A 68,883-nucleotide genomic window follows, 5' to 3' on the forward strand; every position below is an offset into this window, starting at 1 on the left:
AGAGAGCCTAAACTATAAAGTTGAATTTGAATTTAAATACATGAAATTTAGTAAATTGAATCTAATTAAAAACAGCCTGTGACTGCGACGCTGATGTGATCACCACGAAGCCCTATTGTTTCGGAAATAAAAATATTAGCAAATAAAAATTCTGCTTGCGTTTCATCAATTGTCGTGAGCAATCATGTACTACATACTTTTTTTTTAATATTATTTAATTTTTTTTAGTTTGTGATAATCGCCGAATTTCTTCTCTCCAGACTAAGGTCAGGCCCATTAGGACAGTCCATAATCTGAAAGCTTCTAAGTCTCCTCCAAGAGTCAGGTCCAGCCCGTTTAGCTCAAAGACCGAACTCCAGTCGGATTCTTCGATCAGGCCGGCCTAGCCCCTTCAGCCCAATAAACAGATTCCCTCTGGGCCTAGTCTTAACCTTATCTTTCGGCCCAGCTCGGAACCAGAAAGGAATTCAGCCCATTCGCCTTGTGGGACCATCCGCATGCGTGCCTGGGGAGAATCAGGAGTCGTTATGCATGGAGCAGCAACCTGATTTCTTCGTACGTCCATATCAACGTGACAGGGACAGGTGGCCCAATGACACACATTCTGTTACACGTCACTAGCGGACAAAAGGAACATATAAAAGGAGAAATACTCTCCTCTAGGTCTAAACTTTTTTCAGTTTTACAGAACTTATTGTAAAACCCTATTTTCTGGATCTCAGATCATCAAGTGGCGCCATTTGTGGGAAACGAAGAAGATCTTTTCATCACCGGAGTTCCACTCTAAACAAACCCACTGAGATCCACGATGGCTAATCACAACAAAGACAACGTCACTCCAAATGACCTGAGCTCTGCCCAAGAGGGGCATCAGTTCTCCTTTTTCAATCCTACAACTCCAAACAATCAACCACCCATCCCTTTCAACCCCTCGCCAAGCCTGGCAGGGAATGCTTCCGCCGCTACCTTGTCCAACCAGGACCTCCAAACCATCGCCCTCCAACTACAAAACACCGCCCACTGGCTGGGGCAGATAACGCAGCAATGGAACCTTAGCACCCCAGCAAACGTATTGCCAATGGTAGAGGAGCCCCAGACCAATGACCCTCAACCTACCCTCAACCATCCCCAAACAGTTAGTTGAGAAACCGGAGAAAGGGGGAGAAGAGCTGGGGAAGAAGAAGAACCGGAAGCAAGGGTTCACGGAAGGAGGGCGAGGGAGTTGATCGTGAATGATGAAGTCGATAGTTATTCCGCCGGAACAACTGGAAGGATGGAGAGCGAGGCATGGGAGGAGGAGTACCGCCAGGAGAAGAAATCCAAGCAGGAAACAGAGAGTGTAGACCAAAAGTTGCAAAAGATGAGAGAACAGCTTTTGGCCGAGTTAGGGGCGAAGGATCCCGGTCAAACTCTTCTACCTACCTCTTCACCCTTCTCAAAGTGGGTGCAGCAGGAGACCGTCCCAAAGAAATTTATAATACCGCCTATGGCCGCATATGATGGAGCTGGGAACCCCCGGGAGCACGTCTTGAACTACAAGACTTTCATGGAGCTGCAGACTTTGTCAGATGCCCTGATGTGCAAAGTATTCCCAACGACACTCTCGGGGCCAGCACGGGCGTGGTTTAATAACCTTGAGGCCGGGAGTATCAGTAGCTTTGGAGATCTGGCCACTCGCCTCATCAGCCGATTTATCGCCGGGGTGCCCGTAGAAAGAAAGACGAGCTACCTGGAGACGATCAGGCAGAGGAGAGACGAATCGCTCAGGGAGTACGTCACTCGCTTCAATATGGAGGCCCTGCAGATTTTCGAGCTCGATGAGGGAAGGGCGGTGGAAGCCATGCAGAAAGGGACGACCTCGCCTGAGTTCTTCGGCTCGTTGAGCAGAAAGCCTCCCACTTCACTAGCAGAGCTGATGAAGAGGGCGGAGAAATATATAAGGCAAGATGACGCCTTAGTAACGAGCAGGTTCGCTAAGGAGTCAACAGACCGGAAAGCCTCAGAAGAAAGGAGGTTAGAAAGGCATGAGAGGAAGCAGAACAAAAGGCTTGAGACCTACAGGCAGCCCTGGGATCGGAGGGACCGGAGGGACCCGAGGGATCCGATATCAGAGCAGAGACCGTTTCCCCCACGGATCCTAGAGAACTTAACCCCACTCAACGCCTCCAGAGCCGAAGTGCTCATGGCAGTTCAGAACAAGGAGTTCCTCCAGTGGCCCCAGCCTATGAAAGCAGAAGCAAGCCGACGAGATCCTGACAAATACTGTCAGTATCATCGTACACACGGCCATGACACCAACAATTGCTACCAGTTGATTTCTGAGATTGAGAGGCTAATAAAAAGGGGACACCTCAAGAACTTTGTGAAGAAACCGGAGGGACAAAGGCCTCAGCCGAACCCAGCAGCGCAAACACTCAGGAGAATGGGAGCGGGGCCAGTGAATGATGAGTCCAATGGGACCATCAACATGATCGATGAAGGAACATAAGGTTAAATAAGCCGGTGCAGCAGAAGAGGTACTTCCTTTAGAATATTTGTAAAGAAAATTCTTGTACTCTGAAAACATGAATGAATGGCATAACACCATTTTTTGCAAAGCAATGTTATCTCTATTACTGCGAGTATTAATTCTCTCTGAAAAAGAAAGAAGAGATCCTAGAAGACCTCAGTGAGATAGGTGGCCGGGCTCCCAAAAGGCCCCCGGCACTACAAAACCGGCTGAGATGACGAAGCGACAGTAAGGCCAATGAGCCTGAATCTTGCGCAAGACCTCAGTGAGGTAGGTGGCTGAGCTCCCAAAAGGCCCCCGGCACCACAAAACCGGCTGAGATGACGAAGCGACAGTAAGGCCAATGAGCCCGAATCTTGCGCAAGACCTCAGTGAGGTAGGTGGCCGGGCTCCCAAAAGGCCCCCGGCACCACAAAACTGGCTGAGATGACGAAGCGACAGTAAGGCCAATTAGCCCGACTCTTGCACAAGACCTCAGTGAGGTAGGTGGCCGGGCTCCCAAAAGGCCCCGGCACCACAAAACCGGCTGAGATGACGAAGCAACAGTAAGGCCAATGAGCCCGAATCTTGCGCAAGACCTCAAAGAGGTACAAGACTAGGATCCCGTAAGATCTCCTGGAGCAAAAACGGCCGGCGAGATCTTCAAGATCTCTCCGGAGCAAAAACGGCCCGGATCCCGTAAGATCTCCTGGAGTAAAAACGGCCGGCGGGATCTCCAAGATCTCCCCGGAGCCAAAACGGTCAGGATCCCGTAAGATCTCCTGGAGCAAAAACGGCCGGCGAAGATCTCAAAGATCTCCAGGAGCTACAAGTCCAGGATCCCCAAGATCTCCTGGCATCAGAAGACCTCCTTGAGACGTTGAGACCTCCTGGAGGTAAAAGACCGGGATCCCCAAGATCTCCCGGATGAAGACCGGGATCCCCAAGATCTCCTGGAACTACAAGTCCAGGATCTCCAAGATCTCCTAACATCAGAAGACCTCCTTGAGACGTAGAGACCTCCTGGAGGTAAAAGACCGGGGTCCCTAAGATCTCCTAGTGTGAAAAGTCGAACTAAGAAGACCAAGGCAGCGAGAGGCCAAGAAAAGCCGACCTGAAAACACGAGCTCCAAAAACTAAAGAGAACCGAGCTCAAAAAGCTCAAGAGGCAAACCAAAGCTACAGGCTTCACAAAAGAGCTTGGGGCACCAAAGTAGGGAAAGTAAAAATCTGAACTCTCGAGCCCATAGCACCATAAAATTATATATATAAAAACCTAAGCAAAGAGCAAAAATCCGAGCTCCTTAATCTGCTGTAAGGACGGACTCTCAACAAATAAACGACCGAGCTCAATAAAGTCGAGTAAAGAAAACAACAAAAGACCGAGCTCCCTATCCCAATGGAGCATACAGCCCGGATCGCACTGACTGACAAAGGGTCACTTCGACAAGGGACTAGATATCCGAGCTCATAATCGAAAAGAGAGGTAAAATTGTCTAAAATGAAGCTGCGCAGTTACAAAGTCTAAGGATTTACCCCCTCACCACTCATGTAATAAATGCTGAGGAGGTAAAGGGGCAACTCGAGGAAAAACCTAAGGGCACGAGCAGATAAAACCTCAGTTTCAGTCCCTACTCATCACCTTAAAACATAACTCACGGGTACAGTCAGTTTAGCTCGGAAAGAGCATACGGGTAAGTATGCCTTAGTGATATAGATAAATTTATAAATCAAAAGTCCAGTCAATTGATAATATTTCAGTTTCGACGAGCTTGAAGGCAAAAAGAAAAGACAGTATAGTGGATTCCTTAGAAAAATTACGAAGCACACAGTATAAGTGTTTCATTATTGATAAGTAGAAGTAAGAACAGCTCGAATATAAATGAAAGACAAAAAAGAATTCAAGTAAACAAAAATAAAATTTCAATAAAAGAGAGGGAAAATTTACAATCTAATCGTCTAAGATTATGGGAGGAAAGATTGTCCTCAAAGGGCTTACATTCCTAGGTAATTCACTATCTACACTACTGCCCTCTACATTAGTATTTACATTACTGCTTAGGGGAGGTTTGGCGCCCTCTTGCTCAGACCTCCCATCACCTGCATAAAGTACCATCTCTTGCCCCTGAGGCTCAGCATCTTCCCCTCCTAGCTCTACGTCCTCCTCTTGAGGCCCGGAGTTGTCCTCCTCAGGTTCGAAGACCTCCATATCTTCCTTTTCTCCTAACCCAGTGTCCTTATCAGAGGGCTCAGCTGAAGTGTGAGAAGTTTCCTTAGGCAGGGGCAGGTCATCCTCACCATAAAGCACCTCCTCGCCACCAGAGTCTTCCTCTTTGGCTCGGAGTTCAGACAGCGGAACGGAAGGAGCCTGTCTGGCCTCCCTCAAACCTCGATTGAAGCCAGACGCGAACATACGGAAGCCCTTTCGCCAAATAGCCATCTTCAGTTCATCAGAGGCCTTGTACTCCGCAAGTCGTGCCTGGAAAGCCTCAGCTATCTCTGCTTTCAACTCAGGAGAGTTCCTGTAAGCTTGAAGACGAACTTCACAGGCCTGTTCAATCTCCTTCTTCAGCTCGGCTGACTCCTTGAATTCCCGCAGGCGCTCCTCACACTCCAGCTGAACCCTATCTTCAGCCAGCTTAGCATCCTCAAGCAGGGCTGAGCATCTCTTCTTCAAAGCCTCGATCTCTTGGCTGAGATGTTGATTTTGGAGTTTAGTTGTCTCAGCCTCCAAGGTCAGGTCTTTAAAACTTTATGCCCGCTTGACCAACTCCTGCTCGAGGACCACTACCCGAGCCAGGACTTCCTCCCTCTGAGCCATCACTACCTCGTGTTGGAACCGGGCTGCCTCAGAATCTGCCTTCAAGGCCTCATACTAGTGGCGGACCTCATCTCTCTCCCTTTGAACCTCTTCCAGAGAAGACGGCTATTTCAGGGCTTCTTTACAACGAATATCTGCCTCAGCTGCCTTCTCATCCGCTCTCTTGAGAGTATCCAGGGCATATGCCAGCTCTGCCTGTAAGGACTTGGAATGCTCTTGAGTTGCGGCGAGATTGCTTCGGGCATCACTGGTGGCAGACAGGTTTTCCTCCAAACGTGCCTCCTCGACCCGGCGTTCCACTGACTCCTAAAGAGCGTGGTCGCGAGCATCTACCTCCATGAAGAGGCCCGTCACCTAGCAAAGAGGGAAAACTGTCAGAACAAAGAAATGAAGAAAACTAAAGTATGGACAGAAATCGGAAAGGACAACTTACCATAAGGAGCATCTCCCTGATAATATCTCCTAACTCCCCCCGAGTCCGAGATCGAAACGCTGCCTGCTCATGAGTGGAGCTGGCCAGAAGGCCAGTAAGAACAAGCAAGCGAGGGTCTGAGGCTTCCATAACCCCGCCAAACATCCGCTCTCGGATTAACTCAGCCACCACGCTTGCTGGGGACTGGTGAGTGATGTCCTCTGCATTCAGGATGTCGTCATCCGGGGCAGACAACAGAGGCACTACAAAAGCCTTCTCTTTTCCAATAGCAGGCAGGGCCGGAGTCGGCCTTTATGAAGCACGAGATCTCTTAGGAGCAGGGGCAGGTGCATTAGAAGGAAGAGGACGCTTACTCCCGACCTCCTCCGCTACGGCCTCGTCATCAACTGGACCGGGTCCTACTCCCTCAATGATAGGGGCAACTTCAGTAACGGCCCCCTGAATATCTTCCCCTGCCAGGCTGGTCACTTTCTCACCCTCGGGGGTGTTGACGACGGCAGGGTGTGTCCCAGGCACCTCCTCAGAAATACCCCCAGAAGGCGCAGCCAGATCCTTCCACGCTAGCTCGATGTCCTCAATCGACCCGGTGGCAATCTGGGGAGTCCCCTCCTTCTTAGAAACCGCAACTTGCGTTGGGAGCCTGGGAAGATTGATTGGCCGAGCTCGGCCTGCTACGGCTAGATGGCCTGGAAGATTTGGTACTTCGAGAGCTCGGCTTAGGAGCTCGAGAAGAAGCTGGGGCAGGAGGTCGGCTAACCGTCTTGGAAGAAATAAGCCGGGCCACTTCTTCAGTAGCCTCTGAGACGCATCGCCCAGCTCGGAGGGCGTCCAGCGCAGCGTTCATGCTCTCCCTAGACAGAACTAAGTTCTTCGGAGGCTTAATTTGGTCCATCTCGATGTCAGAAGCTACAAACAATACAAAATCAGAACAGGTTAGCATAATCCCTAGTAGAAATCACAAAGAAAAGGCAAAGCGGCTGGACAAAGCATAATACCCGCATCTTGGATATCCTTAAGATTACAGGCAAACATACACTTCTCGACGTCGTACTTCTTGTTCACAGAAGTCAGATGAAAAAACCCAACCTGTTCGGTAAGGCTCAACTGGGGCAGGTCGTTGCAACCCAGAGAGACCCCTTCCCAGGGGAGGTTAAGCTCCCAAGCCAACCCCGTCTGCTTCTTCAGTTCTACCACAAGAAAACCCTCTACCCAGCCCTTGATGGAGTCCTTGTAGCCCGTGAAAATGGACAATCCTCTGCGGGGGGCAAAATAATAAAATTTCTGGCTCGCTTTGACTAGCCGGAAGAAGCTGACGAACAGGTGAACCGTGGGTGTAAACCCCCAGCTCAGACACGCAGATTCAAAGCAAGACATGAAAAGGATGGAGTTAGGGGTTAGCATTCGAGGGGTGATCTCGAAATACTGGAAGACCTCTTTAAAGAAAGAAGAAAAGGGGAAGGACAGACCGTATTCCCTCTATTTGATGAAGAAGACTAAACTGACGTCCCTTTGAGGGTCGATTAAGCCAGGGGGAGAAGGATCAGGAAGAACAATTCTCTCATTCCGGTAAGGAGCCCGGATATGGTAAAGAGGGGTATCCAGGTATTCCCTGGAGATAAAATTCCTAATGTTAGACGGGGTGATGCTAGACTCCTGGTTGACGACATCGGGGAGACTAGAACTATCCATGGTAAAAGAAGAGGCGTACCTGAAAAGTGATTAGGGCTAATGAGCTGAGGAAAGCAATGAGAGCAGTAGAACAGAGAAGAGCCAATGTTCGGGAGAGACTGACGGGAAGTGAAATTTGGAACAATAAAGAGCCGAAAAGATGTTTTGAACAGTTTTGTCCTTGGGCGGCGCGGTCATGATGACTCTCGGTATTTACCTCCTCATCAGTCGGGCAATAACTGACGAGGAGGTAAAGGGGCAATTGATAACCGCTGGATTTCTTCACTCCAGACTAAGGTCAGACCCATTAGGACAGCCCATAATCTGAAGGCTTCTAAGTCTCCTCCAAGAGCCAGGTCCAGCCCGTTTAGCTCAAAGACCGGACTCTAGTCGGATTCTTCGATCAGGCCGGCCCAGCCCCTTCGGCCCAATGAACAGATTCCCTCTGGGCCTAGTCTTAACCTTATCTTTCGGCCCAGCTCGAAACCAGAAAGGAATTCAGCCCATTCGCCTTGTGGGACCATCCGCATGCGTGCTCGGGGAGAATCAGGAGTCGTTATGCATGGGGCAACAACCTGATTTCTTCGTACGTCCATATCAACGTGACAGGGACAGGTGGCCCAATGACACACATTCTGTTACACGTTACTAGCGGACAAAAAGAACATATAAAAGGAAAAATACTCTCCTCTAAGTCTAACCTTTTTCCAGTTTTACAGAACCCATTATAAAATCCTATTTTCTAAATCTCAGATCATCAATTTGAAATATCGCAAATCACTCTTTATAATTGAGAATTTATTAACTAAACAACAACTAATTGACGAGTTTATCAAACACTTATGTTGGGTATGAAATCTCCAACATCTCTCGAAGTTTGGGACTCAAACCTCTAATCCCAAAATCTTCTCATTTATTTTCCACTAGCATTTTAAAAATTAAGAATGTATTAATTTTTTTAAAATCTATACTCTTATCTGTTATCTTTAATGCATTTATCTCTTTTTTATTATAAATATTTTAATCAATTACTTTTTTTTATAAAAATATGGAATAATTAATAATTTTATTTATAATAAAAAAGTTTAGATAAATTTTTTTAATATTATTAAATATTATTAGTGAATTATAATTTATTTATTGATATTTGGTAAAAATTACATTTTTAATCTTTATATTTTTAAATTTAATTCTTTAAATTTTATTTAATTAATAAAATAATATTTTAATTTAAGTTTTATATTTTTAAATAAAATTAATTGCTATATTTTTATAAATTGATTCTTAAATATTATAATTACTTATTATTATATATATAAATTAATTTCTTTATTTATTAAATTTTATATCTTATAAATAAAAAATAATACAATAAAAATATATTATTTTCTTTTAGTCGTAATCAAATAAAAAAAAGTAAATTAATTGGAAAGGAAAAATTAAATGGAAAAAAATTGTTTAAACTTGAATTTAAATGTATATCCTTCAAAATTTTTGATTTAATTGTTTACTTTATTAATTTATTAAATAAGATATTAAATTTAATAAACACGAGAGATTAATTTATAAAAAATATAAATATTTATTTTTAAGTAATTAAGAGATTTATTTCTAAGTGATGACGTTGAGTCATCTGGATCCTGAGTCAACACCAGTGAATATTGTCCGCTTTGACTCAAGGCCACACGGTTTTGCTTTAAAACGTGTCCACTGGGGTTTCAAAGACAGAGACTTATAAGACCTTCTCCCTTTCAACCTCTTTTCGATGTGGGATACCTATGATCTACCTGCGTAGGGTTCTTTCTCCTCCATATAGGCCTGAGCGTGCGCGCCAATTGATGATCTGAGATCCAGAAAATAGGGTTTTACAAGGGTTCTATAAGCTTGAGAAAAAACTTGAACTTAGATGAGAATATTTCCCCTTTTATCTATTTTCTTTTGTCCGCTAGTGACGTGTAACAGAATATATGTTATTGGGCCACCTGTCCCTGTCACGTTGATATGGACGTACGAGGAAATCGGATCGCTGCCCCATGCGTAACGATCCCTGATTCTTCCGGACGTGCGTGCGGGTGGTCCCACGTGAAGGATGGATAGGTCTCCTTCCTGATTCCGGACTGGACCGGAAGATATGATATGGGCTGAACCCAGAGAGAATTTGTTCGTCGGGCCTCAAGAACTAGGCCGACCTGATTGAGGAGATTGATGGGAGTCCGGTCTCCAGACTAAGTGGACCGGACTTGATGCATGTATGAGGCTTGAGGGCCTCTAAATAATGGGCTGGTATCGTGGGTCTGGCCCCAGACCGGGGTGGAGAAATCCGGCTATCATCACTAAGTATATAAAAATGAATTATAATTAAAGAGAATATTTTATTATAAAAAAATTATTATTAAAATTAAAAATATATAAATTAAATTATAGATTTTATAAGACTAAAATATAATTTATTTAAATTAAAAATTACTTTCAATTGATTTTTAAATACCACATCAATATTTATCAATTGCGTTAAAAAGAAAAAAATAAAAATATATTATTTATTTTATTATAAATTAAATTATAATATTCTATTTAAAAAACATCAAATCAGAGGATATTTTTTTTTTATAATGATTCCTAAAAGTAATGTCATTAAAATTATTTCTTTAATTCTTGTGAAAAAGATACTTCTTTCTATGGGTAGGTATGAGTAAAATATTGCTCAAGGTCAATGAAGAAATTGTCAGCGGCATCGAGCTCAGTATTTCCCTGAACACCACAGAAAATATTTATTAATTATTATTACATTTACATTAAAAAAAATTATTTAAAGAGAATGATTGCTAAAATATTTTATTATCAATCAATTCTAAATCATTTTTTATTATTATAAAAAATGCTCCAACTCTTCGCAATTTGCAACCTCCTCCAGCTTGTCCTCATCTCCTCCCTCTGTAAGAGAAGCTTTGTTGAATTCATTGGACTTTCTGCACAAACACCATTCCTTAGCATATTTGGAACCTTGTTTCTATTCAATGTTCTTGTAAAAATCCCACCTCTTCATCTAATTTTTTGTTCAAGCCAAATTCCAGTTGAGAAATAATGGCAGAAGGTTCAGTAACCTTTCTACTAATGAAGCTCTCAGAAATTCTGACAGATGAAAGCAACCTCTTGTTTGGCGTTAAGGGAGATGCTAAATACATCAAAGACGAGTTAGAGTTCTCGTTGGCCTTTTTAAGAGTTGCAGAGTCAAGCGATGAGGAGGAGATTGACCCTTTGTTCAAAGTGTGGGTGAAGAACTTGAGAGATGTGGCCTATGAGATGGAAGACGTTCTTGCTGATTTCATGCTGCATCTTGCACATGATCATGGACATGGCGTCTGTAATTGTCTTAATAAAACTTCAGACTTCATTATATCTTTGAAAGCTCGTCATCAAATTGCTGCAACAATGCGAGACATCAGAACCAGGATAAAGGAAATCAAGACCAGAGTAGAAGACATCTCGAAAGCACGTACGTCATTCAATCACATCATTTCAAAATGGCGAGGAGTCAACTATAGCGGTGGAGTAGACCTGGCTGCGCAACAGGATCCCCTTCTACTGGAGGAAGCCAATCTAGTAGGCATTGAAATGCCTAAAGGGAAGCTTATTGGGTGGCTTCTGGGAAGCAAATCACAGCTTGAAGTGGTCTCGGTGGTTGGAACGGGAGGCGTGGGTAAAACCACATTAGTGAAACGAGTCTACGAGAATTCCCAAGTTAAGAAACACTTCAAATTTTGTGCTTGGATTATTCTTACTCAATACTTCAAGACAAGAGACCTCTTACAAGACATTGTCCGACAGCTATACCATGTGCTCAGGGAGCCAAGTCCTGAAGGATTTGACACCATGAGCGACCATGAGCTAAGGGTGGGAATAAAGAAATTTCTTCAACAAAGAAGGTACCTTATAGTCTTGGATGATGTCTGGAGTAATGAAGCCTGGAATGTTTTTAAACATGCATTTCCAAAAAACACTGAAGGGAGCCGAATATTGCTTACAACCCGCATAAGTGAAGTTGCCAAAAATGCCTCCATCGAATCTCCTAATAGAATCTATGCATTAGATTCATTATCTTCAAAAGACGCTTGGACTTTGTTTTGCAAGAAGACATTTCAGAGCAACTCTTGTCCTCCCCATCTGGAAAATGTATCACAACAAATCCTTGGCAGGTGCGAGGGACTGCCATTGGCAATCATTGCAATCAGTGGTGTTCTAGCAACAAGGGACAACACTAGGATAGATGAATGGGACATGGTTTATAGAAGCCTTGGCGCTGAAATACAGGCCAACCAAAGTCTCGGGAATATGAAGAAAGTATTGTCACTTAGTTACTATAATTTGCCATACTACCTCAAATGTTGTTTACTCTACTTCAGCATCTTTCCTGAAGGCTATCCGATTGAGCATAGGAGACTTGTTCGATTGTGGGTTGCAGAAGGATTCGTGGTAGAAACAGAAGGAAGGATGTTAGAGGAAGTTGCAGAAAGTTACTTGAATGAGCTACTAGAAAGAAGCTTGGTCCAAGTTGTAGAGGCTGCTAGCGATGGTCGGGTCAAAAAATGTCGTATCCAAGGCATTCTGCATGAGATCATCATTTCCAAGGCAAAAGATCAAGGTTTTGCAGCAATAACCAAAGAAGAAAGCATGATATTGCCTGAAAGAGTTCGCCGCCTTTCTATACAGAATGTCAGGGCAAGAATACAAAGAATAAGTCAGTTTACTTCTGCCTCAGGACTTCGTTCTTTGCTCGTGTTCTCGGAGCTAGATATTTTACCTGAGTCTCCATTATTTGATCTTTCTCTCAGGGATTTAAGAATGCTCAACGTGTTAGAACTGGGTGGCACGCATTTGCAAGAATTTCCAAATGAAGTTACTAACCTCTTGCTATTGAAGTATCTAAGTTTGAGAAATACAGATGTGAACTACATCCCAAACTCAATTGGCAATCTGCAGTACCTAGAAACCTTAGATCTAAAGAATTCTCGGGTCACAGAATTGCCAACTGCAATTCTGAAGCTCCAAAAACTTCGCCAAATACTTGTGTATCGCTACGAGACAAAGTTTGATGATCAGATGGAAACCAAGCAAACAATTGGCTTTAAGCTACAAACTCATATAAGAGGTCTACGGTCTCTCCAAAAGCTATGCTTCTTAGAAGCAAATCCAAACTCAATGAAAGAAATAGGAGAACTGACTCAACTGAGAAGGTTAGGTATTGTGAATTTAAGGAAAGAAGATGGCGTTCATCTTTGTCCTTCCATTGCAAAGCTGACCAACCTTCGTGCATTATCTGTTGCATCAACCATTGCAAGCGAGTCCCTTGATTTGGGTTATATATCTTCACCCCCTAAATTTCTTCAACGATTATATTTGAAAGGACGTTTAGAGAGACTACCTGACTGGATTTCTTCACTTGAGAGTTTGGAAAAGGTAGTCTTGAAATGGAGCAAGCAAAGTGGAGATCCGCTTGTATCTCTTCAACATTTACCCAATTTAGTACATGTTGAGTTTGTACAGGTTTATGACGGACAGCTATTGAACTTTCAGGCTGAAGGATTCCCAAAACTTAAGTTTTTGGTTCTTAACAAATTAGATAGACTCAAAGAGATAGTTATCGAGAAAGGAGCAATGCCTTGTCTGCAAAAGCTAATTGTCCAAAACTGTGGACTGTTGCAGAGGGTTCCATCAGGCATTGAACATCTTACTCGCCTGATGGTACTAGAATTTACAAATGTGCCTGTGAATTTAATCTTGACACTGCATCCTGACCGAAATGATGGAGATTATCTAAAAATTGCACGGGTACCGGAGGTCTATTTCCACACCTACTGGAATAATGGTAGATGGGATGTCTTTTCTTTAGAGATATTCAGAAAAGATGAACCTTACTCTCACCAATCCTCACAGTTGTGGATTGGTGATCATCCAGTTGAAGTTTCCTCCCCTCAGGAGACCATCTCTACTCAACCTGTCACAGCTCCGGTTGCTTCAACTCCAGCTTCAATGATTTCAGCTTCAAATGGGGTGGAAGACAACCCAGGTAACTTGTTAACTATTCTAAAATTTTCCACAATTGACCCATATGATGTTATAGACCTAATATATCAATTCAGCAGGTTCATCTGCAATACCCCCTTCCTTGATTCCTACCACAACTGAACCGTCAACATCTAATTCCCAACCTTCTGCATCAATTTTTAGAGAATCAGAAGCAACAACTAGCTTGAGTAAGGTATTATTATCACTTTTAACCTTGGCTTGTTGAAATTTCAAACTGACTTACCTTCTTCTTTCTTAGGTCGTGAATGAAGATGAGGCAATAGATGCTATTATAGCTCGCATCTTGAATGTTGAACCTAGAGTAGGCGCTTGGAAGCTGGCATCATCAACTAGCCCTTCTTCCCCTTTGCAAGCAATGAACATTATTACATCGGGTTTAAAGCAAGGGATCACTCTAATGGATAACCCTTCTGATTTGGCACGAGTACAAGAAGCAATTTCTTCATTGATCCAAGCATCGGCCAGCATTTCCCTTTCTGCAGATGAAACTTCTGCCTTGCAACTAACTTTGCTACACCTAAATCGACAAAGTGAGCGCAAATCCTTAATAGATACCAACAGCCAAGAATTAGAGCAAATTGAACAGCAAATTTCACAAGGTGAGGAAAAAACAAAAGCTTCTGCTTCTCGGATCAAAGAATGTCGCAACGTTCGTGACTCATTGAATGCTCAGATTTCTGATTTAGAGAATGAATTAGCCAGAGCTCGTGGCGAATTGGAAGTTGTTCAATCAAAATTAGGAGGACTTCACCAAGATTTGAAACAACAAGATGCAACAGTTTCAAAGAATCGGAAAATCAAGAAGAAGCTGAATGTGGAAATTCAACAACTTCAACGCATGATTCTTTCTGATAATTCAACCCAAAGTCTTCTACCCATTCTGGATTCTTTAAAGTTCAAATTAGCTTGAGTAAAAGATTCGATCAATTCTGTGAAATTATTGAAATTGCTGAGATATGTTGCAGAAAATATTTTAATGAACATATTCTGTTGAAAAGGAGTAATTTTTCAAATTTTTAGCATTAAAATCAAAGGATTTCATCAATTCTTCATGCTTGCCATTTCCCAATTTTAATATCCTGTCAATGTACAAAATCAAGCGTAGTCCAAAAACAACTAATTTCTTGTTGCAGGTTGCAGGAGGAATATGAAAACAGGTTTGAGAAGTACTGCACTGACAGCCTGAAACCAACCGAAAATTTAAAAATACCTTCAAAATCTTCAAGCATCAGATCCACTTGTAGGAGTAATTCCTTGTTGCTTGAACTCTGCATCAACTTTCTTCAAGAACTGATCCCAACCACTTCCTGGACTAGTATCCAGATAATCTTTTGGAACAGCTGTTTTCAGTCCTGGCCGAATTCCACATTGGCTCTCCACGATCCTGAAGTCCACACTGTTCTCTTCTCTCACATTCTGCTCTAATTCCTCCCAAGTAAAAAGCAATGGAAGTGTAAATGCTCCCCAAGGATTAAAATCCAGAATTTTAACACGCTCATCCCTGGTGATGTAAACATCAAATGTGTAGTTCTCTGACTCAAAATTCAGCCTCACATTATCAGTAAAAAAACCCTCAATCAGCATTTGAAAATCATGTTTCTTCTCAAGAAGAAAAGGATAAAATGTAGTGACTTCACGCTGTGAGATCCCAACTAGATGGTGTCCCTGAACAAAGCAACGGAATTCCATCTCAGGCAACAAAGATGGGTACCACTTTCTGAGTGCAAGGAAGAAACTTGGAGGTCTTGACAAGGTTTTTTCACTGCATGAATCATAGGCATGGCACAAATCATGGACCAATGAGTCAGATGACCGCAGCAACAGCACAATCTCACTGAATGAAGTGCAGCGGAGGGTTCCAGATGTGCTAATCCAAGCAGAGTCTTTTGGGGAACTCCAGTTCAGCTTAGGAAAAACTGCACCTCCAAGCATTTCAATTGATTCCTTAATCTTCAATTCAAGTTCTGGAAAAGATGGGGGTGACTTAGGTTGCTCTGCTTCATCTCCAGACCCTTCTGAAACTTGATAATCCTCTTCATCTATAGGATTATGGATCCTATTGGGTAAAGCATCTTCATTAGAAACAGAAATGGGGAGGATAAAGGGCCCTGAATCATCAAGAAGGTACTCAACAAACGATTCTGGAAGTTCATGAATAATAGTTCTGATAGAGACAGACTTGAATTTTGGGTACCATTCCTGAATCTGGCACCTGTTCACTTCTTCTTCCTTCATCGTTAAGATAATAAACAACTTTGTAGCTAAGCAGCAACTGGCTTTAGTGGCCTCTCTGCTTCAAGCATAGAAAACAAGTATCAAACATCTATGCCTAGAAAGTATAAAAATTAAAAAAAGAATTATCTATTTCCCATTTAACCATGTTGTCGAAAAAATATTTTATCTGGGGTTTAATCAATTACAGAAATGATGGTTTGCTGGAACCTAAGCATTATCAGCATCTCTAGTGAACACACGAGAAGGATTTATCAGATAAAATGAAATGAAATTAATAAAAAACAACAAATAAAATGAAAGCTTCAAATTGGGGCAGATTCAGAACTTACCGAACTGAAAAAAAAAAATTGAAATTGAAGAACACAACTACTAATTTGGGAGTAGTTGAAACTTATTCTTAATCTTCGGGAATGAAGTAGTTTAAGAGACAGCGGCAGCAATAGAAGTGTAGAAACACCAAAGGAGGAGTTGAAGGGATTTAGCGGTGTACCGAAGATGAGAGAGGATGGGTGAAAGAGTTAGCGAGACGCGAGTGACATGAAAGGCTAAATCAACCTTTCTTCGAATAGAGTGGTGTGTTGATTGAAGAAAGGACGGTGGCAGTTGGTGCCTTCGGCGGTGACTAGTGTCTGGTGAAGTGAGAGGCGCAGAGTCCGACAGGGAGGGATTGGGAGAGTGCAGATTACTAGTTTAGAAAGGAAGAAAGGCGGCACGTAATGGTGGAGGTTTAGGTCTTTGCAGAAGAAACAAAAAAACGCTGTCGTTTTTGTGTCAAACACCTGCTCCACCGCGATATATATATTTAGTCATTTTGTCAATTACATAGCTGCTTCTTTTATCTTCATCTCTTTTCGTGTATGTATTTTTTATAATAATAAACCTTTTGTTTGCCATCTCATTTGGATTTCATATTTCCTCCATTTGAATTAACAATTTCGTGATAATTTAATTTAATTATTTTTTAAATAATTTTTTGTTTGAAATAAAAAAATAAAATTTTTATTTAAAAAAATTAAAATATTAAATAATTTTATAAAAATTTATTTAAATTATTTTTTTAACAAAATAAATTATAATAAACGAAAAGATTATATTTATCAGTTACAATAACTTCCACGTCTATGCACTGCAATATTTCAAACCCACTGCATAACCAATTGTCATTCACTTGCTTTATTGTCATGCATGAGATGTGTTCGATGAAAAGCTCCTTTATTTTCATGGTGCAAGAGGCTGATTCCACACAAATTCTTGAATGCTACAGGTGCTACTGCAATTGTTGCTAGAAATTTTCTTGAATGCTACAAAGTGCTACTGCAATTGTGGTTAGTAATTTTCAAGGTAGCGTTATCGACTGTTGATGTTTGTGAAGCTCCTTATCGAACCCTTTACTTTTAGAATACTTCGCTTGTTGAAAAGCTATTTTTGAATCTGTCTCGGCACTTTTCAGAGTTTTCTTTCTCTCTTTATCAAACTACGAAATTTTTTAACTCATTCTTTTTGTAATAGATTTCTTAAGAATGTCTGCTTTTCGATGTAATTTGTTTGCTCAGCAAGACTTTATATTTCTTTCTAAGCCTTAATGGCCTTCTATAATCTATCTTTGAGAAAAAAAAAAATAGTGGCTTGAATGTATTATGGCTTTAAGATTCACGAGATGACAAAACAGACCTCATGTAGGCAAGCACTTACTTGATTGCCAATTTATCTCTATGAATATAAGATAGTTTTAGATCATTCATATTCGTGGATAGAGCTATTTTCTTTGCCGGCAATTCATCTCCATGAATTGAGCATAGGTTTAGATCAAAACTGGGCTTGAATGTATATCTAATGACATTCAGATTTTTCCCATGGTGACATCTATGATCTATGTGAATATAAAGTTACAGACATTTCCTTTTAATCAATGAAAAAACCTAATACTAATACAAAAAATAGGAAAGGCATGATCAATCTAACAATTGTTTCTCAATATGAAGAACTTATTATTCAACACAGGATTAAGGCGATTCTAATTTTGAAGCCTGATTCTAAGTTTCTTGTTTTGCTGGAACTCACCATAGAAGTAAGAAATGAATCCCCAAAGAGACAAACCCAGAGAAATCGCTTTCTCAGCATGGAATTTTTCATGGTAGAACAACACAGCTAATATCTCTGTCACAGGCAGCAAGGCAGCAATTATAATACCTGAGAGCAACGATGAATGACAGAAAACAACACCAATTGCTCCCAGGAAGAAGAATTGCCAAAACACTGCAGTACAAATCAACACTAGATAATATGTTGCTTTCCCAAGCTCGAACTCTCTTGCCTCTCTTGGAATTGCCTGCATAGAATATGAATTAGAGGAATGAGAACTTGTTCTTGAATATATATGTAAGCTTATGTTTGTGTATATGCCTAAAAGACAGAGAGGAGAAAAACCGCAAAATCCTTGTGCAGAAGCATCCCAATGGCGCAGAATGCAGTAGCAAAGAAAGACAAAACCATCTGCATCTCCATAACTAGAGTGTAAGTGATGGTCTGCTTTGCTTTCTTATATGTCAACTCCATCAATGGCAGCACAAATCCATAAAGCACTGAAGCTCCAAGTGTCATAAAGAATCCAATAAAGTATTGCTTGTTGGTTTCATGAGCAGGACGATCAGAACTAGCATGGAGGACAAGGATGACAGCTCCAATTGTCAATAAGAAAATTGCATTAATAGTAAAAGGTGTGAACTTTTGCTTGACCAAAATAAAAGCAAATGCAGCAGTAAAGCCGAGTTGGGTAGCAATGATAAGAGAATAAGTGGATACAGGAAGAAGAGAAACACCATATGCAGCAAGAAAATCATCCAAGCCAGTAAGAACACCAATAACAGCGCAGGCTAGAAAGAGATGAGGGGTTATATAGAAGAGCTTGGTCATAGAACTATTCTTCCTTCGACGAAAGAAGTATGAAACAATGAGAGGAAAGATAATGAACGGCCAACCAGCTGTTTCCAAAAAGCAAGAAATCCAGACACTCTTACCCCCTTTCAAGAAGTAGAGACGCTGGACCAGTGGACCTACGCAACAGCCTGTTGCTAATAGTGCACTGTTCACTATGAGCAGGAATTTCTTCAGGGATTTGCTCATCTTCTCCTCTTCACCTGATTCTTGGTTATTACTAGTGCCGGTCTCCATCTCCGCAACCCCAGTATCTGCTCGCTTTCAAGAATCACAGTTCATAAAAAAGGTTCTATTTTCTTCTAAGCTACTTTAAAAAAATCAGAAGATCTCATTTTTATTACTCTCTTCCCTTTTTCATAATTGTTATTCAAGCAAATAAATTAAGAATATTATATTTCTTTGTTTCTTTATCCTCCTTTTCATTAGCATCCTTCAAAATAAACAAAGCATAACTGTCGGTTTTGCTTTGAAGAAAGTGATGAAAAAAAACAAGGAAAATAATAAAACCTAAAATTTTTTAATTACTATCAGAAAAGAAAATAAAAGTAAAAAGTTTTATATTGTAAATGCATTCATCATCAAGTAAATAACTAACATAAAAAAAATTATCTTCTCTTTTTTAAGTTTTAGCTCTCCATTTTTGATAAAAAAAAAAATTCTCAATTTAATTTATTTTCTTTTCTATCACACAATTGAGCAAACAGCTATGAATCATAAAACTTACCTCCTTGAGAATGGTGAATCGAAAAATGAAGAGAGAAGGATCTCCTAGCAAGCTGCCACCACCTCAAAATCAATGAAAGCCAGAGGACTAAGAACAAACCCAAAAGCCCTTTTTCTTTTTTGAGAGAAGAAAGAAAATCCTACCAAATTTTAAAAGAGAATGGCATCTTTCAGGAGGATAAATACATTGGAGAAGAGATAACATGCCACTCCACCAAAAACCCTACTCCAAAGAAGAAAGAATAAAGCAATTTATCCAAACAAGGAACAACGTAACAAACAAGAACTCAAAAGCTAATACCCTGCCAGCTTTTAATACCGGCCTTGCATGGAGCTGCTATCTGCAGAAGACCCTTCAGTTTGAGCGACACGTAATGCTATAAGCTCAGTGATTCTTCTGTAGTACTGTAACGTGGACAACCACCCAAACGGCCGCCGGGCCGTATAATTTTTCTTGTGGGGCTGTTATTTTATGAGATCTTTGGAAATGGGCTTTGGCAAGAATAATAATTTAATTAATTTTTAATTAATAAGAATTGGATTGAATTCGTCGAATTCAATGAATTCATTTCGATGCTAAATGAAATCTACGAGTAATTTTCAGATTTTGGTGATTGATTTACCGAAAAACGAAAAAAAAAAGCTAGAATTCACCATGGATGATTGATTTTGAAAATCCAATTAATTTTTTTTTATTCATTTACAATTGATTTGTTCAGTTGTGAATTTCTCACAGATTATTTGTGTTAAAAGGGTGAGATGAATATGATCTTCCATGGAAAACAGAAGGCTGATTATGCAAATTCTTGAATGGCTGACAAAATTTATCATCTCAAATCTTAAAAGTAACTATAATGCAGATTATTAGGAATCATTGGAGATTTGATCCTTGGAAAATCAACTTCTAACAGATCATTAGATAGAATATTAAATAAGGAAAGCAAGCCTAGGGGAGCATTTAGCATAAAATTAAAAGCAAAAGATTGTAAAGAAGCAACTCTCTTATTGCACATATCTCTCATTTATGAAACTTAAGTAACAAATATAAACAAGAACTCATTATTCAATACATGATTAAGATGCTTCTAATTTTGAAGCCTGATTCTAAGTCTCTTGTTTTGCTGGAGCTCACCATAGAAGTAAGAAATGAATCCCCAGAGAGATAAACCCAGAGAAATTCCTTTCTCAACTCTGAATTTTTCATGGTAGAACAACACAGCTAATGTCTCTGTCACAGGCAGCAGAGTAGCTATTATAATACCTGAGAGCAATGAAGAATGACAGAAAACCACACCAATTGCTCCCATGAAGGAGCATTGCCAAAACACTGCAGTAAAGACCAACACTAGATAATATTTTGCTCTTCCAAGCTCGAATTCTCTTGCCTCTCTTGGAATTGCCTGCATCAAGCCATGCCAGTTACATTATCCTTTTTAAGGGGAGCATTAGTTAGATACAGTTAGTAAAAGCTAAGCAATCCCATGTCTAAAGTTGATGGCAAAATTCTTGTGTTTATAAATTCATAGAAATCAAATTTGGTTGGTGGGAAAGTTTGAAGTGAAAATCCGAATTAATTTGAATTTAAGAAAGAAATCAAGGATCATAACTGTTCAACTCCAAAAGACATGTCTATTGCTTAATTAATAACTATTATTATGAAAAGTTATGTTCAAAGATTAAGGCTATAAGTACATGTTTAGTTAAATCATTTGATCTTATCCTTTCGAAATTCGTCTCTTATTTTCTCATTATCTACTGCAGACATTCATAAACAATTTCCATTCTATTCCTAAGGGCATTCTATAGTTGTTGTATAGAATTCATTTTCAATCCAGCAGCAACACACAGTGAGGGCATAATTCCTTACAAATCAGTGATCTCACATACAAAGTATCATATTCTTACTGTTTATTTTGTTCTAACAGCAATGAATTAGAGGATAAGTACTTTCCTAATCAAAAGATACTCCCATTGACGACATGTTCTTGGATATATATGTAAGCTTATACAAACATGCGTGTGCATGTGCGAGTGCGAGAGAGAGAGAGAGAGAGAGAGAGAGAGAGAGAGAGAGAGAGAGAGAGAAGAGAGAGAGAGGAGAAACCACGAAATCCTTGTGCAGAAGCATCCCAATGGTGCAGAATGCAGTAGCAAAGAATGACAAAACCATCTGCATCTCCATAACTAAAGTGTAAGTGATGGTCTGCTTTGTTTTCTTATACGTCAACTCGATCAAAGGCAGCACAAACCCATAAAGTGCTGAAGCTCCAAGTGTCATAAAAACTCCAATAAAGTACTGTTTGTTGGTTTCATGAGCAGGGCGATCAGAACTAGCATGGAGGACTAAAATAACAGCTCCAATTGACAATAAGAAAATTGCATTAACGGTAAAATGAGTGAACTTTTGCTTGACCAAAATATAAGCAAATCCAGCAGTAAAGCCCAGTTGGGTAGCAATTATAAGAGCAGAAGTCGAGACAGGTAGAAGAGAGACTCCATATGCAGAAAGAAAATCATCCAAGCCAGTAAGAACACCTATAACAGCACAAGCTAGGAATAGATGGGGGCTTATATAGAAGAGCTCCGTCCTCGAACCCTTCTTTTTTCGACGATATGAATATGAAATAATGAGAGGAAATATAATAAATGGCCAACCAGCTGTCTGCAGAAAGCTTGATGTCCACACACTCTTACCACCTTTCAAGAAGTAGAGACGCAGGACAAGTGGACCTCCACAGTTGCCTATGGCTAACATTGCACCATTCAGTATGAGAAGGAATTTCTTCAGGGACTTGCTCATCTTCTCTTCTTCACCTGATTCTTGGTTATTACTAATGTCGGTCTCCATCTTTGCAAGCTCAGTATCTGCTTACTTTCAAGAATCAACATAGAATGGATAATGTCAGTGATATTGCAAAAGTTCTTGGCAACCTATTTAAACATACAAATTAAGCAAAGAACATGATGGGATCAACGACAACAAGTTGTGCATTGAAGTCTTAGCACTCTTCAAAGCTTCAATCTGGAAAGCTTTGAATCATGAAAGGATGCTAACTTCAATGTGCAACTTGTTATTAAAGAATTTTGTCATTTACGTGTCTCGCATCAGAACATGAAGACATAAAAATGCTTTCATGGTATGAAAACAAGGCCTGCTAAATTTAAATTGATTCATTTCACATTCACTTCTCTAAAAGGAGTTGCAGATCATTGCACCAGATAAACTAAGAGTAATATCCAGGTTTTTCGGGTTTACATGTCCAATCAGTAAGCTCCATTTGGAGCTAGAACAGAAATAGATTATTTCAGTTTAATACACAGGGAAGGAGCCAGAATTAACCATGGATGCTTGATTTTAAACATGGTTTTCCTTCTAACAAATCATTACATGAGAACATAAATCAAGACCATCACCCTTCAGAATTCAGATAAATGAAACATCAATTCTCTAAAATTTTTAATTCCTATCAGAAAAGAAAATAATAATAAAAGATTTTATAAACAAGTTATAAATGCATACTTAACATAATATAAACAACATAATAAAAAAAAAATTATAAATTTATTTTTTTTAATCCATTTCATCATCAAGTAAGTAACTAATGTTAAAATTAATTATTTTAATTTCTATCACACAATTAAGCAAACAGCTATTAATAAAAAAAAATTACCTCCTTGAGTATGGTGAATTGAAAAATGAACAGAGAAAGATCTCCTAGCAAGCTGCCACCACCTCAAAATCAATGAACAACAGAAGACTAAGAACAAACCCAAAAGCCCATTTTTGAGAGAAGAAAGAAAATCCTACAAATTTATATGGTAGCTAAAGAGAATAATGGCAGTATATAGAAAAAGCCATAAAACTCTCGCATCTTTCAGGAAGATAAATACATTGGAGAAGAGATGTGGACAAGCCACTCCACCAAAACCCCTCGTTCCAAAGAACAAAGCATCAAGAAATTTATCCAAACAAGGAAGAACCCAAGAGTCAATACCTCAAGGTAGAAAGAAACTGCAGCTTTTAATACCAGCCTTGCATGGAGCTGCCGGCTGCAGAAAGATCCTTCACTTAGAGGGACACGTATTGCTATAAGCTCAGAGATTCTCTTGTAGTACTGTAACGTGGACAACCACCCAAACGGGCCGCCGGGCCGTGCAATTTTTCTTTTTGGGCTGTTGTTTTTATGAGATCTTTTGAAATGGGCTTTCCCCATTAGACAATAATAATAATTTGTTGATTTCAAATTTCTTAAATTGTTGTATGCAATTGCAAACTATCAGTTTTTTATTTATACTTTTTATTCCCTTATTCTCATAATTTTTATAAATTAAAAAAAATTGATAAAAATTTTAAAATAAATAGAGTAATTAAGTTAAATATTTATAATCATAAAAAAATTGAAAAATCAAATTGATTTATTTCTTTATACTAAAGGGCACAAAAATCGATAAAATTAATAGGTTACAAAACGAGATATTATAAAGGGAATATTTTATTTATTCTTTAGACTATGTATTTTAAATTGCTCACATGAAATCATTACTAAATATAAGCCAGAATTTTTTTTTTTTACATCGTATGGCAGTTGCAGGATTGAAGTACAAATTAAAACTATGAAGAGCAGAAATTGGTTAATAATATGATAGCATATATGAATTCAACCCAATTATGGAAGAAAATCCATATACTTATACAAAAAATAGGAAAGGCATGATCAATCTAACAATTGTTTCTCAATATGAAGAACTTATTATTCAACACATGATTAAGGCGATTCTAATTTTGAAGCCTGATTCTAAGTTTCTTGTTTTGCTGGAACTCACCATAGAAGTAAGAAATGAATCCCCAAAGAGACAAACCCAGAGAAATCGCTTTCTCAGCATGGAATTTTTCATGGTAGAACAACACAGCTAATATCTCTGTCACAGGCAGCAAGGCAGCAATTATAATACCTGAGAGCAACGATGAATGATAGAAAACAACAGCAATTGCTCCCAGGAAGAAGAATTACCAAAACACTGCAGTACAAATCAACACTAGATAATATGTTGCTTTCCCAAGCTCGAACTCTCTTGCCTCTCTTGGAATTGCCTGCATAGAATATGAATTAGAGGAATGAGAACTTGTTCTTGAATATATATGTAAGCTTATGTTTGTGTATATGCCTAAGAGAGAGAGAGAAAGAGAGGAGAAAAACCGCAAAATCCTTGTGCAGAAGCATCCCAATGGCGCAGAATGCAGAAGCAAAGAAAGACAAAACCATCTGCATCTCCATAACTAGAGTGTAAGTGATGGTCTGCTTTGCTTTCTTATATGTCAACTCCATCAATGGCAGCACAAATCCATAAAGCACTGAAGCTCCAAGTGTCATAAAGAATCCAATAAAGTATTGTTTGTTGGTTTCATGAGCAGGACGATCAGAACTAGCATGGAGGACAAGGATGAAAGCTCCAATTGTCAATAAGAAAATTGCATTAATAGTAAAAGGTGTGAACTTTTGCTTGACCAAAATAAAAGCAAATGCAGCAGTAAAGCCGAGTTGGGTAGCAATGATAAGAGAATAAGTGGATACAGGTAGAAGAGAAACACCGTATGCAGCAAGAAAATCATCCAAGCCAGTAAGAACACCAATAACAGCGCAGGCTAGAAAGAGATGAGGGGTTATATAGAAGAGCTTGGTCATGGAACTATTCTTCCTTCGACGAAAGAAGTATGAAGCAATGAGAGGAAAGATGATGAACGGCCAACCAGCTGTTTCCAAAAAGCAAGAAATCCAGACACTCTTACCCCCTTTCAAGAAGTAGAGACGCTGGACCAGTGGACCTACGCAACAGCCTGTTGCTAATAGTGCACTGTTCACTATGAGCAGAAATTTCTTCAGGGATTTGCTCATCTTCTCCACTTCACCTGATTCTTGGTTATTACTAGTGTCGGTCTCCATCTCTGCAACCCCAGAATCTGCTCGCTTTCAAAGAATCACAGTTCATAAAAAAAAAAAAGTTCTATTTTCTTCTAAGCTACTTTAAAGAAAATCAGAAAATCTCATTTTTATTACTCTCTTCCCTTTTTAATAATTGTTATTCAAGCAAATAAATTAAGAATATTATATTTCTTTGTTTCTTTTTCCTCCTTTTCATTAGCATCCTTCAAAATAAACAAAGCATAACTGTCGGTTTTGCTTTGAAGAAAGTGATGAAAAAAAACAAGGAAAATAATAAAACCTAAAATTTTTTAATTACTATCAGAAAAGAAAATAAAAGTAAAAAGTTTTATATTGTAAAAGCATTCATCATCAAGTAAATAACTAACATAAAAAAAAATTATCTTCTCTTTTTTAAGTTTTAGCTCTCCATTTTTTATAAAAAAAAAATTCTCAATTTAATTTGTTTTCTTTTCTATCACACAATTGAGCAAACAGCTATGAATCATAAAACTTACCTCCTTGAGAATGGTGAATCGAAAAATGAAGAGAGAAGGATCTCCTAGCAAGCTGCCACCACCTCAAAATCAATGAAAGCCAGAGGACTAAGAACAAACCCAAAAGCCCTTTTTTCTTTTTTGAGAGAAGAAAGAAAATCCTACCAAATTTTAAAAGAGAATGGCATCTTTCAGGAGGATAAATACATTGGAGAAGAGACTTGGACATGCCACTCCACCAAAAACCCTACTCCAAAGAAGAAAGAATAAAGCAATTTATCCAAACAAGGAACAACGTAACAAACAAGAACTCAAAAGCTAATACCCTGCCAGCTTTTAATACCGGCCTTGCATGGAGCTGCTATCTGCAGAAGACCCTTCAGTTAGAGGGACACGTAATGCTATAAGCTCAGTGATTCTTCTGTAGTACTGTAACGTGGACAGCCTCCCAAACGGCCGCCGGGCCGTATAATTTTTCTTGTTGGGCTGTTGTTTTATGAGATCTTTGGAAATGGGCTTTGGCAAGAATAATAATTTAATTAACTTTTAATTAATAAGAATTGGATTGAATTCGTCGAATTCAATGAATTCATTTCGATGCTAAATGAAATCTGAGTAATTTTCAGATTTTGGTGATTGATTTACCGAAAAACGAAAAAAAAAAAAGCTAGAATTCACCATGGATGATTGATTTTGAAAATCCAATTAATTGTTTTTTATTCATTTACAATTGATTTGTTCACTTGTGAATTTTCTCACAGATTATTTGTGTTAAAAGGGTGAGATGAAAATGATCTTCCATGGAAAACAGAAGGCTGATTATGCAAATTCTTGAATGGCTGACAAAATTTATCATCTCAAATCTTAAAAGTAACCATAATGCAGATTATTAGGAATCATTGGAGATTTGGCCCTTGGAAAATCAACTTCTAACAGATCATTAGATAGAATATTAAATAAGGAAAGCAGAGCATTTAGCATAAAATTAAAAGCAAAAGATTGTAAAGAAGCAACTCTCCTATTGCACATATCTCTCATTTATGAAACTTAAGTAACAAATATATAGAAGAAGTCATTATTCAATACATGATTAAGATGCTTCTAATTTTGAAGCCTGATTCTAAGTTTCTTGTTTTGCTGGAGCTCACCATAGAAGTAAGAAATGAATCCCCAGAGAGATAAACCCAGAGAAATTCCTTTCTCAACTCTGAATTTTTCATGGTAGAACAACACAGCTAATGTCTCTGTCACAGGCAGCAGAGTAGCTATTATAATACCTGAGAGCAATGAAGAATGACAGAAAACCACACCAATTGCTCCCATGAAGAAGCATTGCCAAAACACTGCAGTAAAGACCAACACTAGATAATATTTTGCTCTTCCAAGCTCGAATTCTCTTGCCTCTCTTGGAATTGCCTGCATCAAGCCATGCCAGTTACATTATCCATTTTATGGGGAGCATTTGTTAGATACAGTTAGTAAAAGCTAAGCAATCCCACGTCTAAAGTTGATGACAAAGTTCTTGTGTTTATACATTCATAGAAATCAAATTTGGTTGGTGGGAAAGTTTGAAGGGAAAATCTGAATTAATTTGAATTTAAGAAAGAAATCAAGGATCATAACTGTTCAACTCCAAAAGACATGTCTATTGCTTAATTAATAACTATTATTATGAAAAGTTATGTTCAAAGATTAAGGCTATAAGTACATGTTTAGTTAAATCATTTGATCTTAACCTTTCGAAATTCGTCTCTTATTTTCTCATTATCTACTGCAGACATTCATAAACAATTTCCATTCTACTCCTAAGGGAATTCTATAGTTATTGTATAGAATTCATATTCAATCCAGCAGCAACAGTGAGGGCATAATTCCTTAAAAATCAGTGATCTCACATACAAAGTATCATATGTTCTTACTGTTTATTTTGTTCTAACAGCAATGAATTAGAGGATAAGTACTTTCCTAATCAAAAGATACTCCCATTGACGACATGTTCTTGGATATATATGTAAGCTTATACAAACATGCGTGTGCATGTGCGAGTGCGAGAGAGAGAGAGAGAGAGAGAGAGAGAGAGAGAGAGAGAGAGAGAGAAGAGAGAGAGAGGAGAAACCACGAAATCCTTGTGCAGAAGCATCCCAATGGTGCAGAATGCAGTAGCAAAGAATGACAAAACCATCTGCATCTCCATAACTAAAGTGTAAGTGATGGTCTGCTTTGTTTTCTTATACGTCAACTCGATCAAAGGCAGCACAAACCCATAAAGTGCTGAAGCTCCAAGTGTCATAAAAACTCCAATAAAGTACTGTTTGTTGGTTTCATGAGCAGGGCGATCAGAACTAGCATGGAGGACTAAAATAACAGCTCCAATTGACAATAAGAAAATTGCATTAACGGTAAAATGAGTGAACTTTTGCTTGACCAAAATATAAGCAAATCCAGCAGTAAAGCCCAGTTGGGTAGCAATTATAAGAGCAGAAGTCGAGACAGGTAGAAGAGAGACTCCATATGCAGAAAGAAAATCATCCAAGCCAGTAAGAACACCTATAACAGCACAAGCTAGGAATAGATGGGGGCTTATATAGAAGAGCTCCGTCCTCGAACCCTTCTTTTTTCGACGATATGAATATGAAATAATGAGAGGAAATATAATAAATGGCCAACCAGCTGTCTGCAGAAAGCTTGATGTCCACACACTCTTACCACCTTTCAAGAAGTAGAGACGCAGGACAAGTGGACCTCCACAGTTGCCTATGGCTAACATTGCACCATTCAGTATGAGAAGGAATTTCTTCAGGGACTTGCTCATCTTCTCTTCTTCACCTGATTCTTGGTTATTACTAATGTCGGTCTCCATCTTTGCAAGCTCAGTATCTGCTTACTTTCAAGAAGGAACACAGAATGGATAATGTCAGTGATATTGCAAAAGTTCTTGGCAACCTATTTAAACATACAAATTACGCAAGGAACAACAAATTTTTATTGCTTTCTTCATTTTTCTCTAATTGTTATTCAGACAAATAAATTAAGAAAATTATATTTCTTTGTTTTTTTCTCCATTTCATTTATATCTTTCAAAAATAAACAAAGCATAAATATTTTGTTTACTTTGAAGAAAGTGATGAAAAAAAATAAGAAAAATAATAAAAACTAAATTTTTTAACTCCTATCAGAAAAGAAAATAATAATAAAAAAATTTTATGAACAAGTTATAAATGCATACTTAACATGATATAAACAACACAATAAAAAAAAAAGTTATAAACTTATTTTTTTTAATCCATTTCATCATCAAGTAAGTAACTAATGTTAAAATTAATTATTTTAATTTCTATCACACAATTAAGCAAACAGCTATTAATAAAAAAAAATGACCTCCTTGAGTATGGTGAATTGAAAAATGAACAGAGAAAGATCTCCTAGCAAGCTGCCACCACCTCAAAATCAATGAACAACAGAAGACTAAGAACAAACCCAAAAGCCCATTTTTGAGAGAAGAAAGAAAATCCTAAATTTATATGGTAGCTAAAGAGAATAATGGCAGTATATAGAAAAAGCCATAAAACTCTCGCATCTTTCAGGAAGATAAATACATTGGAGAAGAGATGTGGACAAGCCACTCCACCAAAACCCCTCGTTCCAAAGAACAAAGCATCAAGAAATTTATCCAAACAAGGAAGAACCCAAGAGTCAATACCTCAAGGTAGAAAGAAACTGCAACTTTTAATACCAGCCTTGCATGGAGCTGCTGGCTGCAGAAAGACCCTTCACTTAGAGGGACACGTATTGCTATAAGCTCGGAGATTCTCTTGTAGTACTGTAACGTGGACAACCACCCAAACGGGCTGCCGGGCCGTGCAATTTTTCTTTTTGGGCTGTTGTTTTTATGAGATCTTTGGAAATGGGCTTTGCCCATTAGACAATAATAATAATTTGTTGATTTCAAATTTCTTAAATTGTTGTATGCAATTGCAAACTATCAGTTTTTTATTTATACTTTTATTCTCATATTCTCATAATTTTTATAAATTAAAAAAATATATGGATAAAAATTTTAAAATAAATAGAATAATTAAGTTAAATATTTATAATCATAAAAAAATTAAAAAATCAAATTGATTTATTTTTTTATACGAAAAAACACAAAAATCGATAGAACTGATAGATTACAGAAAGAAATATCATAAAGGGAATATCTTATATAAACTGAAGACTCCAACTCAACATCTTATACACTTCCTACACATTAAAGATACAAGAAAACCGATCAAACTATTGGCACAGAATTTATTTATTCTTTGGACTATGAATTTTAAATTGCTCACATGAAATCATTACTGAACAAATAATGTGTTTAAGCCTATCCAAAAGGTGAATTTGTTCTTCCAAAATTAGCAAGTAAACTAAATATAAGCCAGAATTTTTTTTTTACATCGTATGGCAGTTGCAGGATTGAAGTACAAATTAAAACTATGAAGAGCAGAAATTGGTTAATAATATGATAGCATATATGAATTCAACCCAATTATGGAAGAAAATCCATGGTAGCTAAATGCTAAGCAGAATAAAGCAAAGTCATCCAATATGCACTTGCAGGAGTAAAATACATTGAACCATGATTTTATTTCTCCATTCTACAGGGAAAGCCTTCCAATTTTCTTTTCATGTCTTCCTGAAGCAGCTACTTCTCTTCTACTCATCTTTGTAGTATAGTGGATGGACTCCACACTTTTCCACCTGAGGACAATTTGCGTTTCCTTCCTCTTGAACATTTGCACCAATGTAGCAATCAAGAATTTCAGCAGAGAATTCAAATGACACTTTATTGCACCAACATTCATTAAGCCAATCACTTTTCGCGACAATTGTATCATACCAGCGACAATCATACCACAGGAAGACATGCTTTGATCCATTGGATCTAGCTGGGAAATATTTCCAACTTTCTAGAGTGAAAATATGAGAACTATCCCCAGCATAATTGTTCTCAAAATTGCATTTGCAGGAAATAACTCCACGGGGGAAATCACAAATAAAATGATCATCAAATGCAACAATTACGCATACAGCAAAACCCAGGAACCTATCATTTAGCCAATGGGGTGGCAAATGCTGAATAGTGACAGAATTTCCAATACTTTTTCCTGTGAACCACTCTGGAATTTCAGAAGCAGGATAGGTGAAGCAAACAGAAGATGCAGGATAGAGCTCACGATTGTAACATTTACCTCCCATTGCAAAATGCTGAATTTTCAGCTGCGCTCTTGCTACAATATCTCCCCATTTTTCATGATCCAATTTGTAGCAATTTGTAAATACAAAAGTCTCATCAGTCAATGAATTGCTGTACCCCTGCTCAAATAGTTGCTTAAGACCAGATATTGATTCCAATGATACACAATCACGTGCATTCACATACTTTATTCGAGGTGGTAGCTCTGGTAAAGATTGAAGCTGCTTGCAGCTACTCACATTAAGCCATCTCAGTTTAGAAAGGTGTTCAATGTCTGCAGATATTCGATCAAAACTGTTCCCACTTAGATTCAGCTCTACTATAGAAGATAAGTACTTTAATTCAGCAGGTAATTTTAATAGATTGCACCCTCTTGCTCTAAGCTCCTCCAAAAAATGCAGATTCTTAATGTTCTTTGGTAGATTTTCAAGTTTTGAACAATCAGAGAGGTCCAGCACTTGAAGAGCTTTCAAATTGCAGATGCTTTCTGAAAGGTTAACAATAGGTGTTTCATCTAAATCAAGGTGCTGCAAATGATCCATGGTCTCTAAGATTTCAGGAAAAGTATCTAGACTTGTGCAGCCAGATAGAATAAAAATTTCAAGGGACTTCAACTTGCAAATGGTGCTTGGAAGACACTTAAGCTTTGTGCAGCTTTTCATATTCAATATTACAAGTTTGCTGAGGCACTCAATTGACAGGGGCACTTCTTCTATTGCAGTCTCATTTAAATATAGGTATCTAACATTTCTTGAAACCTCAGGAAATTTATTGAGATTTGAGCAGCCATAAAGATCAAGAGTCTTAAGGGATGGCAGATCCACATTAGTTGGAAGGCTGCTAATGTTTTTGCTGTGCTTCAGACTCATGACAGTTAGCTTGTTAAGTTGGCTGATTGTTGAGGGAACCTAAGGCAATATGACAAATAAACTAAAAGTCTTCAACCTCATGATTTAGTCTAATTAATAAAAGAAACAATATATGATAGAAGATTATACCTTTGCCCCTTCCCATGGCATTTCAACTTTGCTACAAGGCAAGTTCAGCTCAACAAGGTTCGTCGGTAAATTGGCAGGAAGAGATGCTAATGGGTATCCATCCCAATAAAGATACCGCAGCTCACGAGGAAGAGAATCCAGACCTGTAGGAAGTTGCAGTTTACACTCTTCTTCAAAGTCGCCATGATTACTAGACATGCGGAATATGAGAAATTTAAGATTAGACATCCTTGCAAAGGCATTTGGATTTAATTCTAACTTTTGTATTCTAGACGTATCTAGTATTATGCCTTCAATTGCTTCAGTTCCCTAACAATCAAGAATAGAGGACACACAAGTTAGAATTTACTTTATCTATCTTGATACTTAAGCTAAAGCTAGCATGTGATGAGATGAAAGTTAATACATTTTAATCTTACATTATTTTCCTCAAATACTTTGTAGATGTCATCATGATTCCATAACCTGCTGCGCTCGCTTGGCCTCTTGGATTCTCGTCGAACAATTTCCCTACCCACTTCTCGTAATAAATCATGCATTTTTAGTTTATTGTTTTTAATAGTTACAAGAGACTTATCTACAAGGGTACCTATTCCAATATCTGTAGAGAAGCCACAGCCATCTAGTGCCCGTACCACACTGTCTCTATCCTCACCTTCAAACAAACATGCAATATGAAGAAAGATATGCTGCTCTTCCTCATCCAGATTATCATAAGAAAGTTTCAACACATGTTGAATATTCATTTGAGGACCTTTTTCTAGTTTCTTTAGTGCACTTTCCCATTCTATTTTGCTCTTATCGAATAACATGGAACCCAAAACTTTTAGTGCTAAAGGATTACCTCTAGCATATCTGACCACCAAATTTGACAGGAACACAAAATCATCCAAGGGATTGCTTTGCTTGAAGGCATTCCTGCTAAAAAGATGAAGAGCTTCACTATAATTTAATTCCTTAACTTCATACATGACGTCAACCCTTTTTCTGAGCACTTGCTTATCTCTACTTGTTATGATAATTCTACTTCCTGTACCAAACCAACAATGATCTCCAGCCAAAAATTCCAGTTGTTCTGTATTATTCACATCATCAAGAACAATTAGAACCTTTTTACGATGGAGCATATCCTTAAAATAAGAAGATTCGATATCAGGTGTATTTATTCTGACTTCTCTTTCCTGTAGAACTTTTGAAAGAAGCTCCTCTCCTAAACGAGTCAATCCCCCACTTTTTTCTGATTCTTTCCCAATATTTGCAAGAAAGCAGCATCCTTCAAATTGGCATGCGATTTGCTTAAAAACAGCTCCAGCAACAGTTGTCTTACCTATACCACCCATACCCCAAATTCCTAGAATGCGAACATCAGAAAACCCAATGAGTAACAGTGCTTTGATGTGCTCAACTTGTGAATCTATCCCCACTAATGAGTCTGAAACACTTGGTGATACTTGTTTGACTCTTTTCCAAACATCATTGACAATTTTGTCGACAAGTTCAGACTCCTGCCTGCAAATATAATAATATGAAGTTGTATAAACTAGAGCAATCAATCATATTGCTTCTTCATTTCCAGTGTTCTGTTTAAAAGGATAAGGGGCAAAATGACTTAGTTGTCCGATAATATGCAAGCAAATATACGGCACATTAATTAGAACTTGGATACTGTTTAAGTTGACACTTTCTTACTTTAAGCAACCATATCTGCATATGATGTTAAGGCATGTTATCATTTCCAAAAGAAGCTAATATGCATTATACCATCAACATCACGCAGCAATTACTACGAGAAAAGAAAATTTGATGGATTATACATGTTAAATGTAACATAGTTTTAACAAATACAGTTTAGTGTCTCTTTCAATAATTTTACTGTCTATTTAGCATTTGCTTTTGGAACTATTATTAAGAAAAGAATTATATTGAATTTGTTGACTAGAGGCCATTGAAAAGTTCATTTTTATGGTAAACTTAACATGTTATAGCCATAAAAGTAACTCTTTGCAATAACATATAAAGGGAGTTTCTATGTCAAAAAAGCAATTTTCAATCTCAGTAAAGATGATTAGAGTAAAGCTATTTGAACATGACTCTGAATCACGAACTATGATTCACCATCTAAAATTAGTTCAAATGATTCAGATCAACTATACCATTTTCACGATGTTTTTCTCCCCTTTTTCTTTTGATCCCATCTCTTCATGGAAATAAAGCAAGACAATAAGCTAATCGAGGAAAGAAGCAATGACATATGATTCTCATGTATATAGGAAAAGATCCAAGAAGAGGCCTATGGGTGTATTTATAATAAAAAGTGAATAAAAGTGGCAAGCAAAAGAAACGGAAAATCTAATACCAAAAAGGAGTGCAAACAGAAGAGTGTCTATGTTTCAACATAAATGTTCTCAAACAAAGTAAATATGAAAATTTGATAAGTTTACCTAATTATGTGCGAATCATGCCCAGCTAGATTGGCTACTTTGGTCAAGGCAATTTTCCACCTTTTCACCTTGTCTAATTTCTCCCTGAAATCTTTCTCAGTTCTAGCATCTCTGCAAATGATTCAAATTTCTTCGTCAGTTTTGTATATATTTTAACAACTTATAGCAAGTATTAACAACCGCTCTATTATCCTAGGAATATTACTAAATCAATTGACCAGGCAAGCCCCTCGTAGATCTCTTGCTACAAAGAGAAAAAGGAATTATACCTAATAACTCGAAAACTGGGCGAGATTAAATTGGCCGCTTTAATCAAGGAAGTCTTCCACCCTTGCACTGTGTCTAACTTCTTCTTGGCCTCATTTTCATGCCTACGAAGTGCTACTGCAAAGATTCCAGTTTCTGGCTCTAATACATCTGATGGATTTACATGGAAAAATATAGGTATAACTATTTGTCCATAGCACTCATGACATTCCATTATCTTTTCAAGTTCATCCAAGCAATAAGTTGAAGATGCATAGTTTTTTGAGAAAATGATAACTGAAGATTTTGACTCTTCAATAATTCTCATTAGTGTTGATGTGATTTCTTCTCCTCTTCTAAGTTCATCATCAATAAAAGTTCTGATTGATTTTCTGCCCAAAGCAGAATGGAGATGGCTAATAAAATTGTTTCGAGTGTCTGCACCTCTGAAGCTCAAGAAAACATCATACTTGCAATTTTGAGTGGAGGCAGAAGCAGAGAAAGCAGATGCCATGGAGAAGTTGATGGATACTGAGTTGGTGTGTCAAAATGATCTATAGAGAGAGAGAGAGAGTTGAGACAGAGTAATGCTAAACAATAAAGCTTACCACCATTGATATAAGCCACAAAATTTTGAACTTTCAATCATAAAAATAAAAAATGAAACACTTTTTAAGCAACAAGAATTTCGAAACCACCCTTTTTTTTTTATCTTTTTCCTTACCACGAAATTTCATTGCTTCTTCGGGAGGTTGTCGATCAAAATGTCGCCTTTTACCACAAATGCCAAAAGTCAACAATCATCCTCTGATAATTTTTCAAAAATTAATTTCCCCTTGTGATCAAAAGCTCCTCAACTTTCAATGATTTTTTTTTCTTATTTGATCCGGTCCTTGAAGAATCTTAAAAGTGCTACTAATTTCTTGATATTGACAGCTGCTGCACATGGATGAATGCTTGGCGCTTAGGCTACTAAAATACTAGTTGACTGATGAAATGGAGACTATGCGATCCATTATTAAAGTCCAGAGCAGTTTCACCACAATTCCCTTTCATTGCATATCCGAATTAGCATAGTCCCTGTACAGAAAATAGTCATATTTTCTTTTAGACATTTGAACAAACATAACTTCAGCATCAAGTTCCCCTGCACATCATTCCCATTTGGCAAAAAGGCGCTTTGTATCCTCGAATTGTGCAGTCCCTTACTCTTTTTTAGAAAAAAAAAAAATTAAATAAAGGAACTTCTAGCCAATTCAGAACAAAAGAATGAATGAAACAATTTTCTATTCCATTACAAACTCAATTGGCTTGAGCACCAAGGCCGAATAAAACAGAGAAATCATATAATTAGAAATAATTTAGTAGAAATAAAATAAATTATTATCTGTTAAAAATTAAAATAATATATTTATAACTATCTCCCTTTTTAATCAATTTGCTCATAATAAGATTTTTTTTTTTAATTTAAGTATTTAAACGAAAGTTTTTTATTTTTATTACTTAAACACGTTTAAAACTCATGCCAAACAGTCTTAAAAATATTTTAATGAAACAGCTCAAATTCGAATTCTGTCCAAGTTACATTTCCCATCAAGGTTGCTGCTTTGTTGAAGTTGCAAGTAGTCCTTATATTTGATGCCAGTATATGCTGCTGCCTTCTTTTCACTTTCTAATAACTCTGGAGCTGGGCTAACTACTGTATCCAGTGATGGTCCATGTGCTATGGCTATGGATATTCTTGTAACTTTGTTGTTCACCGCAGCTCTGTGTAGAACACTTCTGTACTTTCCATTACTTAAAATCTATCAACAAAAATGAAATCGTCAGAATCACGAAAAAACTGCTGGACTAAAACTGATTCAAATAAATTTTCGACTCATTTTTCATATGACTTAATAAAAATTAACTCAAATTATTTAGTAGTTTTAAACTAGCTATTTCTATATAATATCCCTAACTCGGGAATGGAATCCAACATTTTTTCTCCCTCAATTTTGCGACATTTTTATAGCAGCTCTACTATGTTGTATGTGCTATGTTGAATTGAGTACACTTACTAAAGTAGGACCAGACTCTCAATATAATGATTTGCTAGTAGCTTAGATGACTCCATCTCATCCAATGATCATTGGCTTCTCCCACCTCGGGTGAAGGTAGACCCGGATATAGAATGTAGACCCAAAACTCATCAGAACCCTCTAAAACAAACCGATCCAACGTCACATGCTTCAGCTCGTGTCTAAAGCAGACCGGACTGGCTACACACGCAGGTCCACTAGATGATAGCCTAGTCCGGTGACACAATAAGGGTAAGAGAGCAGGCCCAGTCACCTCGCAGCCATTTTAACATGCGCATCGGGAGAATTAAATGGCCGCCTTACAGAGAGAAGTATGCTTGTACAAGTCTGAGTGAAAGGAGTAATTTCTCCAGTTAAGCTCACTCTTAAACCCTATTTTCTAGATTTCAGACTATATTTTTTACATCTCAGATTTTCTTTTTTACCAATTAGTCCCATATAATTTTTATAATTCCGAATAGTTCTTATGCCAATTATAATAACCCGAGTAAAACCGACTTAAATAACTTTTGAACAAAGTAAAAACATGTACACATAATAGTAAAAAAATGTATACAAAAATTATGTAGGCTAATTTTAACTCAGGCTGTTATAGAGATCCAACAAGATATGAAGATACCTTTTTTCCTAAATAAGGAACAAGTTACCTTTATGAAGAAGAGAGTATTATATATAAGAAAGCATGAAAAGGAATGCACCTCAAGGTGATCTCCAATGTTAACTAGAATGGAGTTAGGGATGCCATTTACGTTGACCCACTTCCCTTCATGTTGCACTTGAAGTCCACTGATTCCATTATGAATTAGGAGCGTTAAGAGGCCATGATCTGAATGAGGAGGCATGCCCATTGCAATTTCTGGCTGTGGACAAGGTGGATAGAAGTTTGCTGCAATCACTTGTAGACCTTGTTCCAAGTTCATTGCCTTCTGTATATAATTGGGTCCCAATCCCAGGCTCTCTGATATTCCTCTTAGCAGCTCTCTTGCTATTTCTCTAGTTCTTGTGGAGTACTCTAATGAAGTCTCACTGCATTAATAAAGTCATAGACAACACATCAATTTAGACCTTTGAGGACTTTTATCAAAAAGGTGGGAGTTGGAAAAAATTTTGTCAATAGGAGAGGAGAAAAAAAAATATTTGTCAAGATTGATTTTTACCATGGTGATAAAACACCGTTCACTAATTACCTGAACGCTGCAGGTTTATTGGGAGAGTGAAACACAGGCCACGAAATAATCTTGAGAAAATCCTTCCAAAAGAAAACCTCATCAACTGAAGCATTAAAGCTGGTTCCACACCTTATTGGATCCAACACATGCTTCCCTCTGTACTCTTCTTTCTCCTCTTCAGGGAGATCAAAGAATCCTCTACAAACATCAATCATTGATCTCACCAGTCTCTCTGGGACTCCATGGTTGATCACCTGACCACATCAATCCATCAAAATTTCAACATAATTGATGATATGAATATGGTGATAATTAACTGTGATTATCAGTTTACAGTACCATGAAGAAACCCCAATCCTTGCAGGCTTTGCCAAGGTCATCAATGGCTTTGGAACGTTGCTGAGGAGTTCCTGAAGTGAGAAGAGAGTAATCAATGGCAGGAAGCGACACTTGTGTATCTGAAACTACATGATCATGGGGATTAGGGGTGAAGGAGTAGATGGAGGGAATGGAGGTGAGCCCAGGTGATTCAGCTATTGTTTTAATGGTTGTGATCTTCTGTGGTAGAGTGGGAGCTGTTTCTGCCATTGAGAAGAGGAAACTGTAGTTGAAAAAGAAGAGAGGTGTGTCTGTCCAGATAAGAAAGGAGTTTCTATGTAATATCACTAAATTAAATAAATAAATAAATAATATTTTTTAAGAACAAAGTTTCTTTATTATTTTACATTTTAATCCTTGCTTTTTTTAATGAAAAACTTATTTAATTTTTAAAACTTTATTCTATTAATAAATAGGTTTGTTGAATTATAATAATTTAATTAAATTTTATTTTTTATAATAATTTTGTTTTTTAATTTTAATATATAAGAATTAGCTTTATAATTTTAATATTTATAACAATTTAATTTTTGAATTTAAATTGATTTATTTAATTAAAAGTTAATTAATGATAAAATTTAGCAAAATGATTATTTTATTATGAAAAAAAGTAACAATTAAATTATGGCTTTTGTCAATCTCAAGAACACATCAACTAAATGATTATATATTCTAAACAAATATTAAATAATAAAAAAATATTTTTCAAATAGTGTCTGTCAGGTACTGTGCTTTGAAGATCAAAATTATTTTTCAAGAAAAAATTTATTATTTTACATGCGATTAAAAAATTTCAATTTTTTTAATTATTTTTGTATTTTTATTACTAATAAAATTTAAATTATAAATATTTTTTATATTTTTATAGTTAATACACTTAATTAGTTAAAGCTATAAAAAAAATTCTTTTTTAAAGGGATGATAATTAATCTAAATAATCTAAATATTTTGATCAAATTATATTTATAACCTACATTTTAATTTTGGATAATTAAATAAAATTTTTAATATTTATCACAATTTTGTTTGTGAATTTAAATTAATTTTATTAAAATTTAATATCGTCATCCTCTCATCCTATTTAATATTTTTATTATTTTTTAATTTATATTTTTTACTTATTAATTAAAATAATTTAAATATTTTTATAAATCTACATCTGTATCGTAATTCTTTTACAAAATAATCTAAATTTTTTAGAAAATCATATATTTCAGTATTTTAATATTAAATAATTGTGAAAATAATTATTAAAACACTCCGAAAATTAATGATTGCACCCTTAATTAAGGCATTCGCAGAAAAAAGAAAATCAAATTAATCAATATTTTTTTACAGTTTTAACCGTAATGTAGATGATAGGATCTAAATAAATTATAATAAAAAATAACGGATAAAGAAAATTAGAGTAGAGATAATATAATTAGAAAGAAATAAATAATTATTTTTTTCTAAACTAATTTTTTTTATATTTTTTATTATCCTTCTATTTATTTAAATTTTATTATTTTTCTTGTAAAAACAAGTCACCAATCAATTTGATTTTTTTTAATGTTTTAATTAAGGATATCATCGCTAGTCTTTTGTATATTTTGATAATTATATTTTCGCTCTTTAAATTTTAAATATTAGAATATAAATATAAATTTATAAAATATTTAGTTTATTTTATTTAATAAATAAAAAAATTGAAATATAAATATAAAAGTACAAAAAGATTTAAATTATTTTATTGATAAAAATATAATTAAATTAAAAATGACGTGAAATAATATGTAATATTTTTAAATTTTAACTAAAATTAATTTTAATTTATAGATAAAATTATTATAAATTTTAAAATTTTAATTTAATTTTTTAAAATTAAAAATTTAAGATATAAATGACCAAAATATTTAGATTAATTGGGGTAATAGTTTTAAGGGAATTGGAGGTGAGCGGCGGAATAGAGCAAGTGGCCGACTATGTAAAATTTAATGTGTTTCGAGTTTTGCGGAGAGTGGCTAGAGTTGTTATTTATTTATTTTTTTATTTAAATTACTTTTTAATAAAATAATCATTAAATTCTAATTTTTTTAATAATTAAAGTCTAACTTTTTCAAAAATTTAGATTATGTTTATATTAAAATTAAAATATATAATAACTCTAATAAAAATCTATAGTAACTAATTAAATTTATTTATGAAAGTTCAATCTTATAATATAATCATTAGATAAATATAGCAACACCAACCTTTAAAAACGTTATTTAAAAATAATAGAAATTTTATAACTATAATTATATTATAATTTTCTTCACACGATAATATAGTCTCATAAATTTTATTTTTATTTAATATTTAATTTAAAATTAAAGATAAATAATAAATTTTATATAATATATTTAAATATTTAAAATATATAAAAAATAATATTAAATTATAACCAGATTATAAACATATTACTAGCTAAAAGCTATCAATAACTTTTTTAAAGAGTTGACATGCAGTAGTTTAATATTTTGATATGTAAAATTTTTTAATTATATTTTATTGTCTTTTATGCCTAATTTATTAATTTTAATTTATGATAATTTATTTTCATTTAATTAGTGGTGGATTAAATTATTACTATTAATATTTATCTTTAGATGATTCATCGAGAAAAATAAATTTCTATATAATTATTTTTGATATTGCATAGATGCAACGATGAAAAAACATATATAAATGTTGCAGTTTTATAAATATTTTTACTAGATAATTTTTTTAAAAAAATTATTAGAATATTAGTTTTTTTTCCTGAAAATTTAGAAAGTGTAGACTAAAATTACTCAATTTCTAATTTCTATTTCTACACTATTAGATTTATACAAATTTTAACTGAAAAAAAACTCTTTCATCTCATAATTTTTTATCTACTTTATTTTTTCAATATAAAATAATTTTTTTTAACTTTTCAATTACCCCATTAAATTTTATTAAATACTAAAAAATATTTTAAATATTTATTTTACACCATTAAATTTTATTAAATATTAAAAAATATTTTAAATATTTATTTTAAAAAATAATAATTAATGAGATATTATTTTAAAAATGAAACAAAATTAAGGGTTATAATATTCAATTTATACGTTATTAGTTACTATATCTTTTATTCCATAATTTTGATTATTTTTCTTCTTTTAATTATTTCAAAAATATTATCCATTTTTCTTTTTTACTTCAAAATTATTATACACTTTTATTTTTTACATCATAATAACATATAAATTAAATATTTTAACCTAATTTAATTTAATTTTATTTCTAATTTAACTTTTCATTAATTTTTTTAATAATATTTAAAATATTATTTTTTATTTAATAATTTTTTTAAAATGAGAATTGGGTATTAGAGATTAGAATGTGAGATTTCTCGATTTACTTACTACCAGCGTAAGCATATGACTGCTATTTAATAAAATTTAATATTTTAATATTAATATAATTGAAAAATTAATAAAAAAAATATTTCCATGTATAGAAAAATAGAGTAGATAAAAGTTATGGTTCGGAAGATAATAGAAAATAATTTTTTAAAAATTTATATATAGAGAGAGAGGTCTATTGGCCCAATATGAGTTTTCATATTTATGAAAAGCTCTAATTTTTAAATTTATTATAATTATAGTAGCTTTTTAAATGATATGTTATATGTTATTGTTTTTATTATATAAACAATTTGATTAACTAGAATTAAATCTTAATTAAGATTATAAACTCTTAATTATATGAAATTTCTAAATTGTTACAATTACAACATATTTAAAATATAAAATTTTTTTATTCAAATTTAAAAATATAGGCTATAAACGTGAAAATTCATAGAGTTGAGTTTTTTTGAACTAAAAGAACACACATATATATATATAAATATATTTAATATGATTTCAAGAAAAAAAAAAATATATATATATATATATATATATATATATATGACATCAGACGTGCATTTGCGCGGTATTCATCTAGTATATGAGAAAAGTTGGCCAAATATGCCATTATAGTTTCCCATGTATCAGAAACCACAAGGGATTCGTAGTTTCGATCATGATCAGATTGAATGTCGGGTGAGATATAAATGCCCTGTGGTTTCTGATACGTCGGAAACTACAATGGCATTCAATTTGATCATGATCGACGCTATGAACACCTTGTGGTTTCTGATACGTGGGAAACTGAAATGGCAGATTTGGCCAACTGCGCTGCATGGAGAAGCTCAATGGTTTAGTGATTAATTACCTGAAAGCTTAAAAGTTTTACACTCGTCAATTCCCAAACATTAGCTCCACGGATACCCTTCTCCTTGTTTTGTTAGTTTCAGAGAATAACCAGCTATGGCGGATAATACCCTGAATACAGATACTTCTACCAGGAATCTACAAGTACCTGGTAAAGCTTCTGGTTCTCTTTTCTGACTATAGTTTCCAATGGAAGTAAATAATAATAATAATTTATTCTTATTGTTTCAGAAATTTCAAGATCACTGAGAGATGCTCCTCCTGCAAACTATACATTGAAGATCGAGTCATTCTCACAGTTATCCAGTATGCTCATAGACGACAAGACTGACAAATACGAATCCCAGGATTTTGAAGCTTGCGGCTACAAATGGTTTGTAATTTATCAATTAGTCAAATATCAATTGATGTTATATATATTGTCTCTGGCTAACTCTGGTTGAAATATTTGCATCGGAATATAGGAAATTGGTGTTGTATCCTTATGGAAATTTGAAAAGAGGTGTAAATGATCACATTTCTCTCTATTTAGCCATGGAGGAGGCTAAAGAAATTTATCCTGGTTCCCAAGTTGACGTGATCCTCAAATTCTTTGTTTATGATCATATTCGTGACAAGTTCTTGACCATCCAGTGTACGTCCATAGCTTTCCATTTAACATATATGGGAAATATTTATTGCAGTAATTATTAGACACAGGATCAAAGATTTATTGTTATCTTTTTCCATTAATGCAGATGATAGAACGTGTCGTTACCATTCTTTGAAGACTGAAAATGGTTTTGACAAACTAATCTCACTCGAGTTGTTCAATGATTCCTCTAATGGATATCTTGTTGATGATTGCTGCTTGTTCGGGGTAGAGGTTAATGTTATAAACAATGAAGGCAAGGGAGAGAAAATTTCCATTATAAAAGAACCTAAGAATGGTACGTTTACATGGAAGATTGAAAACTTCTCAGCAATACAAGAAAGTCGCTATCCTCCAGAGGAATTTACCGTTGCAAATCTTAAGTGGTAAGCTGCTAACAATCCCTGGATTCTTTATTTCTTATTTGAGTTCTTTAATAGATGATTTTCATTAAATTGTTAGCGATTGGGAGTAATGCTTTTCAGGCGTTTGTTATTATACCCCAAAGGAGATTCAAGGGCAAGCGGCAAAAGTCTGTCTCTCTACTTGGAATTACTTGACAACAGTGCTCATCCTCAACTAAGAGTGTTCACAAAATATTATCTGATGGTAAAACGTCAGCTGCTACATAACCATCGAGAGCTTACAGGTAAACAAATATTGAAAAAAAAAAATTAGATTCTCTATTAGTAGTAATTATGTTAGATTCAAAATAAAACTCTGATAGATGATTCTCAATCCTCATGTCAGCAAGTAGATGGTTTACCTCCAAATCAGGCCCTACTTGGGGTTTTTCTGACTTCATGCCACTTAGTGACATCCATGATTTATCAAAGACATTTCTAGTGAAAGATAGCTTGATTGTTGAAGCAAAAATTACGCTTCTTGCAGATGTTGAAGGTCTCTTTCGAAACTGTAAACGCATTAAAATTGAATGTTAATGTTGCACTGTGCAATTGCGGAGTATGATTTTGTTTCTGAGTGTTGGTGGAAGAAAACAGTTTTCAGTTGTATGCTTTCTAGTAGTCGTTGATGTAATTCTACCATGGAAGCTTGATATATCCTTTTGTTTATTTTAGTTGCTTTCAAAGGAAGGAAATCATTGAATGACTTGTATTGTTAAAACATGGTGTTACAATTCCTAGGAACAAGAAGAAAATTGCAGGAAAAAATCTTTTAAATGTACTTGGCACTTGCAAAGACCTCGCAATATGAGAACTAGCCATGAATTTCAGCAAGCTTTGATTGCTATCATCCCTCTTTGGAACAATTCCCATGTTGGATTCATACTAATTTTGCCAATTCTCTACCAGGATTGCAATCAGATTTTTCTCTCTTTAATTAGCCGTTGCAAAGCCAAGATCAATTCCTCTTGAATCCATTTTAATATTGTTAACAAACTCTCTAGTTCTTATAATTTTTATTCATTTTATTTTTTTAAATTAATTAATTTTTTTTAATTTTTAAATATATTCATTTAATATATAAATTATCAAAGAAATTTTTGTTATTAAAAATTATTAGCCAGAGATATTTACCATTAAAATTTATTAATGAATTTTATATGTATCAGAACTTTACTATTAATGATAATTTAAATTTATATCACTAACGATATTTTTTATTATTGTTTAAATAAATATATATATTGAATAGAGGAATATTATTAAAAATATATAAAATTATAAAATTATATTTAGTATATAATTTGAAATTTTGGATAAAATAAAAAAAAAACCTTACATAAAATAAAATAAAAAATTTTAAATAAAATAAAATATAAAATTTTATCGAATAAAAATAATATTTTGATATAAATAATATTTTATTATAATTAAATATTTATATTTAATATATTTTAATATTATTTATTTCATGGATATTATTTTTATTAACTTTATATATTTATTATTTATTTTTTTATCTTTGAACAAATATATAATTTACCCATTAATTTAATTATATTTATTTCCTCTATTTTATCCCTTTTTATATTTATCTTAGGCACCGATTAACTTCAAATTGGTACTAACTTGGTCCTTATTGAAGCGTAATATTCACTTTTCTGTTATGTCATGGGAATTAAAGACATGAAAAGTTAAATAGGGTTATAATGGTATGTAAAAAAAAAAAGGACAATAATTACGAAAGGGAGAGAGGGCCATTCATTGGTTAAAGCTACGGAAGAAGCAAGCAATGTTAGGCTAATAGAGTTTTTAAGGATCAAAATTATAATTTTTCTTAAAGTGATATTGAGATAAATTAGTAAAAATTATTAAGAAGATAAGGATTAAAATAATTTATTATAATTTTTTTCTATGTTTATTTTTTAATGTCATAAGAGACAGGTTGATATCTTTTTCTGTAATAAATTTAGTTATTTTTAAAACTTTTTAAGAGAGTGATTAATTGGCTCTTGATATAGTTTTTTAGTGTTTGTAGATCGTCCTCTATTTACAAGGGAGGTAAAAATTATTGTAATAATCAAATTGATTATAATTATAATTACTATTTTATCCCTAAAATAAGATAAATAGTATGTTCATAAATTTTCATGTTCAGTTCTTATCCATCGAGTATATTATAGTGAGGGTTCTGATTGACTGCGGCCATTGATTTTATTGTTTACTTATATAATTTTAATTTATCAAGTTATTTATATTCACTGATTTTGAAGATTAAACCAATTGGCATACGATTCCAGATAATTACTAAAATCTGAAATCATAACATATAACAACTCACATAGGTATTGATCTACCTGAAGATAAAGATCGGACCAAATTCAAATTTTAAAACCTTGTCTCAGGATCACTTCCAGCACTAAACTTGTATATTCTTCTCATAACTAAGATTAAGGCTCTCCTTGTTTGTGAAAAATAAGGTGTATTAAAAAATTTATATAAAGGTAAAGAATGCAGCATAAAAGCATAATCATATCTAAATAACAAAACTTTTACTTACAATTACATGCCATTGTGACAAAAAAGCAACATTATCCAGTTTCGGATCAACACATCATAATTATGTTTTTTTACTTTATTATTTTTATTAATACAGTATTTTGTGTGTTTTTGCAATCCATAAAACTCAAATTTTGTGAAAAAGTTTGAAAAGATATCAGCTTTTGCAGATTTCTCACCTCATAAAACGACACCGAATCACAAGGGAAGAACAGAGTTTCTGTTCTTGCTGTATCTCAACAAGAACAATTTCCCACCACAGGACAGTGATCTCTTCAATGAACTTGGCCCAATTTGCAAAGATCTCCCAATAGAAGAACTCCCCATGAATTTTAGCAAGCCTTGGTTGCTACAATCTCTCTTTGAAACAATTCCCATATTAGATTCACTCTCTTTTGCCAAGTTACCTGAAATTCTATCAGATTCTATCTCACCAACATTAGCAAGAGCTTGACTGATCTTGAAAGCAGATAAAGAATCTAAAGAAACAGATCTTCTCATTGGCTGGATCCCTTCTTCCTCTCCATTCAATTCTTCAACTCTTTTTCTTCTGTTCTCATCCTGGAATTCTTCTTCTTCTTCTTCTTCTTCTTCTTCCTCTGTTTCAATACTCAATTCACCATCTCCATTCTCAATTATTTCTCCTTCAATATTCTCTGAAACTTCCATCTGGGCTTCTTCTCCAGCGCTTGAACTCTCACCATTGCCTTCCGATGATGAAGCTCTCGCCGGAGTTGTAATGACAGGGGCACGACACAGGGGGCAATTTGTGTGCGATCTGAGCCAAGTATCAATACAAGGGATATGAAAAGCATGGCTACACTTGGGCAAGAGTCTAAGAGTCTCGTCTTCTTGAAACTCACTTAAACAAACAGAGCAATCAGTTCCTTCAACAAGCCCATCGCCTCTCTTGTACTTGCAAACAGCAATGGAATTAATCACCGATGGCTGTAATCCAACAGTGTTTATATACCAGATGGGATGATCAACCACAGGGCCCTGATCTTCATCAAGAAAATCTTGATGAATCTCATTTCTTTGCTCTTCAGATTCCGATCTTCTTCTTCTTGACCCATAATAGAATTTGAAATATACAGCGCAGCAGAAAACGAGAAAAAAAACAGAGGCTAGTACAAGACCTGTAATCAAGAACTTCCTGGGCTTTGCATGACGGATTGATGGGGTGGGAGGGAGTTTAAATGGGCAATTGTTGTTGCAATAATCAAAACATATCTGAGTCTGACAATAATCTTCATCATCTGATGAATCACAGGCTTCTTGACAGAGTGACCAGAATGTTCCGCTGATTGGTGGTGAGCTTTCATTGTAATAATCAGACAACAACTTCCTGAATTGCAAACCCATCAGGGAGGAAAAGAAAGGATTGCAGTCTTGGATGTGAAAAGAGAGAAAAGCATCAAAGAGGAATGCTAAGTCAAAGAGTTGCAGGTTCTGGTAGGTAGAGAGAGACAGAGAGAGGTGTTAGGTGATTTTCTAGGCAGCTGCTTGGATTTGAAAAATGAAAGATACTTGAGAATAGAATTTATGGCAATTAGCAATTGGCAAATGGCAAATGGCAAATTGCTTTCATCTTTTTTTTTTCTGGGTGCTATGTTTGTTTTGACTTTTTTTTGGGATTGCATCTCACCGGCAGCTTGGGCCTCACCTTGATTACCAATCTCAAAGTCTACCCCAATACAATTTTGCTTTCACACAAAAAATCAATATTTGTTAATAATTCTTCAATAAAATTTTAAATTTTCACGATCAGTCAATCAGATCGATTTAATCGGAAATCAAACTGCGATTCAGTTTAATTTAACTATAAAAACCCCTAAACAAAGCTTTCATTGGCAGTAAGATTCATTCATAGCACCTCAATAAGCTAAAGATGGTTTAACCACTGAGCTAGGTCCTATGAGCTGTTATTTTAAAACACCTAACGTATATATATAAGAAATTTATAATTTTTTTAAAAAATTATATTAATATAAAATACGATAATTATGTATCATAATAAAAAATAAAAATTACAATTTTAATAATTAATATTATTAATAATTTATTTTATCAATTAAATTAAATCTCTATTTATTTGTAAGAAAATAATCTGTATTTGGAAAATATTTTTCATAAAAATTATTTTTTATAAAAAATATTTTTCAACGAGATAATTTATTTTTTGTTGTTTAATTTTAATTTAAAAAATAAAATTTATTAATTAATTTATATATAAAAATTTTAATAAAGATATGAAAGTGTGAAAAATATTTTTTTTTAAAAAATTCAAAAGAGAAAATTATTTTTTTTAAAATGACTTTTTTTAAATAAAAAAATATTTTTTGTTGAATAAATTTTTTGAGTGTTTCGAATATCAAAAAAATATATTTTTATAAAGCAAACAGAGCCTAAGTTATATATTATTTTATTTTATTATTTTTTAAATAAGAGAATGAAATTTAGATTGTTGAATCTGAAATTTCAAAATTTAATGTCTTTCGTAAAGTAATGTATAAATATTTGCGTTATATTAATTTATATAATTTTAAAATAATAATATTTATAAATAATTGAAAATTTTTTACTTTGAATAAAATTTCTAAATAAAAATTTTTATTTATTATTATAAATTTTTAATTGCTTTGATTCGATTGATGTTTTCGATTCTAATAGAATACTATTCGCCCTAATTTCTTAACAAACTCAAACTCTAATCGATAAAAATCAAGACTCTTTTCTTTTAACCAAACTAATTATATTAAATAAATTTTACTAAGTGTAATTTTATTTATTTAAAAAATGTTAGTCCAGATTCATTAACAAAAATTGTGAATGAAGTTAGACAGAAGAGTTAAATTTGATTTATTTGATTGGATCTATTTTTTAAATTTTAATTGAAGATTATTCACCCTAATTTCTTAATAAATTTAAATTCAAATTAATAAAGAATAAGATTTTTTTTTACTAACCGAACTAATTATATTAACTTTTATTTAATTTGTAGTTGCGTAATTGGATTTATTTAAGAAAATGTTTGTCCAAATTCATTTAAAATTTAAATGAAATTGGAATGAAGTTAGACAGAATAGTTAAATTAAACTATTTGCAAATGCATTATTATGAAAGAAGTTGCTAACTCCAAATTCAAAGAAGTTGGATGAACGTATTAAAGTGGGAGTTCGCCCTTTGGGAAACTCATTGGAATTTGAGGTTGAAAGTGATAGTGGAGTGAGATTGAAGCCCATGCTACAAAAACAACAAGAACAAGGGGAAAGAAAAGAAAAACCTATGTTTTTATCGATTTTTTATTTTAAGATGAATGGTTAAATTCGTGTTAAAATAATATCTGTATATTGTGTTATTAGTAAATAACGATATTAATTTAATACATATTAAATTACATATTCTTAAGTAAAATCGATATTTTTTTTAATTAATAAATATATTTTACTTGACGTGTTAAAGTTTCTTAACAGCATCAAAAAATTACCGCTATTTACTAATAGTATAATAATACAGGTACTATTTTGATACATTTTTAACTATAGATCCTAAAATGAAAATGAGTGAAACTATAAAATATTTTTTTATATTTTTTCCAACAAAAGATATTGTGTACCTGTTTTTAATATAAATCATTCGATATTCAAAATTTTTTTAATTTAACTAATTTAGATTTGTGGAATAGGCTTATTAAAGAGGCAACATATTTCATCCTAAATTTTAAAGATTCTTTATTATGCGGAGCAATTAGTCTTAGATTTTATGCAGATTTGAACTGAGTTTAACTTCTGCTGTTGACGTCCTTTGGAGGCCCATGATAACTTTTCGAAAAGAAAATTTTGAAACGCACAACTTTTAAAAGTGTGATGAGAGCCACAAGTCTATCCCAAAGTTCGAGGTAAAAATTCCATCATTTAGGGGTTAATTTTGCATTTTTATTATTTTTTTTAGATTTCTTCATAATTTTTCATATTAGAGTTTTTCTATTATAAATAGTTATTTTCTTGACTGTTTGAGATACTTTTCAATTTTGAGAATTCAAGAAAAAACTTCAGCTTCTAACCTTTAGTTTTCTAAATTTCGTCTTAGCCAAACGTTATTAGTTAAAACTCCTGACGGAGTCTAATCAGTCATATTTCAGTTGGTATCATAGTGAAGTTCATCCATGACCGACAACTAAGAGGTACGACTCACTGCAATTAAGGCATCCTTGGCAGAATTGAGGAAGATGATCGAACAGCTAGCTCTACAATAGGGTAACAACTAACCCGCCGCAACCGAATGCCCATAGCTAATTCTAAATCCTGTGGTCGCAAATCCTGTGGCTGCAAATCCCCAATAAGATTATCACAAAGTTACAAGATAAAGATAGATCTTCAAAACTTTTCTAGTTCATTGGATGTAGAATTTGTCCTTGATTGGTTCTTTGAAGTTATAAACATGGAAGAGAATCGAAAGGTTCCAATTATAGCTTATAAATTAAAGAGTAGTGCAACAGCATGGTGGAATTTTGTTCAAAACAAATGCTATCGCAGTAGGGTAAAACCTATACGAAATTGGTTGTTGATGAAGCAGATGATTGAATAACAATTCTTGCCTAGTGATCATGCTCAGGTTTTGTATAACTGGTATCATGACTGTATTCAAGGGAGTCGAATGGTGGATGAATATACAGCGGAGTTTTTGAGGTTGCAGGCGAGGTGTGAAAACTGTGAGAACAAAGCTCAGCAGGTTGCTCATTATCAGAGGGGACTGAATCACGAAATTCACTATATAATGGGAGTAGCTATTATTTTTTACTTTGACAGATGTCATTGAGATGGCAAAAAGAATGGAAGAACATATTGATTGACAGCCTCGACATCAGTCTAAATCAAAATTTTAATTACAGAAATTCTGGATCGACAGAAACTTAGCAGTATAGAGGTAATTATAGCGAACAACCTTCTAGGGTTATAAATTCTGGGAATTCTCAGAATATTGTGGAAAAAAGGAGAGACAGTAAAGGAAAAGCAATCATCACTACAGTAGACAAAGGAGGCAAAACCAATCCTTATTAAAAATCAACTAGAGACATATGTTACCGCTGCAAGCAATCTGGTCATCGATCGAATAATTATCCAGAATGCAGAGGAGTTAATAATGATTGCCGACAGGTTAATGTGATTGAGCAGGTAGTTGAATCTGAGGAGGAAGTGGATGACAATGATAGATCTATTGTTGGTTCTGAAGATGGAGAGGTCACTTATGTGGTGAAGAAAATTCTATGCTCGATGAAACAGGAGGATGAGACGCAAAGGAGGAAGATTTTTCAGGTAAAGTGTCGAATGGGAGAAGCGATTTGCAGGCTAATTATCGATAATTGCAATTGTGAGAATCTAATAGCTAAGCAATTGGTGGAGCAGTTGCAGTTGCCTACACAGCCTCACCCTTCGCCATACAAAGTTGGGTAGATTAAGAAAGGTCTAACAATTGAAGTCAACAGAATCAGCAGCGTGCCTATTTTGATCAGTAAATCTTACACTGAATCTATTAATTATGATGTTGTAGATATAGATTGTTGTGGAATTTTGTTAGGTCGTCCTTGGCAGTTTGATGTTGATGCATTGCATAAGGGGAAAGAGAATTAATACATGTTTATATGGAAAGAAGAAGAATACCATTTTTCCTTCTAGTTTTGCAAAACATTCCAAAGTGGAAGGGAAAACTATCGTTGCTGTTTCTACGAGGGTGCAAAGGCTATCAAGTGCAGTTGAGAAATCTGGAGGCACACTGGCTTTATTGGTGAGAGCAAAAGATGCAGTGGAGGATGCACTATCTTTACCACTACTTGTCAAAAAGCTGTTGAAGGAGTTTTCTAGGGTAGTGAAGGAACCTTTAAAACTTCCACCTTTGCGGGATATTCAACATCGGATTGATCTTATTCATGGCTCAAAATTACCGAATTTGTCTCATTATAAGATGAGTCCAAAGGAGAGTGAAATCCTCCAAGAACATGTTAAAGAGTTATTGAAGAAAGGGTATATTCATGAGAGTATTAGCCCCTGCAGAGTCCCTACCTTATTGGTTCGAAAGAAAGATGGAACTTGGAGAATATGCATGGATAGCAGAGTTATCAACAAAATTACGGTTCAGTATCGATTTTCTATTTCTCGGTTGAATGACATGTTAGATCAGTTATCAGCTTCTAAAGTCTTCTCTAAGATCAACCTTAAAAGTGGTTACCACCAAGTTCAGATTAAGGAGGAAGATAAATTAAAGACAACCTTCAAAATTAAGGAAGGCTTGTGCGAGTGGTTGGTTATGCCGTTTGGTTTGAGGAATGCACCTAGCATGTTCATGCAACTTATGAATCATGTTTTGTGTCCTTTCTTATGCAAATTTGTAGTTGTTTATTTTGATGACATCTTGATTTTTAGTCATAGCAAAGAATAACATTTACAGCACCTCTGTCAAATCATGACAGTCTTGCAAGAAAGTGAGCTGGTTATTTATTTAAAAAAATACATCTATATAACGGAGCGCGTTCTATTTCTTAGATTTGTTGTTAGCACGGAAAGGATACATGTTGATGAGAAGAAGGTAGAAGCAATATGGAATTGGCCCATTTCCAAAACTATTTCAGAAGTTTACAGCTTTTATGGACTTGTTACTTTCTATCGGTGGTTCATCAGGAATTTCAGCAGCATCGTTACCCCTATCACAGATTGTTTGAAGAAAGAGAGAGATTTCTGGGACTGACACTATAACAACCCGAAAATCGGATCGCTACCGGCGCTAGGATCCAGATTGACATAAGGCCGCCGAGACCCGTAGCAAGCCTAACATACATCCTGTGTACCTGTTAAATCCCATACATGATCAAACATATATATAAAAATTTAAATTTTTTCCTTTCATTTACCAAGCTTAACCTGTGCATGCACAACTCATCATCATAAACCCCACACTGGAGCCCTCATCAAATGCTCCAATGGGGTAACATATTATACATTAAGCTTGGTTTACATTAACATCATTAAAACATTTCATTAAAAAGATCATGTACCAAGAAGGGATCCACATACTAGGGTCAAGCACAACTCTAAACCTCAATAAACATCATTACATTACATTACTGTACTATACTTCACATTACATTATTTTCATGTCCACAACTAGCTATTACATAATACATGACTTCTTTACTCTTGCGGACTTCCTGGTCTATCCCGTACCTGCAAACCTGGGGGATTAAGGGAATGGGGTGAGCTACTAGAGCCCAGTGAGCAGAATAGTAAAACATTAAATTTAACATTCATGCTTTTATGAAATGCATCACATCACAAACAAATCACATTAAGGATGAACTTGTCACCAATAGCCCTCTAAATAATCCAATCATGCCAGGGGCGTAGTATAGGCCACACCTGGTCTTTCTCTTACACATATCATATCATACATATCCATTCGTGCCGGGAGCGTAGTGCAGGCCACACCCGGACTTTCTCTTACATTGTGCCAGGGGCGTAGTGCAGGCCACACCTAGACTTCCGTATCACATCATATCATATCTCATCATAGTGAGGGCTAAAGGATCATCCAACATTCATCCACATCATCATCATATTATGCAATGCAACATATTAGTGAATTCTAATGCAAAACAACCAAATATATCATATGGCATTCGTGATGCATGAACATGCTCAATTTTATTTATTTGCTTTGGAAATAAAGGTACATTCTACTCACCTCAAGCTAGCTCTGACAAGACACTGAAGCAGCTATCTCACTACTGGGGTCCTCGGTTCCTCGGGTCCGAACCTACACAGGTGGACTCAAATGAGGGACCAAAACATATACTAACATGACTCTAAACTACTCCCCAAAAACTCCCTAAAACATCACAAACATGCATAGAAAATCATGCAAAGGAAGGCTGAACAGGGCACTTTCGGCGGCAGGTTCGGCGGCCGAAAGTCCCTCTAGAGCCGAAAGTCATGCACCTTCGGCGGCACTTTCGACGGCCGAAGGTTCCTTCCAGATCCGAAACTCGTGCATGTTCGGCGGCACCTTCGGCGGCCGAAACTCCTTTCCAGGGCCGAAAGTCTACTTTCGGAGGCAGGGTTCAGCAGCCAAAAGTTTGCCTCCACAAGCAGGTTCGGCGGCCGAAAGTCCCTTCGGCTGCCGAACCTGAGTTCTTCCAAAGTGGCAGAACTCAGCCATCCTATGCACATTTGCCTCCCAACCCTTTCAACTCAAATCCAACACTTCCAAAATATGCATACACACATACATAAGCTTATAGGGGTCTCAAACTAACCTAAACCCCAACACAAACACATCAAACATACTTATACAACATACATTAACCATAAAAGCACATAAGTCTTAACTCTAAACAACTAACCTAATCATGCATTTCTACCCCATGAACCTTCAAGAAACTTAGTCAAAACATGAAAAGAGGTGAGAATCTACTCTTACCTCTTGAAGATCGAGAGGAGAGGCGATCCAACTCGGAGGTGGGAGAGATCTAGCTCTTTGAGCCTCCAAACTCCAAAAACTTATTCTAAGCTCACAAATCTTCAAAAACCAAGTAAACGCTTGTTAACACTTGAAAGATTTGAGGAAAAATCATCAAAATCAACCACGGGAGGGCATGGACTCACCTCTAGCCGGAAATGGGGAAGAAACTCGCCCATTTTCCGCTATGGGGCTTCTTATAGGGGCTGGCCAGGCCACCTTCGGAAGCCTAAAGTGCCTCCAAAACTCATGCAAATTCGGCGGCCGAACCTGGATTTCCCTCCATAGTCTTTTTCATTTAAAACTCAATTTCTTTCTAACTTAAAACCTTAAAATACATTAAAACATTTTATTAAAACATGATTTTACCCTTCTAGAGGTTTTCGACATCTGAGATTCCACTGGACGGTAGGAATTCCGATACCCGAGTCTAGCCGAGTATTACAGACACTGCCAACAAGAGCTTTTAAAAGATTAAAGATAAGCTTATTTCTGCCTTTATTATTATTCTACCTGATTTTGATAAACTATTTGAGGTTGAATGTGATACTTGTGGAGTTAGGATTGGCGGTGTGTTATCACAGTCTAATAGTCTATTGCCTTCTTTAATGAAAAATTGAATGATATTAAGAAGAAGTGGTCTACTTATGAGCAGGAATTATATACAGTATTCTCGATCTTTAAAACTTGAAAATAGTATCTGATGGGGCGGAAGTTTATTATTCACACAGATCATCAATCTTTGATTCACTTTAAAACTAAAAAACATATGAATAAGATGCATGCTTGATGGGCAGCTTATTTTGAAACTTTTCATTATGTCATAAAATATAAGGCTGGTTATAGTAATGAAGTAGCAAACGTTTTGAATAAGAGGACTGCTCTGTTGATTACAGTTAGTCAGGAGGTCGTAGGTTTTAAATTTCTGAATGATTTGTATGCTGCAGATACTTATGAGCAGGAATTATATGCAGTATTCTAGGCCTTTAAAACTTGAAAACAGTATCTGATAGGGCGAAAGTTTATTGTTCACACAGATCATCAATCTTTGATTCACTTTAAGACTAAAAAACATGTGAATAAGATGCATGCTTGATGAGCAGCTTATTTTGAAGTTTTTCATTATGTCATAAAATATAAGGCTGGTTATAGTAATGAGGTAGCAGACATTTTGAGTAGGAGGGCTGCTCTGTTGATTACACTTAGTCAGGAGGTCGTAGGTTTTGAATTTCTAAATGATTTGTATGCTGCAGATGATGATTTTGCTGATATATGGGCGAAGGTTTAGGCTCGCCAGCCTGCTAATGGGTTTTTAATACATGATGGCTTTCTTTTTAAAGAGAATAGATTATGCATTCCTCGCTGTTCTTTGCGAGAAAAATTAATTCGAGAGGTCCATGGAGGAGGTTTGAGTGGTCATTTGGGGCGTGATAAGACTAATGCTGATTTAGAGAAGCATTTTTATTGGCCACAATTAAAAAATGATACAGGTCAGATGGTCCAAAAGTGTCCAGTTTGTCAAATTCAGAAGAGTCATTTGCAGAATACTAGCTTATATACTCCATTGCCTATTCTAGAATATCCTTGGGAGGACTTGTCTATGGATTTTATTCTTTGCCTTTCACGTACTAAACATGGATCTAATTCCATTTTTGTTATTGTTGACAGGTTCTCTAAAATATTTTCATTCCTTGCAAAAAAAACCAATGATACTTCTCATATTGCAAAACTGTTTTTCTAGAAGGTTGTTCGTTAAATGACACTCCTAAGACTATTACTTCTAACAGAGATGTGAAGTTTTTAGCTTACTTTTGAGTGACTTTATGGAAGCATTTTGGGACTAAACTTCGATATAGTAGTACTGCCCATCCCTAAACTGAAGTGGTAAACCGCACTCTTAGCAATCTTCTGCATTGCATCTATAGTGATAAGAAACCTGCTTGGAATCTTGCTCTTGCCCAAGCAAAATCTGCTTACAACAGTTCAGTTCATAACTCTATAAAAATGTCATCCTTTGCAGTTATGTACAGGAAAATTCCTGCGTATACAGTTGATCTTATTGCCCTTCCTAAAGGTTTTCATAACAGTATTGCAGCAAACAACTTGATAAATCAGCATTTAGGCATTTTCAAACAGGTACAAAAATGCCTTACATACGCTAATGACAAGTATAAAGCTGCAACTGATAAACATAGGCCTTTCAAGTTCTTCAATATTGGTGATCAAGTTATAGTGTATTTGCGTAAGGAACGTGGTGGAGGATAGAAAAATCTTGACTCAAAGAAGATTGGTCCATTCCAAATTATTCAAAAGATTAATGATAATATCTATGTTCTTGACCTCCCAAAATTTCCAAACCATTTAACATGATGAATCTATTTCAGTATTATCCTACTGATGATAACTCGAGGTCAAGTTTTTTGTGAGTGGAAGGGACTGATGCAGAGCAATTAGTCTTAGATTTTATGATAGATTTGAATTGGGTTTAACTTCTACTGCCAACGTTTGTTGGAAGCTCACGATAGTTTTTCAAAAAGAAATTTCTAGATGCATGACTTTCAAAAATGTGACGAGAGTTACAGGCTCGTCATAAAATTCGAAGCGAAAATTCAATCTTTTAGGGGTTAATTTCACATTTTTATTATTTTTTAAATTTTTTTATAATTTTTCATATTAAAAATTTTACAATTATAAATAACTCTTGCTTTTACTATTTGAAACCCTTTTCAATTTTTGAGAATTTAATAAAAAATTTAAATTTTTAGCCTATTATTTTTTAAATTTTATTTTAGTTTAACATTATCGATTAAAATTTTTAATAAAATCTGATTAATCCTATTTCACTTTATATTAAAAATTTAAATTTGAGAACTTTAATTAAGAGAAAGAGACCCTTAGTGAAAAACTAAGGACGGGTTTAAAGCTTGGTTATGTTAATTGAGAAGCTAATTCTATGGCAATTTCTTCTCTCTTAGGATTGTTGTGTAGAGAATGTTTATCATTGGATTGAAGATGTGGATTTTGAGGTTGCCAATCTTATCCATTTGGTGGAATTTGTGGAAATAAATTGGCTGTCTACCTAAAAACGCCAATCATATTTTTTCATAATATTTAATTTATAATCCCTTAGCAATAAAAGTCCAATCATATCTTTTTCATATTTCAATAGCCCAACTTATAATAGTAAAGATTTTTTTAAAAATAAGACTTCATTTATTTTATAATTTTTTATTTGGAACACCCAAGAAATTAATAATATAAAGTAAAAATTAAATTATTTTTAAAAATAAAATTATTTTTTAAATTTTAAAAATCTTATTAACACAATTATATAAGTTTATTAATTTAATTTCTCTATTCTTTTATATATTAATAATATTTTTAATATGATTTGAATTTTAATAAATTAAAGTAAATAAACAAAATATACAAATATATTTTTAAATATTAAAAATATTTCCATAAAATATCTTTCAATTTCACTTTTATTCCTATATATATATACTCTTTATATCTTTTTATTTAATTATATACTATTATTTTCAATCTTTCCGTTTATGTATTATTATTAATTTTCATAATTGTAAAATTTTATGAAGTAAACATTTTTTTATTCTATATATTAATAATATATCTTTTGTATCTTTTGTAAAGTAAATTATTTTGTCTAATTTTTTTTTTTGAAATAGGAGGTTGGGGGAGTCAAACCTTGGACCTCTCAAGGCTACAAGAATGCACTTTTCACCAGACTAAGTCTCAGAGTGTTTATTTTGTCTAATTTAAAAAACTTAATTTAGAATTTGACTTTTTAAAAAATATGAAGATTATTTTAATAACATTAAATATAAAAACTAATGCTTTCAATATTCAATAACTATTTAATTCTAATTTATGTTAATTATATATAAATTATTTACATGATTAAAATTTGTTTTTTTAATTACTCATTAATAAAAGTCTGCTTATACTTATTTACATTTCTATTTTTATTTATTTTTATTTAAAATTTGTGGTTGAATTTATTTTTTTATTATAATTTGTGATTGAATTTTAAATTTGCCGCAGTCTTGATCTCAGACTTTCGTTTTCGCTTGGTGTTATTTAGTTTTTGTTGGTTCTATTTTTGAAGGTCGTGCCTGTATTTAATCAGATTTCGTTTAGCGGCTCCATAATTATAACATATTGAAAATACTATGAGCCAACTGTCTCTCCTCAGATAGTCGACTGTGAATATTTGTAGCCTTTGATCAGTTGTTTGTAAGGGTGGTTCTAGCTTTTTTTTTCATGCGATTTATGAGCATCTGTTTTTCTGAATTTTGATTGAAATTTTTATTTGTTGGTTTACATATTGACGACTGCAAACCGCAACAATTTTCGAATATCACGTGGGTCTCTGGATCATCAGCTTTTTCCGGTGGTGAGCTGCATGTTTGGCGGTGTCGGCCGATTGGTGGTGTCCATTGGTCGATAGAGAGATTTATAGCTGTCTAACATTTTACTGCACTATTAGATTGGACTTCTATTTCATAATATTTATTTTTCACTATAATATAAAAAATTTTATAATTTTATTTTTAAATATAATTTATCATAAAATTTTGATTTTCAATATAACATATTCATTTTTATATATGATTTTTTTTTAATTCGTTGTTTTTTTAAAATAATTTAATTTATGATAAAATTACAATAAATAAAATTTAAATGTAAAAAAATCTTCTGTAATAAAATTTAATCAAGAATAGACTAATAATATAATTAAATAATGAAATTAAAATTTTTTAAATAATAACAAAATATAATTATTTTTTTAAAAAAATTATAGTTTAATTTATGATAAAATTTGAATATAAATAATTTATATATTAAGAGAATTTTTCCTTCATAAAATTTAATCAATTATAATTTAAATGTTATGAGATTTTTTCAATCAATTTAAATTTAAATAAAATATTAATATAATTAAATAATTAAATTAAAAAAATTTAAATAATAAATTTATAATTAACAGGAGTAGTTTAAAAATTTCAATATTCCCTTTATAGCAATAAAAATCAAGTTTTATTTCCTCTATATAAATTGATATATTGGCAATATTGCATTAATATTTAATAGTTATAATCTTTTATTGATCTCTAATCTTTTCTGATAAATTTATAATATAATATCAAATTTTAAATATTCACACTTTAATCTTAATAAATTTTATATTATTGCATAATTACTCGTTACCAAGAAGGAAATATTCAACACTTCCAAGTTCTTGCAACATGATTTTCATTTCACCATATTCAAACAGTACCTTTATATAACTACTATTGACAAACTAATACAGAGAATGGTAATACGTGTGGATCAAAATCAGCTCGATTTTGTTGTTTCACCACTTTCCTCTTCAACATAGATAAATGACAATGTTTAAAGTTGAGATCCCCGTTGTGTGATTTACTGATACTTGCCCAATCTGGAAGCAAAGAAACTGAAAATGATAAAAGCTATAAAAAATAGAAAAGCGCACAGAAAAAAAATGGGGAGGCAGCAATTGTGAAGGAAGAGGCTGTAAGTGTAGCACCACCAGTACAAAGAAAAAGATTGCTCATGTTGACAGAGAGGGCATCAAAACCAACAGCTCAAACTGCTCAGCTAACAAGAGATTTCTTTCACAAATGTAACTTGCTCATACTATCCCCTCCTTGACCTTACCATATTACATAAAATCACCAAAGCATAGCAAACATTCAACAAAAAGTTTTTAGATCCTCTTCCATCATCAATCGTTTTGGAGATTTTTGTTGACAAAAATTTGTTTTGACCGAACCTAGGTCCATCCCCTGAAGCCTGAATTTGACAAGTCATAATGGAGGTAAAATAGAGAATTTACTCGTTAATGTACAAGGAATACCAAAATCACTACTTATCAAGCAGGACAAGACTTTTCATTTGGTATCCCCCTGTGCTCAATGGCATTCGATTCTCAAATAATAAAAACACACTTACTTTTTTGCTAGGAGCAAACAACCATCTATTGAAATCGAAGTGGTCATTGTTGAGCAGAAGGGCAAAGTGAGCCCAATAACGATACAAAAATGATAACTAATATACAGATGCTCCTAGATCACATACGCTACCTATTAATATGTGTATACAGAAATATGTACAAGCAAAGAAGTTACCATTGTATAGTCAGCTTAGTCTTCATATGATGGTGAGATGTACAAGCCTCAAGTGCCCATAGCACTCATCACTGGTGCTAAAAGATTCTGAGCAGACCCAGCAGATGTGCCTGCCACATCTACACTCAATGTGGTTGCAGCCATCCACCTTCTCAATTATAAACCCGCAAACTGGGCAGCTCTTAACATGCTCTTTTCCCTTGCACCAGTCCTTCAAGGACAAATCAGGATCCTCCTTGAACTCTTTGTATCTTTCACATGACACATATGGGTGATACTCTAAGTGACACTTGGTACATGTCTCTGCATAACATGCTCCACATACAAATGGACCACCAACCATCCCAGTGTCCGATACCCGATAAACAGAAGGACAGTCGGGAGAGGGGCAAAACCTATAAGTGCCCCCACTAGATGCAACAAATGCCCCCAAAGAGGCCCTGAAAAGATCCTCTAACCTTTCACATGGCAGAAGGGACTTCAAATCAGTGAGCCAAATGTGCATCCCACAACCTTCATGAGCACAGAATACAGGGAAACCATCATGTCCCCTCATTGCCGACTCTAATTGGTCAACCAAGCAAGACCGGCAGAACTTATGTGCACAAGCCTCAAGCTGGAAACACTCCTCAACTTCACACAAGCAAACAGGGCAGGCAGTAGCTTCTTCTTCAGGTTTTTCAGCAGTTCCACTGACACTAAGAGTTCGTGCAAAATCATGAATCACATCCTCTATTCTTGGCCTCAGATCCCCTTTGCCACTAAAAGAAATGGCATGGCGCCTTGTGTTAAGCATAAATGAAGCCTCAGGGAACTTCTCTTTTAGCACATGCAAGTCAGATCCAAACTTCTCAACCACTTTTTTCATAAGATCATGTGGCATAGCCCCACCTCGAAGGGGGATATCTATTTGCCTGTTATCATGGAGAGCTAAAAGGGATTGCACAAACTTTTGTTCAGCAAGAGCAACTTTGTTCTCTGGACCGAAGATCCTAACATTGAGGTTCTGCCTATCGAAGAGAATATAAGTTCCTGTTTCTTGTTGTAGTGAATTCATAAGCAATCTGCCATCTTTGGAGAAAAGAAGCTGCAGAACTGCTTGGGTGAGGCTATCATGATTTACTGTCCTTCCATTCATTAGCTGCTCCAGTGGCCTTCTCAACTCTGCTACTGTCCTTGTTGCATTAGCAGATATCTTCACTCTATAGGAGCCATTTTCATTCCTTTCTAAACTGCAATGAACACCTACAAAATCAAGAACAACAGCGCTCTCAATCATGGCTGTATATTAAATAATAAAAGTAGACTAAAATTAAATTGCCAAAATTCCATTTCCAAATCAAATTTAATTTGTCTTATAATCTAAGACCAGGTACAAGGCACATTATTCCTCATCACAATTTTTCACTTCAAACCACCAACACTATCTAGCAGAGGAGCCCAAGAACTTGATGGAGCCACCTCCTATAGGATAGGCATATACAAAAAAAGATGAGAAACAAAAATAAAAGATTACATATAATCATCTACCAGCTGACAGGAAGGTGATGATGTACGGACCAATTTGCCCAACCCAAAATCAATAATATTCTGGTCCAGTTCATAATAATTCACTATCCTGAGCTTAAATCCCAGGGCACTTATTTTGCATTCACCAATGCTCTAAACTACTAAATGTTCGCAAGGACTTGTAGAACTAAGAGATGTTCATTCCCCAACTTCCTCTACATTATAATCTTTTCAGAAAAGACAATAAATAATGCTCTATTATCATATTTCATATAATAGACAAATCCTTTTTTCTTCAGATGTGCCTCATTAGAGATGAGAATGCCCAACACGTAACAAATTCTGGTAATAGTTCATAATGAATGCCAATTTCAGCTATCTCAAAATATAATATTAATGAACTTGCAAGGATACTCTCATTTCCATGCTTTGGTGTCATGTTGTTACCCAAAACAACAGAAATGAAAATGCATTTTCCTTCCGATGTCTTACATATCAGAAATAAGGAATGGGACACTTTCTTCTTTTTAACCTAGAAGAACATGAAGGGAGGCTTTTCAAATTGGACCACCCACCCTGTTTAACCGAGAAATTAATGCCATCTGTTAAAACAAAGATAATTTTGAGATACAGAATGATATATATATTTCACAAACATTCCTATATTGTTCATCATTTAGACCTTCAAACTTAACAGACTAATCTCTTACACAAATCTAATTACGCAACAGTCTCTCCAAACTATTTGCTGCACTCATCACCTACTTATAAGAAAAGAGAATAGAGAGAGATAGAACAATCTTAAAGGCAATCTCAGTTTTGAATTGTTTGGTTCATCCCAATAAGGGTGAACAGTTTAAAATATAGTTGCTAAAAGTGTCCAAAGATTTCTGCTTTTCTTCCATTTTCCTTTCTACTTTATAAGCAACCTGTAGGTTTGAATGAGCTATAGCTCTTCCAATTTTTTCCCCATCTCCTTTAGTTTGGACAGTCTCTCTCCTGAATATCACATTTATGTAAATGGGTTTCTTTTCTTACTGTTAAATATGATGGTCCAACCACATAAGAACCCTTTTAAAGCCATAACAATTTCCCCACCAAAGGGGAGTTAGCCTGAATTTGAAACCAAAATATCGTAATTAGTCTAAAAGCACGGAGAGAGGACTTGAACCTGAAGATATTCAATGCAAGAAATTTTTGTTTAATTGTGTGTCAAGTACAAAAACATTAGGAATTGAGCTTGCTTCTTGTATGCATTTGAAGAAAGTATGAATATATCAGTTTCTCATGTGATGTCAGGAGAAGATGAATCCTACTCAGTTTTCCCTAATCAAAGAGGATTATTAACTGACTTAGCTTGCAGCAGGAATTCTATTAATAGTTTCAGGAGAATCAGGACTGACTTAAACTCCAGATCCACCAAAGGAATACAGAATTAGTACCTAAAATTAAATGGCTATACAAGATTCCCATAACTACACAGCTAAAAAAAGGAGCACATTAAATAGCCTAAGGCTTCCTGCAGTCCTCAAAGCATAAACAGGCATCTATAAAATTTCCCCCTACAACATGAGCCACACAATGCCTAAGAACTTGCTGCTGCCACTAACACAACCCAGAACAAACCCAAGAACCATACCTCTGCCTCAGCAGGTAAATAAAATTATTTTGAAAACAAAGGTTACCAAATGCATAATGGCAAGCTTAGAAGTAAGCATAAAGCCAATTTGTGCATCATCATCCAAAGGCCAGCTCTACAGTTGCCTATAGAACTTCAGGCCTTGTTCTACTATGCTTTCAACTTGCCTGCAGCACTTGTAGTCAATAAAAATGAAGGTTCACTCTAAAAAGAAATTCCCATAAAAAGAAAATCACTAAGACATGGGGCAAGACAGTTTTCATCCCATTAACATGCAACTGCCATGACAATGATACACATAACTTGAAGCATTGTTTCACATGGGTAGTTTGCATACTAGGTGGAAGCAGAACATCAAAATCATATATCCAAAAAGAAAAAGCTCATTAAGAAAGGAATTACCAGGTCGATGCATAAACCTTTTGAGTAAAGAGTGTAGCTGCCTCTCAATGAATGCAAAAACAGGAGCAGGGCACGAGACAGAACTATGGAAAACCTGCTCACACCGCATTTTCTGCCATGAACAACAACCAGTAAGTACCTTTCCTTGTAGATGTTGCAAAGCTTTTGCAGCCTCCAGATGTAGACTTCCATCAAAGGTGATCCAAGCTTTCATGAAAGCATCCTTTGGCTCAGGAGAGAAGACCTGAACATGACAGTAATTGCTTAAGGGACCCTGGCTAGGCATGAATGGAGCAATTTCCTTAAGAATTGCTTCCTCACAAGCACCAATGGGAGGATTAATTACAGCATCTCCTCGTATCAGGAATACATCCAAGATTCTCCTAGTTGTATTCATTTGCAGAACTTCAAGTATTTCCAATTCAGAAGTATCTCTATCCAATCCTCTGATAATAACACAGTTTAAGTCCTTTGTGCTGCGCTCACAATAAGCTAGCCTGCCTCCAATCAGCAGACTAAAACAATCTTCAACAACAGACTCAACATCATTCCTTTCACACCTAACAACTGCATACCCTTTGCTATACCTTCGTGGCCAATTGACTTTGGCTTTTAAAGCAGCAAATGATGATAATTTATTACTACTGCCAACAGATGATCTGGCAGGGGACAACTTAAGTAAGGAACCAGATAACACGAATCCATTTAACTCTAGTGCTTTCCTAGCTGCTTCAGGGGTAAGAAATGTCACCCTTCCCCACTTCTCCACTTGATCACTGTCCTGTCCACTCACTGTAGATCTGTGAAAACCACACACCCCAGGCACTGATTTTTCAAAGAATGCCAAAACCTCCTTGTCATCTGCACCATTTTTATTTGAAAGGAACACATCCACACTCAAATTTCTTTTATCCAATTCCAGATGCTTAATTTCCGCACCAGCTCCAAAAAGTGCTACTGGTGGCGAAGAACCAGTACGTCCCCCATTATACAAGCACTTCTCCAGGCACTCATTACTTAACCATTTTACTTCATAGTCTAATGCATCAACAACAAGGCCGTACACCTTTTCCATGTCTCGTAAAGATGCATATAATAGAATCTCATTGTTATCCACACTGACTTCAATACCTATCCGCTTATCCATGAAATCTGTCTGTATGCGAGACAAAAGAGAAAGCAAGCTATTATTTGACTTTCCACAGAACCTTCTTAAAACAGTACTGCCGTATCCCCTTATCACCCTCAAATGCAGTTTTTTACTCTGCATTTTAGAGATGTCAAATAAAGGAGGACTAAAGGCAGACAAGCTATCAAAGTCAACAGCAGTAACACAGACCAAATATTGACTTGCTATTGATAAAAGTTCAGCAAAGACAACCCAGTTCGGTTTTTTACCATAAACTTGCAGTGAACATGAAGGATGAAGTTGAACATATTCCCCACTCAAAACCACCTCATAACCAAGGCGATCATACCCAGAGTACATGGCTACATTATCTGCAAGTGAAGAAAGTATAATTTTCTTCATAATTCTATCATGCACCACGACAGCATAAGGACTCCACAGCCAATATGTTGGAACAATGATGCTAAGTTCATTTTTTAAACAGTTCTCCAACTCTAGCACTGTCTCTTTGCATCTTCGCATAGTTTTGGCATTGATGCTATTGTTCCAACACCACTTGTTTCTATTTTCTGGAGAAACGCTTTCCCATTCTCTGTAGACAGTAAGCAACGTGAACAGGTCACCATCACGATGGCAGAATCGCACCTTCTGGCAGTCTGATTTTTGTTTGTCATCATTGGTACCAACTCTGCAAAATATGGTACTTGCATTTGCCATGACAGCAGCAAGAGCAACTCCTTCTTTACGCAAACCACAATGGCAACTTTCAAGAATAATCTTCCCAAGACGAGGCTCAATACCCAACTTAACCAAGTAATGCCCGTCCACAGTTAATTCAAAAGCATCATCTCTGCGGACAACAGCACCTAACTGCACAAGTTTCCTGATGGCCATTTCAACTGCCTTTGCACTAGGTGCATCAATGAAATCAAATTCCAGCACATTATTAATACCCAATGCAAGGATTCTCAAAACTGCAATACCAAGGTGAACTTTACGGATTTCAGGTTCCTCGTAAATATCCATTAACTGGTAATCAGATTCCGAGTAAAGCCGATAACATTTGCCAGGTTCTGTTCGACCAGCACGACCAGCTCGTTGTTTAGCAGAACTCTGGCTAATCTTGGAAACTCTGAGGATATTCATACCAGACGTAGGTTCAAACTTGCTTTCCTTAACCATTCCAGAATCAACCACATACCTAACCCCAGGAATAGTCAAGGATGTCTCTGCCAAATTGGTAGCAAAAATAACTTTTCTCTTCCCTGGGTAATTTTGGAAAACATGACATTGCTCTTCATGGGAAAGTTTTCCATGTAATGGCAATGCAATTGCAGAAGGAGACTGAAATTTCTGGCAAGCCCATTCTACCTCCAGCTGAGAAGTTAAAAATGCAAGAATTGCCCCCTCTTTCTCAACTTGATGGATCTCCATAGCCATCTTGATAACATCAGAAACATATGGAGCAATAGCATTGGGTAAGGGACCACAAGGGCCTCCAGGGACACCAGGAACATAATTGATTTGAACAGGAAAATTTCTCCCTAACACGTGAAAGGTTCCACAACCAAAGAAGTATTCTGATAATTTGCTGGAATCAACTGTTGCAGACATTATAATAAGCCTCAAGTCACCCCTCTCAATAAGCAATTCTTTAATCAAGGCCAACAATAGATCAGTATTCAAGCTTCTTTCGTGGGCCTCATCTACAATAATGCATGAAACTCCAGACAAAGTCTTGTCTTTCATAAGGTGCTGCATTAGACAGTGATCGGTCATATATGCTACCTTGGCATTAAAACACTGCACAGACGAATAAGTTGGATAGCAGACAATTGAATTATCCTCGTAACATCCCATGCTCTCTTCACCAACCCTTTTTGCCAGGGAAATTGCAGCAATTTTGCGAGGCTGAGTACATATAATTGAACCACTAGAAGCAACCCCAGAATCAGCAAGAAACTGTACCAACTGTGTGCTCTTCCCTGAACCTGTCTCTCCAATCAAGACTATTACCTGGAATGAAAGGAAAAAATGACCAAAATCTATCGACATTTAAAAGAAGTCTTAAAATTTCCCTAGGTGGTGTAATATTATGATTAGAATTTGTTCAAAGTAGACAAACAGAAATTTGTCAAGGAGGATGTAGGTAGATCCATTAACACCACTTTTAGAGTAAGTTTATTGAAACTTCTAAATTGACACCAAAAGTTATAGATTATACCAATCAATTTAAATGTATTTCCAATATTAATATATAGATTAAAAAAGGCCAAAAAGAAAAGGACAAATAAAAGGAAAGAGGGGGGCAGCTTTATATCCCTCTAAATAGTGTGGCTTTTCATTGTTATGCTATTTCGTATTAACTTCAGCTTCAATTACAACTGTCAGATAATACATTTCTTCCCAGAGTTGTAACTATAATCATCAAATTGTCAATTACAAAATAAGCTTGATAATGCTGTAGAAACTACAGCAGCAGCGTAATCTTACACATGCAGTTAAGAGGCGAGCCAAACACATTCACAAACTAATTAAATTTAGAATCCAAAATCAAACCACACGTGCAATGACCTAGGCATTGAAAACTAGTCTAAATCAAACATTTCAATGGAGTCCAAAAATACCTGCTGCAAATGTATTTGCTGCAAAATCTCCCTCCTAAAACCATATATTGGCAACTCAGCATCAAGACGCCTATACTCTCTCAATAGCAAACTATGTATTCTATTCCAGTTAAAACCTTTGCCATTTTTAAACCCCAAAACGGCCAACTCCTCAACCTCATTCCCCTTCAGATAATCCATCACACACTTCATTGCGCACTTAAACTCCTCAATTCTATTCACAGTTTGATCATTCTCCTCCTCCAATCGTTTCTTCCTTCCCTGAGCCTCACTAAACACTTGAAGGTCCCTAAACTTTCTCAAAAAGCTCGCAATTTTCTCAATCTCATCAGACTTATCACTTACCTTCCTCTCGAATTTCCCCACAGACTCTCGTGCAAACCTCTCCACATGCAATTGGAACAAACTTCTAACTCTTTGATTAAACTCATCGTCCACATTAAAACCGACGACAGGAGTAAATAGATGGTCCCCTGCAAGCCGGCGCTCCCAGAGGGAAACAACGGCGTCGAGAGCATCAGCCTGGTGCTCAAAAGAGAGGCTAGCGGCGAGTGTACCAGAGGTTCTGGTGTAAAATCTGCAAGGTTTGGGATTGCATTCGGAGACAATAGTGTCAATCGAAACCGTATGATCACCACGGTGATGGTTGGATATGAGCTTCACAAAAAACGAACG

General features: G+C 35.3%; 10 protein-coding genes and 1 pseudogene across 19 annotated transcripts in view; 2 read left to right on the plus strand and 9 right to left on the minus strand.

Moving 5' to 3' along the window:
* Positions 1-10,334: 10,334 nt before the first annotated feature.
* Positions 10,335-13,714, plus strand: LOC110625294 (disease resistance protein RPM1). Its single transcript, XM_043961243.1, has 2 exons — positions 10,335-13,477; positions 13,554-13,714. The coding sequence occupies exons 1-2, from the start codon at positions 10,495-10,497 to the stop codon at positions 13,700-13,702; spliced, it is 3,132 nt and encodes a 1,043-aa protein (XP_043817178.1). The 5' UTR covers positions 10,335-10,494; the 3' UTR covers positions 13,703-13,714.
* Positions 13,715-14,533: 819 nt separating this feature from the next.
* Positions 14,534-16,520, minus strand: LOC110625295 (cell division cycle protein 123 homolog). Of its 5 annotated transcripts, none has more exons than XM_021770907.2 (2): positions 16,223-16,520; positions 14,534-15,787 (listed from the first exon to the last, which is right to left on the minus strand). In XM_021770907.2, the coding sequence occupies exon 2, from the start codon at positions 15,730-15,732 to the stop codon at positions 14,719-14,721; it is 1,014 nt and encodes a 337-aa protein (XP_021626599.1). In that variant the 5' UTR covers positions 15,733-15,787; positions 16,223-16,520; the 3' UTR covers positions 14,534-14,718. The 5 variants fall into 5 exon arrangements, with proteins under 5 accessions (XP_021626599.1, XP_021626598.1, XP_043817179.1 ...); XM_021770906.2 differs by having other exon boundaries at positions 14,534-15,790; XM_043961244.1 differs by having other exon boundaries at positions 16,135-16,520.
* A 1,166-nt stretch (positions 16,521-17,686) lies between these two features.
* Positions 17,687-20,268, minus strand: LOC110624682 (annotated as a pseudogene).
* A 107-nt stretch (positions 20,269-20,375) lies between these two features.
* On the minus strand, positions 20,376-23,621 carry LOC110624393 (purine permease 3-like). The gene is made up of 4 exons (XM_021769504.2): positions 23,388-23,621; positions 23,064-23,115; positions 21,497-22,257; positions 20,376-20,792 (listed from the first exon to the last, which is right to left on the minus strand). Exons 1-4 carry the CDS (start codon positions 23,604-23,606, stop codon positions 20,478-20,480), a joined length of 1,347 nt encoding a protein of 448 aa, XP_021625196.2. The 5' UTR covers positions 23,607-23,621; the 3' UTR covers positions 20,376-20,477.
* A 340-nt stretch (positions 23,622-23,961) lies between these two features.
* On the minus strand, positions 23,962-26,125 carry LOC110624394 (purine permease 3). 2 transcript variants are annotated; one of them, XM_043961352.1, is made up of 3 exons: positions 25,832-26,125; positions 24,591-25,351; positions 23,963-24,484 (listed from the first exon to the last, which is right to left on the minus strand). In XM_043961352.1, the coding sequence occupies exons 1-3, from the start codon at positions 26,037-26,039 to the stop codon at positions 24,401-24,403; spliced, it is 1,053 nt and encodes a 350-aa protein (XP_043817287.1). In that variant the 5' UTR covers positions 26,040-26,125; the 3' UTR covers positions 23,963-24,400. The 2 variants fall into 2 exon arrangements, with proteins under 2 accessions (XP_021625197.1, XP_043817287.1); XM_021769505.2 differs by having other exon boundaries at positions 23,962-25,351.
* A 706-nt stretch (positions 26,126-26,831) lies between these two features.
* LOC110624395 (purine permease 3) lies at positions 26,832-29,578 on the minus strand. Of its 4 annotated transcripts, none has more exons than XM_021769507.2 (4): positions 29,511-29,578; positions 29,189-29,240; positions 27,927-28,694; positions 26,832-27,226 (listed from the first exon to the last, which is right to left on the minus strand). In XM_021769507.2, exons 3-4 carry the CDS (start codon positions 28,668-28,670, stop codon positions 26,912-26,914), a joined length of 1,059 nt encoding a protein of 352 aa, XP_021625199.1. In that variant the 5' UTR covers positions 28,671-28,694; positions 29,189-29,240; positions 29,511-29,578; the 3' UTR covers positions 26,832-26,911. The 4 variants fall into 4 exon arrangements, with proteins under 4 accessions (XP_021625199.1, XP_021625201.1, XP_021625200.1 ...); XM_021769509.2 differs by having other exon boundaries at positions 27,927-28,687; positions 29,511-29,565; XM_021769508.2 differs by lacking the exon at positions 29,189-29,240 and having other exon boundaries at positions 29,511-29,561.
* Positions 29,579-30,071: 493 nt separating this feature from the next.
* LOC110623918 (disease resistance-like protein DSC1) lies at positions 30,072-36,116 on the minus strand. Of its 2 annotated transcripts, none has more exons than XM_043960557.1 (6): positions 35,456-36,116; positions 34,755-35,285; positions 34,486-34,596; positions 32,464-33,553; positions 32,045-32,353; positions 30,072-31,954 (listed from the first exon to the last, which is right to left on the minus strand). In XM_043960557.1, exons 2-6 carry the CDS (start codon positions 35,243-35,245, stop codon positions 30,506-30,508), a joined length of 3,450 nt encoding a protein of 1,149 aa, XP_043816492.1. In that variant the 5' UTR covers positions 35,246-35,285; positions 35,456-36,116; the 3' UTR covers positions 30,072-30,505. The 2 variants fall into 2 exon arrangements, with proteins under 2 accessions (XP_043816492.1, XP_043816493.1); XM_043960558.1 differs by having other exon boundaries at positions 30,073-31,954; positions 32,045-32,187; positions 32,634-33,553; positions 35,456-36,115.
* Positions 36,117-36,251: 135 nt separating this feature from the next.
* LOC110623920 (2-oxoglutarate-dependent dioxygenase 19) lies at positions 36,252-38,631 on the minus strand. Its single transcript, XM_021768942.2, has 4 exons — positions 38,321-38,631; positions 38,000-38,235; positions 37,511-37,838; positions 36,252-36,536 (listed from the first exon to the last, which is right to left on the minus strand). Exons 1-4 carry the CDS (start codon positions 38,567-38,569, stop codon positions 36,291-36,293), a joined length of 1,059 nt encoding a protein of 352 aa, XP_021624634.1. The 5' UTR covers positions 38,570-38,631; the 3' UTR covers positions 36,252-36,290.
* A 4,025-nt stretch (positions 38,632-42,656) lies between these two features.
* Positions 42,657-44,367, plus strand: LOC110624273 (MATH domain and coiled-coil domain-containing protein At3g58210). The gene is made up of 5 exons (XM_043960705.1): positions 42,657-42,775; positions 42,856-43,258; positions 43,362-43,641; positions 43,741-43,904; positions 44,006-44,367. The coding sequence occupies exons 2-5, from the start codon at positions 43,159-43,161 to the stop codon at positions 44,194-44,196; spliced, it is 735 nt and encodes a 244-aa protein (XP_043816640.1). The 5' UTR covers positions 42,657-42,775; positions 42,856-43,158; the 3' UTR covers positions 44,197-44,367.
* A 1,707-nt stretch (positions 44,368-46,074) lies between these two features.
* LOC122724871 (RING-H2 finger protein ATL54-like) lies at positions 46,075-47,776 on the minus strand. Its single transcript, XM_043960797.1, has one exon. It carries the CDS (start codon positions 47,581-47,583, stop codon positions 46,417-46,419), a length of 1,167 nt encoding a protein of 388 aa, XP_043816732.1. The 5' UTR covers positions 47,584-47,776; the 3' UTR covers positions 46,075-46,416.
* A 12,306-nt stretch (positions 47,777-60,082) lies between these two features.
* The window catches only part of LOC110625332 (ATP-dependent RNA helicase DEAH12, chloroplastic), a 9,137-nt gene continuing 336 nt past the window's right edge, over positions 60,083-68,883 (minus strand). Inside the window, exons 1-3 of the mRNA XM_021770949.2 lie at positions 68,209-68,883; positions 64,453-67,597; positions 60,083-62,147 (exon numbers count right to left, since the gene is read on the minus strand). The exon at positions 68,209-68,883 is cut by the window's right edge and continues 336 nt beyond it. Coding sequence (XP_021626641.1) covers positions 60,925-62,147; positions 64,453-67,597; positions 68,209-68,883 — 5,043 coding nt within the window. The 3' untranslated portion in view covers positions 60,083-60,924. The remainder of the gene's footprint in view (positions 62,148-64,452; positions 67,598-68,208) is intronic.

This window comes from Manihot esculenta, chromosome 10, assembly GCF_001659605.2.
Source record: "Manihot esculenta cultivar AM560-2 chromosome 10, M.esculenta_v8, whole genome shotgun sequence".
Lineage (NCBI taxonomy): Eukaryota > Viridiplantae > Streptophyta > Magnoliopsida > Malpighiales > Euphorbiaceae > Manihot > Manihot esculenta.

Coding starts and splice junctions, on each gene's coding strand:
- LOC110625294 (XM_043961243.1), top strand. CDS start 10,495: ATGGCAGAAGGTTCAGTAACCTTTCTACTAATGAAGCTCTCAGAAATT. Junction 13,478..13,553: donor TGGGGTGGAAGACAACCCAG/GTAACTTGTTAA, acceptor TCAATTCAGCAG/GTTCATCTGCAATACCCCCT.
- LOC110625295 (XM_021770907.2), bottom strand. CDS start 15,732: ATGAAGGAAGAAGAAGTGAACAGGTGCCAGATTCAGGAATGGTACCCA.
- LOC110624393 (XM_021769504.2), bottom strand. CDS start 23,606: ATGGGGAAAGCCCATTTCAAAAGATCTCATAAAAACAACAGCCCAAAA. Junction 23,116..23,387: donor CAGTTTCTTTCTACCTTGAG/GTATTGACTCTT, acceptor AGGTGGTGGCAG/CTTGCTAGGAGATCTTTCTC. Junction 22,258..23,063: donor AATTCACCATACTCAAGGAG/GTAATTTTTTTT, acceptor GAAAGTAAGCAG/ATACTGAGCTTGCAAAGATG.
- LOC110624394 (XM_021769505.2), bottom strand. CDS start 26,039: ATGTCCAAGTCTCTTCTCCAATGTATTTATCCTCCTGAAAGATGCCAT. Junction 25,352..25,831: donor GATTCACCATTCTCAAGGAG/GTAAGTTTTATG, acceptor GAAAGCGAGCAG/ATTCTGGGGTTGCAGAGATG.
- LOC110624395 (XM_021769507.2), bottom strand. CDS start 28,670: ATGGAGACCGACATTAGTAATAACCAAGAATCAGGTGAAGAAGAGAAG. Junction 27,227..27,926: donor TTCTGCACAAGGATTTCGTG/GTTTCTCCTCTC, acceptor GGCTTGATGCAG/GCAATTCCAAGAGAGGCAAG.
- LOC110623918 (XM_043960557.1), bottom strand. CDS start 35,245: ATGGCATCTGCTTTCTCTGCTTCTGCCTCCACTCAAAATTGCAAGTAT. Junction 34,597..34,754: donor CCCAGTTTTCGAGTTATTAG/GTATAATTCCTT, acceptor AATCATTTGCAG/AGATGCTAGAACTGAGAAAG. Junction 32,354..32,463: donor AAGTATTTGAGGAAAATAAT/GTAAGATTAAAA, acceptor CTTGATTGTTAG/GGAACTGAAGCAATTGAAGG.
- LOC110623920 (XM_021768942.2), bottom strand. CDS start 38,569: ATGGCAGAAACAGCTCCCACTCTACCACAGAAGATCACAACCATTAAA. Junction 38,236..38,320: donor AGGATTGGGGTTTCTTCATG/GTACTGTAAACT, acceptor TGATGTGGTCAG/GTGATCAACCATGGAGTCCC. Junction 36,537..37,510: donor ACATTGGAGATCACCTTGAG/GTGCATTCCTTT, acceptor TTTTGTTGATAG/ATTTTAAGTAATGGAAAGTA.
- LOC110624273 (XM_043960705.1), top strand. CDS start 43,159: ATGGAGGAGGCTAAAGAAATTTATCCTGGTTCCCAAGTTGACGTGATC. Junction 43,642..43,740: donor ACCGTTGCAAATCTTAAGTG/GTAAGCTGCTAA, acceptor AATGCTTTTCAG/GCGTTTGTTATTATACCCCA. Junction 43,905..44,005: donor TAACCATCGAGAGCTTACAG/GTAAACAAATAT, acceptor TCCTCATGTCAG/CAAGTAGATGGTTTACCTCC.
- LOC122724871 (XM_043960797.1), bottom strand. CDS start 47,583: ATGGGTTTGCAATTCAGGAAGTTGTTGTCTGATTATTACAATGAAAGC.